At 41.7% G+C, this 52924-nt stretch overlaps 1 protein-coding gene across 1 annotated transcript; it reads right to left on the reverse strand.

The window, feature by feature from the left end:
• Nucleotides 1-543: 543 nt before the first annotated feature.
• samd11 (sterile alpha motif domain containing 11) lies at nucleotides 544-52678 on the reverse strand. The gene is given in 14 exon segments (XM_056733758.1): nucleotides 544-2257; nucleotides 2532-2642; nucleotides 3835-3959; nucleotides 6499-7223; nucleotides 7436-7514; nucleotides 8416-8531; nucleotides 13764-13908; nucleotides 18165-18320; nucleotides 21447-21539; nucleotides 29536-29645; nucleotides 41425-41597; nucleotides 50480-50571; nucleotides 51490-51989; nucleotides 51991-52678. Coding segments are annotated over 14 exon segments (2907 nt in total). The 5' UTR covers nucleotides 52230-52678; the 3' UTR covers nucleotides 544-2014.
• Nucleotides 52679-52924: the final 246 nt, after the last annotated feature.

A 52924-nucleotide genomic window follows, 5' to 3' on the forward strand; every position in this document is an offset into this window, starting at 1 on the left:
CAATTGTCTTCTCTCACCTACTGTAACATTTGTTGTCTGTGGCTTCAGAATCATTCCTATCATAACAGGAGTGTGTGCATATATATCCTGACACTTTTCCCTAACTGTCAGCTTAAGGTGCTATTCAGAACCTACAGTTAAATTCAGGCCACCGTGACTGTACAGCAGCTGGGCCGTATTAGCGGAAATTCATTTTTTTCTGCCAGAGCCGCGTCACGCCCATGTTTGTGACTGGGTAACAGGTTTACTGGTCTATCACTCCAAGCACAGTCTATCACACACAGCACCTGGCGCTGGCAGTCATGGGTGCGGTAAAAGAGACGGGCGGATGGCGAGCGTCCCTGAGAGTCGGGGCCACGGGGGCCTTGGCCTGCCACTGAACCTGACGCTCTGACAGCTGTTGTTGACCTGAACTCTCCAACTTATCCCCCACACGTGCTCCTCCCTAACCATGGGATTTACCGTCTCTACTGGGGCCGCCACTCCCTGCGCTACTGCAGAGGAGTTTGGAAATAAACACATTACTCAGAGAAACAATCGGTGTGTTTTTCAATAGGATTTATTTCACCCAGCAGAGAATAGAAAAATAGGATGGAGACAAAAACGTTGATGGGAAATCTAGAGCTGATTTGAATTAATTGCTTACATATTTAAAAAGAAAAAAAACAATTTCAAAGATTTGCATAAAGAGCATTGTGCCTTCTGTTTCCCTGCAACAAAGAGGAAAGTGTTGTTCTTTGGGATCAATTTAAGGGCGATTTAATATTTTGTCGCGCAAAAAAAATTCCTATAAATATTATTTTCCTCGTTTATATGCTGAAGTGGCATTAAAGATCAGGGGCGTATGATTATTACAACTGGTATACACAGCAAACAGAAAAGTTGAACAAAAGTACCACCGTGTCACATTTTGTTCATTAATAAAGATTTAAACTCGTGCAACTACATTTAACAAAACGTACCACTTATCTTCAGTATATTCTCATCTTGAGCATGTTTCTGTACAATTCACGACAACGTGTCATTTCCACAGCAGTTATTGTGACCTCACAATGGCATAAATCCATGAATGGATTAACATATGCTCCTCTTTTTGTATTCAGGTTTAGTGAAACTGAAATGGGCCCAGACGTTTGTCAGGTGAGAGGTTGGGCCATTGCTTTGGCTGATGGCTTTTGGTCACAGGAGGTTTTAAGTGCTTTCCATCTTTCTGAGGTCATTTCCGATCCTTCCACCACAGGGTCCTGTATGCGTGTACCTTGTTTTCACCACTGGATGAGATCAACATTCGATCTCGGTTGAAAATTCCACATCCATCCGTCTTTGGTTTTGGACTGTGGAATGCATAGTTGCACTGGTCAAGACAGCAAATGAGTTCCATCCTGTTCTTGTATTTACTCCTCTTTGGGGGATTCAGTCTCTCGAAACAAACTCCAGAGAATTTGAGACGACTGGAAGTTGGAGGCGGCGTTGCGAAAGCAGGAAAAGAAATTGTCTTTCAAAGTTTTCCCATGCTGAGACTGCAGGTACCACAAGAGTTCATCTCGGCGAGGGATGCTCAACTACGACGTCTGCCGCAAAAGAATGTCATACGTGTACCTCGCACGCTAGCTCTTTTCCTCCTTCCTTCTGGCGTGCTGTTTAAGAGCAGCTGTCTTCTTTCGCACAATCGAACGCTTCCTGTCTCGTCCCCAAGTCCCTATTTGCACATCTTTGGATTTTTTGGCTCCCTCGCAAACCCCTGCTCAGGGTGGAGCTGTTTCAGGCAGTATTTCAACGTCTCTCTTCCGACACATTTCTCCACACTTTTCTTACAAAGATTAAGTGCCTCTGCATCAAGGTCCTCAAGTTTGTTTTTTATTTTGGGAGGGGGTGTGAGGGGATGAGGGGTGTAAGAGGAAGGAAAGAATAGTTCAAAGAGGGCCCCCTTCATGCCCTCTCTCCATCTTTACCTCCTCCCTGGAGCGCTGCCTCTGCCATATGGAGAAGCAGTCAAGAGTTTTAATGGCCGATTCTACGAGGGAGGTTTAGTGGAGTCGTAAGCTCCCGCTGACGAGGGGTTTCCGTTCTCCTGCTTGGGGGAGGCGCGGCAGGCTGGAGGGGGAACGCTGAATGGGGAGGAAGTGCTGCCGGAGGAAGGAGGGCGGGTCTCGGCGGGCAGGGGGTCTCTGTCTGTGGGGCGCAGAGCAGATGGTGGCAGTGGGAGGGCCAGCGGGAAGCTGGTCATGTAGATTATTCTGCCAATCCGTCGCGCCACCTGAGGAAAACAGCCACATGCCAGTGTTATTTCTCATGGCGTGCACCCGACAGGAAATGCATGAGGATGAACAATAACAGCAAATTAAGATTATTTATTTGGAATGTGTGTTCAGATAAATGATTAAAGTTACATGTAGAAAGAATACAAGACATAATGAATATTATCTTTTGCCGTAAATCATTATTATAAGTACCCTTTTATGTTCGGCACTGGGTTTTGCAAATACCCGACCAATAACATTACTAAAAAGTGCTTGTCCACAGTACTTTACCTGAGAGCGGATTTTGAGAGCAGGCCCCAGTTTCAGGCCCATATTGTTCAGTAAGTGGTCTTCCGTCAGTAGTGGCAGGGTCTCACCGTCAATGGCCTGCTCTCTGAACACCTGAAACAGATGACCCGACCTCAGCCAATGTTCATAAACATAGCCACGTTTACATGCACATCACTTTCGGAATAAAATCTATATTATACATGTTCCACCGCTACTGTAATATTCTCTTATGCATGTCCAAACAAAAGACATGCATGTGCTGTTCATCCTGTCCTCAAAATACTGAATGGTGCAATGAATTGCTAAATGTATGTCATGACACAAACAGACGGAATAGCATTTCTTTTAATGTTTGTAAAAAAACCAAAGACTATTTGCTCTAAAAATGTGTTTCATTAAAAGCTTGAATGTTCTAACATCTAACATTTAATTTAGCTGATAAAAAAAAGTTATTTAAAGGTCCAGTGTATGAAATTTAGCGGCATCTAGCGGTGAGGTTGTGAATTGCAACCAACGGCTCACTCCACCCCTCCTCTTCCAAGCACAACGGGTGGCTGACACAGAAGACAGATGATGTCGTCACGTTTTCGCTTTCTTAGCTGAAGGAGATAACATATTTACAAAATACCCTCTGTAGAGAAATTTGTCCGTTTAGGGCTAATGTAGAAAAAGGAGACCTGTGGTGTATGTAGATAGAAAAAGCTCTTTCTAAGGTGATAAAAACATAACGCTTCATTATGTAAGGTAATTATACACCTCATTTGGCATTTCTGTCAATAGATCCTTCAAAAAAATTCACACTGGACCTTTAATGTTGACTATTTTTACGGGTTTACATGAGCCAAGATTCAATAAATAGCATCACATGACTTTGCTTATGGCCACCAGGTTAATGAGTTTACCCAAATTCAAATCTGAATATTCTTGTACGTCATCGTGCAACTCATTAAACATGCAACATGGTTCACGCGAAGAGCCTCATGCACTATTAGCAGTGAAAGGTGGTGCCCTGTGGTTGACGGTGAGGTTTTGTTGATGTGTCGAGCATGCAACGGCCGGACATCCAGTGTGGTGTGATGTGCGAGACGACATAGCTGTGAGTGAGAAAGATAAGAGCAGCGCAGAGCGGCCATCTAACTTTTAAAAATACGCTACTCAAGCTAGCTGTTGGCGCTCTAATGTTCTCGTCTACAAATTGACAGCACTTGTGATCGTCATTCAGTGCTGTGGATCTCCAGTAACCCCTGTTAAAGCCAGGGGAGGAGGAGGTGTCCCAACGCTCTGCTCCTGCTCTTGTCCTCACCTGTGTGTACTCCCCACAGCCTGCTAGGCTGCTGATGAAGCTGCACACCTCCTCCACACTCCATTTGCTGATGTCCTCGGCTGCACCCGTCTCTTCTCCGTCCACGAATAGACCTCCCATGGCGCCTGTAGGCCGAGAGGAAACAGAAATCATTAGAAACAGAAGGCCCCGTGTCCTCTCTCGCGCCTACGCTCAGCTCCATCATTGACCCCGTGTATTAAGGAGTTGAGTAAAGGTCAACGGCAGGGCCCCTTCCTGAGGGAGGTCCTCAGCTGGAGACCGAGATCACAGGTAATGCGTTTCAGATGGCTGAGGCTGCTCTGCACTTACGTGAAGAAATACGGAAATATGAAAATTCTCTAATCATTTACTCACCCTCATGCAATCTCAGATGTACATGACTCTCTTTCATCAACTGAACACAAACTAATAATTTTACATGTGAACAGTGCTGGGTGTAACTAGTTACTAAGTAAATAGTTACTGTATTTTAATTACTTTTCCCTTGAAAAAGTAAAGTAAGGGATTACTCATATGTTTTCTGTCATTTAATTACAGTTACTTTTGATGTAATTAAACTAAATACTTTGTGAAATATATGCGTGTGCAATAGTGTAATTGACATCAAAATTCAAAGTCTTACATTAAAATCTGTGCTTTAATGTATAATTCTCACATTTGTAATACTTTGGTCAGTTAATAATATTATTTATTTGAATGAATTAAATAAACCGTTTCATGTCTATCCTTGAATCACTTAACTAATCAGGTTGATGTAGGATATAGAAAGTAATTAGTAATGAGTAACTAAATACTTTTTGGACAGAGTAATTTGGAAGGTAATCTAATTGCACTATTGAATATGTAATGAGTAACTAGTAATTCATTACTTTTTCACAGTAACTTACCCAACACTGCATGTGAATGACGCCATATTATTTTATTATATGGGAGCAAACATAGAGAGGCTCCAAGAAGCGCAAACATCCATCATTAGTGAATGTTAAAGCAACAGTTCACCAGAAAATTAAAGTTCTGTCATCATTTTCTCACATTTGAGTTGTTCCAAATCTGTCAAAATTTCTTTGTTCTGATGAACAGATAAAGATATTTGGAAGAATGCTTGTAACCAACAGTTCTTGGCAACCATTGACTACAATAGTGGGAAAAAATATTTGATAAATTTCTTTTAGAATTTAGGAAAGCAAGCAGTTTTGAGGCACTTTATCTTCCTACTATGGGAGTCAATGGTGGCCAAGAACTGTTGGTTACAAGCATTCTTCCAAATATCTTTATCTATAAATTAAGACAGAATTTTATTTTTGAACTGTCCCATTAATAGATGTCTTCTGATGCAAACAATACATTTGTAAGAGAAAACCCCAAATTGAATGGGCTAACAGTATTTAGTGATCAATCTGTCAAATAACACCAAACAATATGTGACACTGCATATAAAAACCTAGCTAAAGTCATTTTTCTTACATAAAATCATCACATAAGTACAGTAAATAACATTCTGTGAAAATACTAACTTGATATATTTTATATTGACTGAGTAAGGCCATGCCAAAGATTGACATCACACAAAATGAATGGTTAAAATCAAACTTTGCTGTTCATTATGACATAGGTCTGGATTTAGCCACAGACAGGGTCATCACAATCTCATTGGTTCTCACACATCTCGTGATTAGTTGTCATTTGCCTGTTTCATCAAATGATGTGTGTTTGTGTTTAATTGAAAAATGAATTCTTAGCATTTGGGATGGCATGAGGGTGAGTAAATGATGAGAGAATTTTTATATTTGAGTAAACTATGACAACAAACATTTCATGCACTTGCCTTACGAAATATTAATGCTTTTAAAAAACATGTGCTTTGTAGTTTCTATTCAATTATGGGAGTCATAAATTCAAAGAAACTGTTGCCCAAAAAATGAAAGTTTTAAAACAATATGTTTATGTAAGCAATACGGTACGAGAGGCGTCCCTGCAAACCCTTCAGCCGTGACTTATTCATGATAAAGCACAGGCCTCTAGTACCTTATTGCTTTTATAAAATGTTTACCACACAAAACAGTGCGTAGTGATACAAAGAATGGTTAGGTGGTCATAGCTGTGTCATATCATGAATAAAGCACAGCTGTTGACCAATCAGAATCAAGCACTGTATATACTGTGTTTTAGTTTTTTCAAAACAAAGATTGTGGTTGTCAGGTTTGCGCTGTTCTCTGCTCTCAACTGTTTATGTACCTTAACTAATTATTACTACAATTGTATGTTGGTACAGTCGTCCGTTTGCGTACATAAGCCAAATGCTTTTGTATGCTCTGTGCATGTTTAGGTTTTGCTGAAGTGCCTGTGGAGGGTTACTTCAGTCTCTCTCTCGGAGTTGGTCACTTCCTCATTAGGGGCCTTATTTTTCATTAAATCTTGCTCTGGGCTTGCTCGCACACTGGAGTCTTTTTCACACTGTCTCTCTCGTTCTTCCTGTATCTCTGAGGATAAGGAATAGTACTTGAGCTCCAAATCCCTTTACAGATAGTTAAAGCTGAAGAGCAGTCTGCACAAACACCAGAACAGGAAGCATGTATGTGTGTTTTAAAGGAGAAGTGTGTTGAGAAAGTTAGAAGAAAAGATACTTAGAACAGCTATACACACCTGTGTGAAAGTAAGGGCTGGTGTACGGAAAGGCGAAGGGCAGCGTTTGGCCGGGCAGCGTGGGTAAAGGTGGAATAATTCCTGGTGGCAGGTACTTGGTCTCACTTTTGCTCAGTCCTGATGTGAACAAATGGTCGGTCGGTGAGTCTGGCCCGGCAGAGCTACATGGAGCGCTAAGTCTTCCAGATCCCTCTCCCAACTCTTTCACCCCTTCACCAGATTTGGTCACGTCTTTGCCCTGGCACACCTCCGAACTAAGACCATGAACGCCCGCTTTGGAAATCCTCTCTGGCTGGTTTTCCCCAGGATCTGCATGATGCTCAGAGTCTTTCATGTCATCATTTAGCCCGTCCATTTCTTCATCCCGCAAGCCTTCTCCAAGCATCTCTTTGGTCTCAGACGACCCCCCTTGTTGGTCTCCTCGGAATGGTCCTCCTTTCCTTAAGCTCTTCCTGTTGCTAAGGTCTTTAGAGGAAGTGCCCGCTGCTGCCCCCTGGTGGTTGAGAGAGAGTAATGGGGTGTTGTTGTGGCGTAAAACCAGCATGGCGTTGCGACGGTTGAGCTCTTCTCGGAGCGGGTGGCCCTCTGGGATTTCCTGCAGGCTTCGCAAGGCGGGATGTTCTGCGGAGAGACCGGGATGCAGGCACAGCGGGTCCGCCAGCAGTCGCTGCCTGTGGAGGTTCTCCAACTCCTTCTGCCTTAACAGCTCAGCAGACATTTCAAACCTGAAGGAACTATCCGCGATTAGCAAGGCACGCCACAGCTTGGACAAAAAAACTTTTCCAACTATTATGCAATAACACGGAAAAGACTGCTTTTGTCAGATAATGAACAGGGACTATCAATTTTTTTTTTAACTCTCAACAACATACTTTGTAACATTTAAAGGCCACAATTCTCCTAGATAAAAAGTTTGTTAAAGGTGCAGGAGCATTACCTAGCAAGGTTCTGTTTACGAAGAATTTCCTGTTGACGGGCGAACATCTCTGCCTGAGCGGGCTGCAGGAACCCATAGCCTATAGGACAACACCAAGAGAATGTTACATCTGTTTTAAAGGACAGGAAAACATAGGCTACTCTATATTTATCCAACACAATTACCACACAATACAGTACGTAGTTATACGCAGAATGGTTAGTAGGTCATAGCTGTGTCATATCATGAATAAAGCACAGCTATTGACCAATCAGAATCAAGCATTGTATATAATGAATGTTTTCGATTTTTCAAAACAAAGATTGTGGTTGTCAGGTTTGCGCTGTTCCCTGCTCTCAACTGTTTGTGTCCAAAAAATTAACAAAAAATATAAAGAAGCATACTCTATGTTTAAATACAACACACATATACAGTACTATTAATAGATTTATCAAAATATAATACTATACATTTACATTACACTTATTTTATATAATTATAAGAAGAACCATTCCATAGAAGAATCCTTTTTTTGTCTAAATGGTCGCAAAGAACTTTTAACATCCAAAGAATCTTTCTGTTTTACAAAAAAAAGGTTCTTCAGATTATTAAAAGGTAAGAAAGAGGTGGTTCTTTAAAGAACCTTTGACTGGATGGATCTTTATAATATTTTTAAGAGTGTAGGGTGTATGCAAGCGTCTGAAATTAGTTCATAGACAAAAATATTCTGCAAAGATCTATTTTTCTTCAGTACAAAACAAAATGTTTTTGAAATGGACGGTTGAATAGTGTAGAAAGAACAGCCAATCGGAGCTCAAAATAGATGGGAACTCTTTCAATATTGTTTAAAAAGCATCTTGTTATAATATACCAGTCGTATATTATACATAGAATTTATACACACACAGACGGCAGACGTATAGTCTGTAGTCATATAAATACGCTCTGGGTGTGAATGAATTCATTTGTGCTTATGTTGATCTGGCAAAGGTGACACTCACCTGGGGCTTGGCAGAGGGCAGAAGGCATGCCCAGAAACGGGGGACGCAGGTGATGCCCCAGAGCAATGTGAGGAGCATTCTGCGGGGACAGCAATGGAGGAGGGTGCGATATGTCTCTGTACACACACCAACAAACACAAAAAAATGACTCAACTTTACATACAGTACATGGTCTATATATACTTTATATATACTTCTTATATTCTTAAAAAAAGTCCACAAAATAATTGTTCACAGAAAGACTTAAACAGGAAATTTTTATCAGGAAAGCATATGTCGAGATCAGAAATAAAATACTTATTACAAGGCTTAACCTTATTGCTTTAATGTGTGCCTTCCTCACAACATCAATACTGTTGTGATAACTTAAGTGGTGAACATTCATGTACGCTGTTTCACAATATTTTGCACGTCGTGTGGCGCTGTGGTGATGATGACACAGGATTTCACGAGTGTGCTATGGCTGTACAGCGTTATGGTAATGCTACGTTCTCCTCCATCGGTTATTTTTATCGCTCCCTCCGGCGTACGCGAGCCACCGTAGCCCCTCATCAGTCCTGTCACGCTGCGGACAGCAGCGCTGTTTGTATCCCGGGCTCCCCCCCGCCCCGCCCCACCCCGCCACCATCATCTCCTCCGCTCCCGCTCTCCCTCGGTCTGCGGCCCTGCCATTGCGGTAATGAGGCCTGAATGCACAATAAGAGCATGTCATACTCCGACAGCTGGGGCGGCCCCCCAGCCTCGCCCGGGCTACAGGCTGAAGCACCCACTAATTAACACAGTCCTTCCTCTTCCACCCCGACACACACGCACACCCTCCTCTTCCTGTCTCTCTCCGCCGCATTCAGCCAATAAAGAGGTGGCGTGTCGCGTAGCCTCAATTATATTTTTCTCCTTTTGTACGAGCCAGTTCGTATACAATACAGCGACCGCCTTCATTGAGACCCGGCGGGGGAGAAGAAAATGAGAGGAAGGGGAAGGTAGAGAAAAAAAGGGAAGATATTTCCTCAGGTTGCTCTTGGAGCCGAAGGAAGGACTTGATATTGGTAAGGTGTTGAAATCCAGGCAACAATAATGCACTGGAGATCCAGCAGTGTCTTTTTAAAGGTTTATGCTCTTCATCTGCCAATACAAGCCCCTCCATTTACTGCAACTCTTCACTAAGGCCCCCAACTCACACGTGCATAAATATAAATGAAACCCAACACGCCTAAAGCAGGCGAAAGAACAGCGCGGTTGCTTTGTACTTGCGACTGAGCAACGCTTGCTCCAGGGGGAGAAAGTCTGAGCAGAGCAGCTGAACACAAACACATAAACATCCAAACAGAAGAGACAAACAAGCGTCTGAGGAGAGAGGGAGAGAAGGCGTATTTCGCTACGCTCTACTTAAAGGAGCAGTTCAACCCAAAATGATAATCCAGTCATCATTTACTCACCCTCATGTTGAACTCATACGACTCGATGGAATACAAAAGGTGAAGATTTTTAAATATCCTGGCCCAGTGTTTGTCATACATTTAAAATGACTGGATGTGTCATTTTCACAATTACAAAAGATCAAGTTCCACAATGACATTAAACTGTTCAGTATGACTTCTGTGTTATATTTCTAAAACCATATGATAGTTTTATATGAGGAAAAATGCATTTGTTAACTTAAAGGGACAGTTCACCCCTCAAATCTAAATTCTGTCATCATTTACTCACTCTCGAGTTGTTCCAAATCTGTAAACATTTCTTTGTTCCGATGAACACAGAGAAAGATATTTGGAAGAATGCTTGTAACCAAACAGTTCTTGGCCATCATTGACTACCATAGTAGGAAAAATAACAATGACTAAAACAATTTACAAATATTTTTTTCCTACTATGTTAGTCAATGATGAAGAACTTGGGGGTGAATAAATACAGAATTTTCCTCTTTTGGGTGAACTGTCCCTTTAAAGTCTTGACATTTAGCTCTCTATGCCAAGTTCGTAGGCAAATGATTCGAGTCATTTTATGAATCAGTTCACAAATCGGATCTAAATGATTTGTTCGCAAGTTTTCTCTACCTTAAAAATCATTTTTACGTTGAAGCTGTTGAATTTCTTTTTGTAACTCACTTTCATTATTTATACACAAGTGTCCTGGATGTTCTTTGAGAAATTAACCTTTGGTGTTTTCGATGGAAGAAAGCACTTGTATGGTTTTGGGATTACATGAGAGTGAGTAAATGATGACAAATTTTCCATGCTTGGGTGAACGATCCCTTTAACTTTCACATCATTTCTAAACAAAGCCATCCTTGTACCTCTTCAACCTTGAGGAAAACAGAGGAAAAACAAAGCAAAAGAGGATGAGACGGAACGTGCGTGTAAGGAAGGGTGAGGAAAGGTACGGAGAGACGCGAAGGGGGGAAATCATCGATCGATCGGGCCGCTGTTGAAATGTTAATGCTAATCGTATAACCGCTTTCCGCCGGTGCCTCGCACTTCTGTGGCAGCTCCAATTAATCTGGAAGAAAGCAGCGCGTGACCTTGGGGCCGAGAGTCGGGCCGGCAGCCCAGCCATGCTTATGTAATTACACTGTGAAGTGTGTAATCACCTGGCCTAATCCCTCAGGCCTCACAATTAGCCCGGGCGGCGCTGGCCAGGCCTGCCAAACTCTGTGCCGCCCTGCGCGGCCCACAGATGAATAACGGTCAATTAAAGCTGCATGACTGGGGCCGCGAGGCGTCCGCTCGATAGTAATTAGCTGTAATCATGGGGAGACGTGCCCGGCAGACGTGCTTCTCCTTTTATAGGAAGCAATTTTGAAATGAGGCAAGCATTAACCGTTTCACTCTGGGTCTTTGGCCCACAGGAAGAGAAAAATGATGTTGAGAGAGCGAGACAGAGGGAGACTGATAGGGAGAGAGAGCAAGGAAAATGAGAGCAATGAAGGTGGACTATTCAATATAATGTGTATAAAGGTTCAGTGAGTTATTTTTTCGTATCGTTGCATTGAGCCATATGATTATCAGTGTAAGATTTTTTTAATTTTAAAACTTAAATCTGAACCGTCGAAAAATGACACATTTCATCTTTAAAAAGTGTGTTGAAATTTCGCTGCACTCATTTCCAGCACCCCCCCTGCTGTTCAGTTTACTGGCTTAATTACCACGACATCTTCGTTCGCCTCCGTTCCACCAAGCCTCTCTCTCTTTCTCTCCCTATCTGTCGATCTCCCTCCAGCTCTCGCAACCTATCTGGCAGTAGGGCAAGTAGACGGCACTTGTGTTCGCTCATGCGTGACGACCTGTCAGAGTGGCAGCGGCGTCGCTCGCTGCCTGAAAGCAACGGTTGCTAGTATGTGTGTGTGTGTGTTTGCGCGTGTGCGAACTGGCCAGACGGGAGTGAGAGAGTGTGTGCGTGTGTAGCAGAGCAGGGCTGACAGGATGGCCCTTAATGAGAAGAGCGTGGGGGATTAGCCGCTCGCCACACCGCGCCCGCTTCGCCACGACTCGAGGCGGGAACACATTTGCACAGGAAGCACATTAAAATGCATAAGGCTCTTGCTCACCCACTGCTCCCCTACCTCCCCCCCTCCAGACCACTGTCTGTTGCTTGTGCTGCCCCACATGCCAAACACATTAGGATTTGCCTTGCAGATTTCCTAAATGCAATCTGCCATTTAAACCCAGACAAATGGCCAGCCGCGGCTGCAGGACTATTGATCCTGGTAATGATTTGTTTTTAACAATAGCCACTAATGGGCGTCAGATAATCAATTATGAAGAGTCGATAGAAAGGTGAGCTTGAGCAATGGCTTCCGGCTCACCGTTTTAGCCTGCCGCGTTTTCTGTCGATGCTTTATGAGGGGTTAGCAATGTCACGCGGGAGTCGGTGTTAAAAGCATGAAGTACTCGGACGCATTGCTGTCCATGAGTTGATAAAAGACGGCATTGACAAAAAAGATTATAAGAAATTGAAATAGATGGTACAATAGCTTTGAATGCAGCTCGTTCGGTTTTGTTTTAAAGTCAGAACTTTCCGAAACCTTCTCGCATTTTTATACTTTTCCGAGTTTAAATCTTACATTTACTGTATAAAAAACTGTGTAGGAGCACGGAAAAAAACAACATCCTCTCCTCCCTCCCTCCCTCAACCTAGGAAGTGTGCAGGCCTCGTTAACATCAGCGGTCCTGTGTGGCTAATTACCGTGAGCCGGCGGAGCTGCGGCGGCTGGCTGGTCAAAGCTGCACGCTGAGCTGCTGACATGATGCTGCGCTGGGCCAGGAGCCGAGCAAAGTTCCCCCACCCACGCTGAGCGACCCCTCCCATTTCACTTCCTCCCTACCGCCTCGCCTCGCCGGCCCATTATCGATCCTCCAGCTTCCCGCGCCACATAAATAATCGACAAGCAATTACCTGCCTACTCCCGCTGCCCGGGCTTTGTTTGGAGGTGGAAGGGAGCGCCGCGAGCACTGTGGCCTTGCTGAGATGAGGAGGGAGGGAGCGGGAGAGCGTTTGGGGGGGAGGAGGTGCTGCTGGGAGGGAAACAGCGTGTGTTGTCCTAGCGACCCGTTCTGTCCTGAGCCTTATAAATGCCTCCTGACAAGATCAAATCGAACGGGAACCCAAAGAGGTCATACCCAGAGGTCATACCCACTGGCACATCCCATTAAGTGGATTTTCGACTCTTCCCGTGGCCTAAGCAGCAATTTCCATTTTTCCTCTTCCATTACTTTGGTGCATAATTCAATTTTTCTCTTTTTTTCCGCAGACAGTCACCCACTCCGGCGTCCATGCAGTATTCATTAGAGTCGGATGTTGGCTTCATTATTTATGTTAAATATTCATGTTATTTTAAAGCATGCCGATTCTTTCTGTATCCGTGGTCTTAAAGTGTGCCTCGGAGGTTTCCACGCAGAGGGGGCATTTATCAACCAAACACGCACAGACATTAACAGACACATTAACAGACACACACATCTGTGTGTTTCTTTCCATCAGTAGACTAAAATAAGTTATATGTGCGATTCCAGTCAATGGTCTTACACTGACTACATGAAAAATAAATAAATGATGACTCTTAAGTTAACCTGTGTCCTTATATGACAAGTGATAGGACATGTTGTTCATCACTTGGTTTTTATTTCTGCACTGAAAATCCTACTCCACAACCTACATTAAATATTAAACTGAGATTATTACGCTTCTGATTGGCTGATATTGCCATGCAGCAGTTTTCTCTCCAGCGCTTGTTATAGGAAACCTGACAAATGCAGACCAGCTTTATTGTGACTATGAATTTCTGTTGTGTATATCTGATTGTACCATTATACATCTATATAGTTTCAACATCACAGGCACATGTGTCTTACCGCTCAGGGAAGTGTGCGTCTCTGTGCTGTGGTAGACCCTGTTTACGCCGCTGGCTGGAGGAACTGCCTGCAGAGGGGATGTGGGCCTCCATCCCTCCCGAGTTTCTGATGGCAGCCATGGCTTCCTGACGTGCACGGAGCAGCTCTGCGAATGGACAGAACAGACCAGTTAAATCTAAGAACGTGTCCGATCTGTGTTGTCACTGCCAAATCTGTCAACACAGCTCAGAAGCAGTACAGAAAGTCCAGATTCAGTCCAAGAATTTGATAGCTGGATATGTCAGCAAACCACCTGAAAATTTGTCCTGAAAACACGTTTCAAACCATACACTATTCACTGTTTACACAATAACCCTTCTATTTCCATTGATGATGGCTAAGCATTATGGGATATATATAAATGTAAATGAAACAGTGTTTTATATGATCAATACAATACAATAAACACTATAAAAGTAATACATTAAAACAAAGTCACTATAGAAGACATTATAGTCAGTATCTGAGATTCCGTGGTCTTTGCCGTGATTCTGTGATGTTCGACCAGCACAGACCATCTCCCGACATTACCAAACTAACAGGATCACAACAGGAAGCGTGCTTTCTAATGAAAGGGTGTTAAACAGAAAATCCATCCCGCGTGCCTCCCTCTCTTCCTCTCCCTCGCTCTCGCTCTCATCTCTCGGCTCTCTCTCCTCTGGCCCTTTTTTAATTAGACGCTTCCCCCGGGAGCTGGCGGCCATTTCCGAGGCTGGCGTGTGGACCTGAGTGATCGGGTCGGAGGCACCACGACAGATATTAATGTGCACAGGCCCGCTGTATTGATCTGTTTATTGCACTGCCCCGCGGGGGCCCGGACTGACAGCGGACAAACCTCTAACAGCCCGTGAGAGGGAATAAAAGAGAACGAGGAAAAAAAGGACGAAGAGTCTAGTGTGTAAAAAAAGCACCGTGGAAAAGCAGAAACGGCTGTCGTTTGGTCACACGCTCATTCCAGGCGACCGGAGAAATTAGCAGTCTGTCCGCACGCATGATACGGTATTATAAAACAGCACCAAAAAGCTCAAAGCAGCTCTGAAGCCTCTTTCCTTGGTTTGGCTCTTCTGCTGCTTGATGCACAGCAATGAATTATTCTCTTTTACCTGCAGCTGAGTGAGTTAGCAGAGGCTCACCTGGGGCTGCATGTACGAGCACAGCACTCATTCAAACCGTGACATCCTGACAACTGTGCAGGTGTCTTCCACCCACACTCTCACCCATTGTCCTCTGTGACATCCCGTCTAAGTCAGTGTCAGCGTGAAACCAAAACTGACCCTTTTATACAGATTTATATTGCTTAGAAAATTAAATATCCGGTTATTAAACATTTCTTTTTATACTTTCATTACCACTTGTCATGATTACTTTAAGGAAAGACAGCGTCAAGTACCGTCCCACATTTTTCCCATGAATATCTGAAATAGGTTATGAACTTCATGTCATGTTTCCCCTGCACCACAAATACTCCTGTTTCTAAGCTTTGGCAGGCCTCTGAGAGGTTCTGTTCTGCACAACAAGTCCACATGTGCCAGGTGCATCTGACAGATGCACAACTCATCCAGAATTCCTCAAGGCTGTAGAGGGGGGGGGTGTTAAAGGGATAGTTCACCCAAAAATAACAATTCTGTCATTTATTAACACTCTTATGTTGTTCAAAACCTCCTGGCTCTTTCTTCTGTGGCACGCATGAGAAGATATTTTGAGAAATGTCTCTGTGATTTTGTGTCCATACAATGGAAGTCAATGGGGGCCAAAATATCTTCTTTTGTGTTCTTAAGAAGACAGAAAGTCATAAAGGATTGGAATGACACAAGAGTAAGCATACGATGACCACATTTCTATTTTTGGATAACTTGCCCCCTCAAAGGTCAGGACAGTTCCTTTTTAGAGTGGAAAGCATTTTTTAATTCTTTCTCACTCCTTGAATCAAGAAAGACATGTATGTGATAAGGTTAAAAGATTATGGGGTGTATTCCTCGCAACCTCATAGCCACAGCTAAAGGTACACAACACCTTATTTACCCCCCTTCAAAACACATACTCGAATCTATCCGTGCCTCCTTCACGGCCTTTCATTTCAGGGCCTCCACTTCAAACACATGAAAGGAGGCTCTGCAGGGATCCTGGCGAGAAAGAACGAGAACAGAAAGAAAGAGAGAATATAAAAGCAGGGCTGTGCGTTGAGAGTTCTGGGTAAAGTGTGTGTGTGTCTGAGGGGGGAACGGTCAGAAGGGCCCGGCCCCTACTCTCAGCCTATGTCAAGGGGCCCTCGGAGCCTTTACTGTATAGAACCCGGCATCGCATCAACACTTCCAGACACACTTCACAGGCACGCATGAGGGGATGGGATGAGGCGAGTGTTGGGGTATAAAGAAGGGGGCGTACGGAAGGTGCAGAGATATGAAGAAAGGAGCCAGATAGAAGGTATCTCAAAGGAGAGGGAAGGTGTGATGGAGGCACGTGGAGGAAGAGAAGACAGAAGAAAACGCACAGAAACACAGCTGGGGTTCGCTTCTCTGCGCCAGAGAGGTTTCTATGAAAACCCACTGCAGCTGAAGTCAAAGCAGCTCCGTGTGAACCGAGGAGTTGAAGAGAGCAAAAAAGAGAGAAAACAAACAGGAACATAAATTAAAAGCGATATGAGGACAACGCTGAAAAAAATGAGTAAAATATGAGGGAGTGAGAAGGGAATGTTGAGGACAGCCAGAAGAACCAAATTTATCATAACACAAAAAATCGACTTGACGAAAGTAATAATTATTTATTTTTATTATTATTTATATTATTATTAAGTGTTAACATGGGCATTGCAGCAGTGTAATACATGAAGACACGAACAACAAATAATCAAACGTGAAAGGTTAAAATGTAAAGGACCAACCAATCGACCAACAAACTGACAACATCCAATAAAAACAGACCAGTCTTAAGACTTAATTGAAAAATGTCAAATGTGGGGAAGATCTAATTTCTCAAGGTAGGTGATTTCAGAAGCTAGAACGTGAAGATGGTGAAGAAAGAGTTTGATGTCTAACAGAAGTGATGAGGGTGGAGGAGGTCAAAATAAAGAACACTCTAAAGAATCAATGAAAAGAAAGAATCGTCACAGATTCATACATTATACCGTTGGGTGAAAAGGTGAGAGTAGGTATCACGCTCATCAAAGTCTTGGCAGACAGACATGTTGGCAGCGGTTGACTGGCGCAGCCTTATCACGGGCTTATGAGCTCAGCGTGCAGGGGCAAGCCAGCACGCTTGCATTCCACAGGGGAGGAACACTACCTTGGCCTGGTGAATGTTTTCAATGGCAACTATTATGAAACCATACACCTGACATTTTTCCAGAAGTGTAGGGGAGGAACCGGCGGTGACCCTGCAAATCACGTGGCTTCAGGATTTCCCACAGAGGGGAAACGCCCAGGGTTTCACATTTAGATTCTATTCCAAAGATAAGCACACCTTTTTCGGTGGTTGCGGTGGATGTGATAAGAAGAGATGGAGAGAGGAAAAGGAGAGGGAAATCTTTTGTGCAAGAGAACGATTTGATAGGATAAAGAAGGGAGTTGACACACCAGCGTGTTGTGCGCGGATCTGTCTGCGTTGTGCTTCGGCGCAACGGCAAAACAGAGAAACTATTAGCTGCAGGTGACGGAGAGCTCAACGCCGTCATAAAACCCTAGACGTGAGCGGTACATACAGTGGCACTAATTTCTTACAGATGTAGAAGAGGGGCAATTAAAGCCTTTATAGCGTTCACCCTTTGGATTTGCAAGCGGTAATTAAGAATCATTACTGATCAAATAAAATTTAAAGTTGTATGCTTTCAGATTCTGCAAGAATGTGCGACTGATTAAATTTATGGCGCTGAAAAAAGACCATAAAAGCCGGGGGACAATTACTGTTTTTGTAGAGGGAAAATGTCAAGCACGGCTTAAACATTAACAACAAATAAACCAACATTAGGCCTATGCTGCTAAAATTCGGTTTAAAGATCCTTTCATAACCTCATTTCCGTGAACCCTTGTATGTCGTTGTTGACCGTAAATTTGAAAACGAAAGAAAAAAAGGAGAAAAGACGCAGTTTCCATGGTGTTGGTAATTTAGAGGTTTGGCTTGCAGCCAATCAAAGGGCCAAATCGATCCAGTCAACCTCAGGGCCCAATGGCAGCGTTATTTACTACCGTGTGTGGCAGTACTCACAGATCAACCTCTCTGACATCCAACCGTTGGGTGGGCTGAGACCGCAAATAGAATTGTCAGTAATTTCTGCAGTAGAACGCTTGCTGTTTGTGTGGTATCAAGAAATAAAGCGGCCAATTAGAACCGAGCTCAAAAACACAAACACAGGTGACACACACTTACCGTGACTAGGGACACCCATGTTGTTCGCCAGCTGGTAGAGGCGCTGCTGCTGTTCCTCGTATGAGCCGTGCTCGTTCAGAGCTGACATCATGCGCCGGTAGTGTTCCTCGGGGGTCATGTGACTGCCCGGCTCCAGCGCTGGCGTGTGGGAGTTCTCTACGGGATGGGAAAAAACTCAATTAAATCAGGTGTCCCACAAAAACCGCCTCTGCATGATTTTATTTGATATTGTGAGAATGAGTGAAGGAGGGCGAGAATGGCTTCGTAAATTAATGAGCGGGAGCCGTATGTGTGGCTCTCTTGAGGAGCTGGTGGTACACGGGGCGGCAGTAACTCAAGCCGCGCATTGGGGAGAGACTCTTAGGGGAGAGATAGGGAGGAGAAGGGGGATATTTTACCCTCCTCATTGAAACCGGAGCTTGGCCCCGGGCTGGCGAACTGAAGCGGCGCGGCCCGGCGGAGGAGATGGGGGAGTGTGTTCTGCCAAGCGCCAGATAATCCGCCCAAGAGGCTTCAGGTGTGTGTGTGCTCATGCGTGTGATGTTTTTAAGTGTGTATGCATTTGCGTGCGAGAGTAATCTACATTTTAATTCCTGGTTAAAAGAGGAAACTTTTTGGCAACACAAAAAATGTTTATAAAAAGCTATCATTGTATATTATAATGCACAAAGTTGACATGATACATCAAGTTGGAGCACAGAAAATATCACAAGCTTAATATAAAAATAAGTCAACAAAAAAATCCCCACCCTGAAAAACAAATGTGTGCCCATAAAGTACACTCTGCCTAAACAAACACCAACATTTCATACATCCTTACGTTGGCTGCAAGATTGTCGGGTAACATTTCTAACAGTTTTAAAACCAGCGCGATGCAATGTTTGTTGGTGTTTGTTGTGCAGTGTGAACCTGCCTTAAGATATCTCCTTAAAAGGAGCATCTTGTGCCACAGGACATAAGACATAAAGATCAGGATCACGGGTGTAAAGCTGCTTGTATTACTGGCCGTGTAAGTGAACAGCCTGTGTTAAGTCCAGCTTTTCTGTCTGCTTTAGTCATTAAAGGTAAAACCTGATGCACAGAGATCAGTGCTGCCCTCCAGCTGTGTGTATTTATGGGCTTGTGTGTGTGTTTGTGCATGTTTGGGAGGTAAGATGGCAGACAACAGCAGCTGCTATGCTGTCAAACTACACACACACACACACAAAGGCACACACATTTCTGTCTTATTTGGGCGTGGTGCTGGATCACAGACACGCAGACCCAAGACATTAGATCAGCGGCGTTCTAAAGTCTAAACCGCAACGGGTGACCGACGCAGGCCAACTGTAATTCACCGGACCAAAACACACATAAGAGCCATTTATCATCCTCAGAGCCACGGAAGTGCTGATTGGCTACATGGTAATGAGTGAGCAGGTAAAGCCTAAAAATAAGCTACTGTCCAAACAGCGGAGATCTCAGACGACTAACTATTGGGTGTGGATGTGTTGGGACATTTACATGCAGTACAGATGTTACAGATGGGAGACAGAAATGCCTCGTTGGACTCTGACGGATGGCTTGATTATATTTGGCTTGCTGTCATAGATTTTGCCTGATGTTTTGCTGCAGCCTGTTGCAATGTTTCACCTCATTAGTTCAGCTTGTTGACAATGCACAGGGGCATCGCACATTTGCATATTTGCTAAATATTATATTAAGATTTAAAAAGGTTTAAAATTGTATTTTTGTTTAGGTAAATGAGTATAGATCTATTATTGTACTACCACTCGAAACTTTATAGTTAATTGACTTTAATTTTTCTCACGATCCTAAAAACCGGAAGCAAATAAGAGAGAACTTGAAAAAAAAACTTTTCTGTTCTTTTGACCTCTTTCTGTTTTCGTTTTCTGCAAATAAATGCAAATAGAAATTTGGATGAAATAGTGTAAGTAGTTCACAGAATGAAACAAAATTGTTAATTATACCTTAAGAATAATATAAAATAAATATAAAATCAGAAAAATTGATTTTGAAATGGTCTAAAAATTTTAATTTATTTCAGCTTTTAGTTTTTAGTCACAGCATCATTCCTATAGTTTCAATAGTATTATTATACAAACAATAAATGTGAAAAAATTAATACATTAAGGATTTTGTATCGGTTTTGTATTGACAAGACACTGGACTCACAAATTGGAACATAATAGCAAACAAGTAAAAAACACCTCAGACCTGATTAAGACTAGATTTAACTTAACATTTATGTTATACCTTTTATTTTATGACCATTTGTCAAATCTACAAAACCCCCAAACCTTGTGCTTATAGCACAGGATGAAATATATAATGGAACAGGAAACCACAAAACAGCCGAAGGAGGGAGCCGAACATCCCTCTTTCTTTCTAAAAAGAGCTGCAGGGTGACCTGGTGAAAGTTAACCCTAAACTGGAGTGCTAAGCCTCTATCACTAGCTGAGCCATATTGCCTGACTTTATATATGCAGATGCATGCTTAAGAGACCATCTCAAACGAGTATGAAATTCCATGATGGTCCATGTTGGTTTGGTGCTGGTCCAGCAGATGGACCACTGTACTTGTACGTTAGCAGGTTCAGACAATCTCTTTAATTTGTAACAAAAAAACAGAAAACAAAAACACCAGACACTTATCGAGACAATGAGTCAGATTTAACTCTAGGCTAAACCACAACAGAATTTGAACAGCCGAAACCCGACACAGCCACCTTCAACACATCTAAAGTAGATTACCGATGCTTCGGGCATCATGGGCAATGTTTTCAACAACAATCCTGGCTCAGTGTGTTTGGTAATGAGTGTAAGGTCAGATCCTCTTTTAAATTCAGTCAGAGCCTCAGATTTAGAAAGTCCAACCTTAGCAACAATTTCCCTTTATTGAACACCTTCTAAATGGCAAAAACCCCGCTAGCTGCGAGAGCAGAGTTGTGTCATATGAAAGTGAGAAGGCCAGAAAAGAGCGAAAGAAGATATGAGATCTAGTGCTGTAAAAGATAGTTATCAGTCTGTTAAAATCAGACCAAGTGGTGCCACATATCTACCCTTGTGTTCCTGCTGCGAACAGCGTCTGCCTGGGTTAATAGGTGGGGGGAGGAGATATCTTTCTTCCATTGAGCGCTTGTTTCTCCTCCCTCCTCTCTCACACAATCTCGCCCTTCTATTCCCACCTACTCCATCTTACGCACTAAGGTTAAGCAGCTCTGATTGTACCGCATAATAATCTTCGCACACGCATGCACGCTTCTAAAGAGAGGCCCTTACCTTTTGGAGACACACTGCGGGACTTCTTGCTCTCAGATGGGCACTCGCTGCTGCTGTTGGGGGAGTAGGCTCTCCTCTTGCCTAGAATGTCATCTGTGGAAAAGAAAGAAGGAAAGGTTGAGATAGGGTGAGACGGTCCCTAGACCCCATGGCGTGGAGCTAGTCGCTTGGCTCTGTACCTGAATACATGTTGAAGCCGTGAGAGCTACTAAAGATACAGAGAGATGTGAGGGCCCTGTGCCAGCGTGGATGACAGATCTGGTTCTTACTCAGCCATGTGCAGAAACGAGAGATTCTTTGCTGGCTCTCTCTCTCTCCTATCTCGAACAAACACACTCCCCCTTTTTCTTGCACTCTCTACCTGTGTATCTACTGTGGATTCTTGTTTTGACGATCTATCTATCTATCTATCTATCTATCTATCTATCTATCTATCTATCTATCTATCTATCTATCTATCTATCTATCTATCTATCTATCTATCTATCTATCTATCTATCTATCTGTCTATCTATCTGTCTATCTATCTATCTGTCTGTCTATCTGTCTATCTGTCTGTCTGTCTATCTGTCTGTCTGTCTATGCATACAACATCTCCTGCTCTTCCAACCGGCCTGATGCTCTGCAAAACCTTTTAGAAATGACTAAAGCAAAGTTATCAAGCCAGAAAAGAAAGCTGTCCCGACTGCGTCTTCGATCAAACTCCCCACTCGCCTCTCTAGCTGCGCTATGACGCCCTCTCTTTTTTTTACTCGCTCTCACTCTCTGTTTGCAGTCTATGTACAGTTCGCACCTTTTTCTAATCTCTGTTTTGTCCCTCTCCGATCTTTCTCTTTATCTCTCTCTCCCTGAAAGAGTGGAAGCTGTCTGCACTAGCCTAATGCAGCGCTCTAGTGAGTCGCTGGTGTTTAGTGTACGATTACAGCACCCTCCTCCCCCCAAACACATCTCAAATCAATATCCTGCTAATCACGCTGGGAGGGGTGCTACTGAACGCATGGTGGTGCATGCATGCAGGAAGGAAGAGACCGTTTGTCATTGCACTCGCTCTCTCACTCTTTCTGCCCTCACGCATCACATGAAGTAAAAAAGTCAAAACCGCAGAGTTATGCTCTTCCTTTTGCAATATGTTGTTTGCTGCTGTCAGATTCTCTATATCTAATTGGATCATGCGATAGATGGAGACATAGATTATCCATTTTTACTGTGTACGCGCAAAGGAAAGTGATTCTTGACATTCAGATCCAACGCATGAATTTGAAATTAACTTGAATTGAAGGAACAAACAGGAAGTAGAATTGTAAGCAAAAGTAAAACGAAAGGAAAAAAATCAAAGACATTCTTATGAGTTTTGTATGAATTATTTGTCAGTATGAAATATAAACACGTTACAGTAAATAAATGCCTGTTTTTTTTAAACCCATTGTTGGGTCAAATAAGGACATTTTCTTTGTTAATTTAACCCAATTGTACCCAAAAAGTAGGTGAGTATCTTATTTGTCAGTAAACTTTCATACATTTAAATATATTTCAAAATACATTGACATTTTTGTTGTTGTTTCATTCATTAATATGTTCTTTCAACTCAATGTGGTCAACGCAAAGTCAACTTAAAATCTTAAAAACTTAAAATTTAACCATTTCATTGAGTCTATGAACTTGGCCCACCGCTGGTGACAAATGCTTCCAATATTTAAGATTCCATTTATGCTAAGACACCTCTTTGGCAACCTCTAGGTGAATTTTATACACCTTCTAATGGAGGCCATTACTACAAATGACCTTCCCCTTGCTTGTTAGCAATGAATGAAGCCCTACACATCAAAGCAGCATGTAAAATGGGGAGATTCTCGCGTGACAACAAAACAGAGAGTAGTTGCACCTCCATATACGTCCAACACAAAAGTACAAACTCCTCTAACGCACCTCTCCTCTCATACTGCCTCTCCACACCAAGAGTTCTGTTCATACCTCACTCTGATAAGAGTGCTGGAGAGAGAAAGCAAAGCAAGCCCGCGCTTGAAAGAGCTTTTGGAGTGGCAGAGCTCGGTCTGGGATGCTTTGTGGGGAGCGAGCTTTACTAATGACGCTGTTTGATGTATTCTCTGAAGGGGGAAAGGCTGTCTATCCCACTCCAAAGAGAAACAGGGGCCTCTCTAATGGCCCCCATCTCCTCTCCTAACCTCCGCCCAAAGACAACAACAACACTCCCTCCGTCCGTCTCTCGCCGCTCTTCTCTGCTCCTCAGTCTTTGAGGTGAAGAATCTCCCTTGGCGTATTCAATTATTTTCCGTTCTCCGTGTTCAAGTAGACCTGATATGATTGCGGCATGAATGTAAAACTATAGCAATCAGTCTCGCCTGTCTATTCATGAACCGAATGAGCTGATCTGACAGACGTCGCCTCGAAAAACTTCAGATAAGCATGAAGGCGAGCACAGACCATAAAAAAACATGAAAAATAATAATAGTAAACCAGCGGCGCCCAACCAGGTGCACCCCACGGGATATTTAAGTAGGATCATAAGGGCACTTAAAAAAAATTACAATTTTGCTTTGTTAAACCTTGAAAGATTCCTGTCAAAAAATTTACTTTTAATCAGTTGCTGTTATTTTTGTTATAAAAGACTAAATATTTGCTTTAAGGGATGGATATTAGTTAACCCAAAAAGGAAAATTCTGCCCTCATGTTAGGTTAAAACCTATAAATGACTCTTTATTCTTTATACACAAAAGAAGATATTTTATCAATTTTGAGTCAATACAATGGAAGTCAATGTGGCCCCAATGTCGTCTGGTTACCAGCATTCTTCAAATGATCTTCTTTTGTGTTCTGCAGAAGTAAGAAAATCATACGGGTAGTCTGGCACACATGATCAGCTCTCTGTTCCTCTTTCTACATTTCTCTGTGACCCTAATCTCTTAGCAGTGTCTTTCCCACAGGGCTCAGCCACCCTAGCGCTGCTATCTCCATCCCAGCCTGTTCACCAAGCTCCGTCGCATCTTATCAGGCAACTTCCTGCGTGCCGACACTCCCAAAGCCCTGGGCTCCGTCCACTTCCTATGCATCTCAACCTCCATCTCCATCTCCTCAGAATCACCGGTCCTAAACCATCACTCAAAGCGAACCGTGGGTCATACTCACATGCACTTTCTCAAATCCCCCACAGTGATTAAACAAACCTTTAAAACCTTTAAATTCACATGATGCGATTTGACAGTGTAGCACAGAGCGATACGCAGTACGGTTTTCATAAGCTACAGGGAAAAGTTTTTGAGCAAGGCAGCTTGTCCGATATGTTGGTGCGGGTGAAGAGGAAACTGGCTCTGGACCACACTAGATCTGCTCTTAGCACTTTGGTCTGTAGCTGAAATAATGCACTTTATAAAAGCAAAAAGCATTCTGGGCCGTAAGGAGGTAGCAGTTATTCTGTATGGAGGAGCTGGAGGCGGGAGGCAACACTGACTCACAGTTTCTTGTCTCCTTATAAACCTTCACGTTAACTATTCACCCACACTTCTCCTGCTTCTATCCGTTTATTGTTCTCTGTTGTGTGTGTCTTTGCCACATTTTACCTACTCATATTTCGAGTTTTCGGTAGTTTGAGACCGGGTAAGTTTGATATGAACTTTTTGGCTATGTTTGAAATGAAATATAAGCATTCTGCTTAGCGAATACTGAGCAGGACTGTATATACTGTAAAGTGTTTTTTAAAGAGTATTTGAAAAAGTAAAAAATATGCAACGCTAAGGGTTTTAAACTTGTTAAACTCCTGTCACATGACCTTAACACATTACTTGTTTAATTCAAACTGCCATCAGGGTATTTTTTACTTGAAAATATAAATATTTTAAATCTTTAGCAGTGCAATTCATTGAGTTTAAATGTGATTGACATTATTTTCAGGTTATATCATATGTCATATTCAAAATACAAGGTGCACTGCATTGTGGGATACCACATGTCTCACAATATAGTGATATACACATTTATGCACACAGACTCTCTCTCTCTCTCTCTCTCTCTCTCTCTCTCTCAGTGTGCTCAAAGGAGAGGCTGGGTTTCAACAGCGCCTGTCTGCCTTAGGGTCAGAGATTTTAAGGCGGAAAGCTTTTAATACCAATTAAATGTTGCCTCTTAAAGCTGCGATGCTCACATTTAACACAGAACATGGAGGCTTGGAGCCGTCTCGTGCCACGGCTATGTTCCCCAAATCACGGAACAGCTCGTGTCGCCAAAACTACCACTAAATCCTCCATCCCTCACCAAACAGCGAGAGGCATGGAGCCGGGCCAGAGCATCTGCAGAACTTTAATAAAGGGATGGGGGGAGAAGATGGATAGAGAAATAGAAAAACGACTAAATGAGGAGAGAGGGAGGCTCTTGGTTTTTTCCTCCTGAACCTTTTGCTCCCTCCATCTACTGACAGGTTGGACAGGCCATACTCCTTAATTCCCTCTTCTTATTCCTTTAATCTGTCATCTTTATCAGGCAGGGGAAGTGGCGGGCGGCACGCCGGAGCCCCAACCTCCAATCAATCTCCACATTACAGCTGACAGAATGGTGCTAATAACTTATTGATCCCCGTGTTTGCGGGGCTCAGCCAGAACTGAAAGGCTGGCATTGATTGGCTATGTGGGGGGGGGGGGGGTGGGATGAGGGGCTAGCGCGGCGCTTCCGCCAGCCCAGAGGATTCAGCACCCCCCACTGCCGCTCTCCCACAGAGAGCCTTAGGGGAAAGAGAGAGACAGACAGAGGGAGAGAAAATGAACGAGCGATAGGGAAAAGAGAGAGATCAAAATCAAGCAAAGACAATGAGGAAACAACAGAACGAGGCAACCGAGAGAAAAATAAAGATCAGGGAATAAAAAGGTGTCAAATGGATTTGGTAAATGCAGACAGATGCAGAAAATACAGACAGGTTATATGCAGCAATGAAAATCAAGGTAGGTAGTACGTAAAGAACAGAGTGAATAGATTTGTGGAGACAGAAACATAACAGAAACTGATAATAATTTTGTTCTCATTCTCCTGTTAAACCATTAGATACAACTAACTCTATCGAACAATTACTTTTTTTATTGAAATTAACGCCTATTAAAATTAACAATTAATTACAATATTTGATCTGAAAAGACCCCAAATAAAGATCATTCAAAAATATTACAGAGTTCTATGAATTGTTGGTCTATGTATTCATACAGACTGTGGCCATGTGTCACATGTGTTTTTTTTAGTGTCTCGTTTCATAAGCGCACCATTTTTAGACACTGTCAAGTTAAAAGTAGTTCCACTTGAAACGTGTCTCAGACCTCCAAAAGATTAGGAAATAATAAGCAAATATCCTCATTACTTTGTATGTCTTATCCAACTATGTGTTAAATTGACAGCCCTAATTCTAACATAGAAATTCAGAAACTTTACACTGCTTTGCTGGACAGATACACGCAGACACATGTCGACTATCCTGTCTGCCATTAGTAAACCAAGAGCGTGGTAGAGAGGGAGGAAAAAAGCAAAAAACACCTTATACGCCTATTAAGAGTCTCTGGTCTGACCGCAAAGCCACGTTTGGGAGTCTACACAGAGAGCCAGACTAGCTGCCGGCGCCCTTTCCTCCCCCCCATCCTGCGCTGGGGCCAGCAGGCCGACCGACCGGCCGGACGGACTTAGGGTGGGAGGGGTGGATGGGGTGGGGGGTGCAGTGGAGCCGCCTCTCCTCCGTCACTGACTGGCTGTGGTTGACGCCTGGGTCAGCTCTCATGTCTGTCCCTCAGATTTAATTAACGGGCCTCTCCGGCGCAAAGCGAGCTCGGCACGGCGGCCAGCTTCCTCTTTCCTGCACCGTCTCACAACTCCATGCAGTCCTCCCTCCCTCGATGTCATACAACGCTGTGCTCATTCATTTGTTTTGCACTTTTCCAACTCTTTCTTCTCTCTTTCTCTCTCTCAACCACATACCCACAGAATAATACCGACATAGAAGGAAGTAAACTAGACTGCTGAAGAAAAAAGAAAAAGGAGTCTCGTAGCAAGGAAAAATGAATGCTTGGGTCTGCTTGTATTATGCTTTGAGTTAACATAAGGTTGACATTTTACATATTGGTACTTTAAACTTCTATATCACATTATGTATAAATAAATAATATACATGGTAAAAAATATATAAAATAAGTGCTGTGGTAAAAAATATCAGCAATTCCTGACAGCCTTATATGGAAATAAAAAAGCATATTTTTTCAATTTTATTTATCTAAAATCTAAGTTACTTAATAGCTTTATATTTATAAAACAGTCATATAAAAGAAATATCACTCACATTTCTGCTGCTGTGCTGACATCACAGCTATAATTCAACCTCTACATAAGATACACACCTTCAAAACCACAAAGGTCCACTGCCAGCCACAACAAAGTATTATTTTAAGTAGCTTGTGTGTCTTGAGTAAATGACAACTAATAACTCTTTTGTACGTTTCTGATCTTCAAACATCTCTACACTAGCACATCAAGAAAACAACACATTTCCAAACTAGGCTTGTAGTTCCCTGGTCGACCCCTAACCTGGCCCAGGAATGGACGGTTCTCTAATTTCACTGGCAGACAGAATTAGATGCGCTGTGTGATCGGCTTGGACTTGTTTACAGACACATCTCTATCTGCTTACAGCACCTCTTAAACCTCTTCGTACATGCTCAAACTGACATATTTTGGTCACCAGCCGCCCGCAGGTGGCTCCCGTTCATATCCCTTTGTGTCCTGCTCAATTAAGATTACGTTTAAACATCCTCATTGTAGATTACGAGAGATTACACTAGTTTTTAACCCAGTGCTTAGATCTCGAGTCCAGTTCAAACATCCGGCCCATTAAAGGGGTTTCATCCATCTTTATACCAATTAGATCAGAGGAGCAGGAAACGGTCTTAAAACTTATACTGAGCCAATGCCACTGTAAAACAACTGAGACATTTACAAAATAATCATCCTCTGTAGACGTCTCAAAGCAACAAAATAAACAAACGTTATTGCGCATACACGCTTTTTTGGCCCAAATTTTAAAGCATAGAGAGATGTTTCTATGAAGCATGTAGATTATTTCTTATAAATAAAAAGAAACAACAAGTTAATTACATAAGTTAGAAAGTTAAAAGTATGTCAAGCCTGTATTATTTTGGGTTACCAATGGAATAACCGTCATTTGGCTAAACTTAAATGCGACATAGTTACATGACTCATTCAACTTTTTTTCTAATAATTAACAATAATATTCAACAAATTGTTTATTTAATACAATTATTATAATTATACAATAAAATATGAATATTTATTTAATCTAATATAAATAGTTAACTTCGGGCCAGGCGTGTGCGTCCGATGAAACTTTAATATCAACTATTTAATATAAATTATAAACTATTCCTACAAACTCAAATTATTTACAACCACAAACAAAGACTCTTTGCTACATTCTAGTTAGCTAAAACAACCTATTTGTAAATAAAAACGATTCAACCTGTGAATGAGATTAGCACACAATATGTCAAATAACCGTCATTTTGGTCTGGGATTAATGATAAATAAAGCTATTTACTGCAAGTAGTTTCAACAGTGGTTTAAGTTGTGTGCTAAGACAGAAGAAGACAAGAGCATTAAGTAATGGAATAAAGACGGCCACAATGGGACGCGTAATAAGCTTACAGCCCTCAATCATGCAAATTACACCGAATTAAAATACTAGCACACAGTCAGTGTAATTGTTCTACATCAATCAAGGGATAAAGCCTGCAAAAACAGAGTACTACGGTAATAAAACACTATAATGCAGACACAGAGAGAGAGCATCGCAACACATTACAGTGAAATAAAGATAATGCAACACTGCACATTTCACACGTTTAAGTGTGCATCAAAATCATACAAGCGTTTTGTAAATTATGACGTTCACTGGTTTTGTCCCAATTAATGTAACATAATCTTTCGATCATTAGGGCTATAAACATACGGAAACAACATACCAGAACATTAATCTCCGATTATGTTTTGAATGTGTAAATGTGTCCCAGGTGTGCCATCTCTAGGCGTGTCTCACCTGAGTGTGCGGAGGCGAGGCTGAGGTCGGAGCAAGGCTGGCCCTCGGGCATGCCGTGCTGTCGGGTGTGGTGCAGGTTGGAGATGATCGTTGAGAGGTCACTGTCACGACTGCGAAAAGGTAAAAAAGAGAGAGGGTAAATATCTCGACGGTCAAACTTACCAAATGAACAAATTAAACGTAACATAGCACAATTGCACCACAAGCAACCCCAAAAAGCAATCGAACACGGCCGACCTGCTACACTCTGCCGGTTTTCATGTCAGGTTTCGTCCCTTGGAAGCCGAGACGCGTTCTGCCTTTGGCTCTTTTGCCCTGCTTCTGCGTTCATTGTCTTTTGGATTTTAAGCGTATAATGAGCACTGACAGACTCCTGCGTCAAGCAGTTTTGAGGTTCATCCAGTCTCATCTTCAACCTTAAGATGCTCTAATCAACACATTCAAGTCATAAGCAGTTTATGTGCTTAAAACCAGGTGATTATGGTTTTTATGATCGCTCTGCTGAAATCGCCTGGGTCTCTGAAGACAAACGAGGTGGACGGGGGATGAGTATAATCTCCACAGATCTGTCATTTTACAAAGGGGACCTGATAAGTAATGAACAAAAGGGGATGGTTTACCACATAACATGAGCGTGTGGATTTAGACATTTGTGGCGCTAAATAAATTCTGTGGAGTTCATGCGATATTTTAGGATGTGTTTTAGGGACTGATGTGTGTTATGAAAACATGCAACTTTGACTCCCAGGGAACTGTTCATGCCAGCTATTTTGAGCCTGTGATGAAATCGTTGCCTATTAAGCTCAACCATGTCCTTTTATCTGGGATCTGAGAGGTTCAAAAAGGCAGTTTATTGTCTCTTAAATCCAACTCTAAATTTAAGGATCACGTTGAAACAACTTGAAAACATGCTTCCAATGTCCCCCATGTCGAAATAATGGTTTGGGGTTAAAGAGCTTCCGGCTATAAAACATGAAAATATGCAGTCAATTGCATGAATTGCATTTATTGACACACTAACATTGCAATAGCATGTGGATGTGTTTTATCGTATATAAATAGTGCTGTCAATCGATTTAAAAAATGTATCTGATTAATCTCACATAACATTAATGTTTTTGAATATACTTTTACATTCTAATTGTTTCACTTTCATCTCCAAAAAAATGTAGAAACAACAGATTTCTTTGGGAACATCATTTTATGAATGAAAGCCAACATTCCCCTTATAACCAACATTCTGATGTTAGCAACTAATGTCTCAATTGATCAAAAAAATCTTTATTTTAATGTTAATTATAGCCGTAATCTTGTGTGTTTTTGTTCATTCAAGCACAAAAGAGAACAAAAAGCGGCCATTCTCCGCAATCACATTTTTCAAACTTTACTTAGTGTGTAATATTGCTAATATACCATAAATAATACATGCAAAAGGATAAAGCTCAAAGTTAAATGGCAAGCGAGATGCTGTCTTTAACAGAATTCACTTTTCAAGGACTACAGAGAACTCCTAGAATTGACTACAGCCCACTACTTCCTGGGTACATGATGTCAATATCCCGAAAGCTTTTAATAACCTCCCCCCAAAGGAATACGCCAAAAAAGGGGCGGGGCCTACCTAAGAGAAGAGGAAGAGCAGCTGGAGTAGTGTTTGGTTATCAGAGATTGTAAACATTTGACTGAGCTACACGCTAAACTACATTCACTTTCATCACAGTCCTACAGCTGATAATAAGAATTCAGCTACACACATTCTAAGATAACCAACAGTCAGATAACAGCTTCCATGACTCTGTGAGCTGTTCTGTGTAATACACTGATTGATATTGTGTGTGTGTGCACATACCTCTGTCTAAAACACGTATATGAAACGTCCTCTCAAGTCCTGCTTGCAGTTTCCTAGTCAATATGCTTCTTTTATTATCCAACTCGGGTCCAATATAAAAAGGCAAAACTAAAGGCTTCTGTTATTAGTGATAACCGATCTGACGCCGTTCGGTCCAGTGTGATTTCGCTCACCACAGTAGAAAAAACGTGATCTCTAACAAAGATTGACGTTTGCGTACGCACTAGCAGACCTCTGTTACACTTCAAACTATCCGCATGTTTTTAACTGATGAAGATGATGCCATTGTTACTGTCTATTGCTGAAGCCCAAAGCTTATGAATTCATGTGCACTGAGAGCGGCCGACCAATCACAACAGCTTAAGGAGCGGAACTGGCTGATATGGTATGGGTGGGACACTTTCACAAACACACTCTTTGTGGGGAACCAATCACGATAGACCTGGTCAGCTTTACCAATCGGAGTTTTTCGTAAGGAAAGAAACCGGAAGAAATCCAGTCGTTTCGTGAGAAGAGAGACAGCGGTGGACGATAGATTTTTTTTAATAGAAACACTAATATTAATACAAAAAGTCATATTTGAAACATTAATATTTTTCAAAAGTGCACAAAAAAAGTTTTAAAATGTGCAATAAAATTAAACTGGCAAAACGTCAATAAAATCTGTCAGGTCTCAAAAATCCACTTGACCCTTTAATCAACCCCCCAAAACATAAACACAGTAAAGTCAATCTAAACAGAACATGAGGGTTCAAGCAATCAGCAGACTGACAAACTGATCTCAGATCAGAACCGCTATCTTTTCTCTACACTTGTCTTCTCTCTGCATGTCCCTTCAAGGCCAATTGAAGGGTTTACAGATTAGGATTGAACAAGGCCATTCCCTCAATCCATCCCTCCCTCCCCTTTCTCACTCATCCAGCCCTCTATTAACCCACGTCAGCCCTGCTAGGGCCATGTCGTCTCTATAGAAACGGATAGCAGAAGTGTGTCATGAAGGTATTTTAATGCAATCTGATTATAGCTTTGATCGCATTATAACGCATAATGATTTCAAATACCCGATTAGCAAATATCAGATGCACATCTCGCAGCGCAGTCAGTCTGTGGGTTGCACTAATGTCAAAAGAAGTCTGAGGGAGGTTTTTGGGGGCTCTCCGCTGTGTCGGGCTGTGGCCCTGCTGTTTGTGGCAGTAGAAATTCTAGTTTTACAGTGCACAGATTACAGACTTGGCTTTGGTAATGTCACCCTGTCACACTTACAGTTCAGCTAGAGGCAGGAATTATTTCTCCATGACCGAACACGGCTGCAAATTTACTTGTCATTCCGAGAACCCAAAATGTCTATTGGTCGAATGTATGAGGAGCAAACTCATGGATTATATCTTGATAATGACAACATATTTAGCATCAAAAGTGTATAATGACATCATCAACAATACAGATCATCTAACCAAATAATATTTCTTTAACGTAGTTTATTTATTAAATATCATTCACATCTAAACGTTATTTAGAATCTGACTATTCTTGTATGGAAAATGCACTTTACTATACCATACTTCTTTATTTAAAAAATGAAAGTGTCATTCATTGGTCATCCAAGTTCCTCTATCCATCCCCTTAACAGCGCATCAGTCCAAACAACATCTCCATCTTCCAACGTACATTCTGGCAGCTAAGGGAGGCTATTATCCTCAGACGGAGGCTCTGCGGTGAGCTCGCCAGCAAGGACATTGTTAGCGGGTTAATTAGCACACTTTTCCCCGGCTGTCCCGGTGAGGGCCTTTAATGAGGCCTCCCACGACCGGCGGGCAAGGTCATAATCTGCGTCAGGGCTGGAGCTAAGACCCGGCCGCCTGAGTCAGCGATCCTGCACAGGGGAGCATAGGACGGACCTGACAGCTCCGCTTAGGACGCGAGCTGCAGCTTATCGCACTCTGAAGACGATCAGCATAATCTCTATCTAAACTGGTCAATACCTCTTACGCTTTCTCGTAAATCGCACAGACAATCTGCCCCAGATATGACCCGCTGAGAGAGAGGACATGCGCAGGGTTATAGTCGTCTGTGCATTAAAGTCTGGACTAATTCGTTTTTCTGTTTTTACATACATGCATTACAAATTATGGTCTGCTGCATTGAATTATCTTGTGCTTACCAGTAAAAGTAACTAAAAGTGAATAAGTACACAGTTTTGCAGCATGTTTGCAAGTAACTTACTGTAGATTTAATTACTTTCCTATAAGTACTGTTTTCAATTTGAGTTGAACTTTACTCAAAATTGACATGTTTGTCTTGTTTTTTTGTAAAAACATATTTGAAACATCTTAGATTACAAAACAATTACATAAGAAAAGTGACCAAAGATATAAAGTCATGTTTCATGAAAGAAAATCTAAGAAATAAACATGTTTATGTTTAAAAACACTCACTAACATAAATAAATGCTTGATAACTGATAACCGATCAGATTAAATATTCCTTTTTAATAAAAAGATTATCCGATCTATTTGTAAAGTATTTCAAATCCAGGCAGAAAGACAAGGGAAAACTTGACAATATTCGACATGTATCTTAACGTTCATGCATGAATTTATAAGAACCGTCATGTGTTAATTTATTTGTTTGTTTTGTGTGTTATTATTGCTCTAAGGGGAATGCACATTTTTTGTCTGAAGAAACACATTTTTTAAAAAGATTTTCAGTCGTCCACTTGAGTGAAAAGTATGCATTTTCTTTCTGTCTTAAGAGATATTGTATGTGTCCACTATAGTGACCTTCATGTGTGAAATATGAATCCATTCACTAAAACAGACAAGTTTGAACCGATTCACAAATATGAATCAAACTAACCAAGTCTGCTACTGTGGATCAGATTTAACCAGCAAAACATGAATCGGGTGCATTCAAAGCAGCTTTACAGTCTGTGCTTTACAAAGAAATGAAAAATCTGTGACACCACAACGAAGAGCAGAAAACCTTTCCAATGGCAAAGTTCTGCATCAGCTGTGTTGTTACTACTAGCAGACACATTTCCTCACCACAGCGCTTACATGCACTGCTGAAAGCACTTCCATCTGTTCTTGATGTGCGTCTCCTACAATGCACTGGGTCTATGAGGGGGGTTTGTGGTTGACTATGGAGAAAACCGAGTGCACCTGTGCAGGGCTTTGCTTGACGCTGAGCGGAGATTCATATGCTGTATATCTGATAAAACCCCTTTATATGTAGCTGTGCTACTTGTGCAATATATTTATATCCATAGTACACATATGATTTTACTGTCATTGGGATGTGTAAAGGGGTGAGTAAGTATTGTCATTTCAGGTGTGCTTTCCCTTTAAAACAATGCCTGCTTGTTTTTGTTATTTTGGATTAGCTGGAAATTTCTAACACGTTTGATCTCAGATGGGATACCATCTGAACTGTATTTTTTTGTAATAGAAACCATCTAATGAATAGCAGGAATTTAACAATTGACTTGAGATTAAGATAATGTGACGGACCCTGTGGGCCTCATGGTAGCAAGTGTGTAGGGGGGGTGATAGTGCCAGCACAAGTGCCCCTGCAGGGACCCGGGAGACACAAGCTGGCGCCAGTTACAGAGGTCACACGGAGAGAGTTGGCAGACTGGGCATCCTGACGCCAGGGCTTACACTATTACTGAACACAGTGCTGATAGTCTCACCCTGACACACACAGAAAGTGGTGCCAAGCAGAAGGTGAGAAAGCATGTGGAGAATTGCCTCCTTTTTACATAAAGTGACAGACGAATGAACTAATAACTAGCACCTTATAGAAAAAAATACAAAAAAATCTGAAAATGTAGCAGTTACTTTTACAGTAAACTGTTATTGTATTTCTATGAACACCCTTCCAGTTTCCACACAGTGAATAAGGAATCTTTTCGAAGTAAAAAGTATACTTATGCTCGAGAAGCTAGAAAAATCTTTGAAAAAAAATCAATATTTTTCTCTGTTTTTAAATAGCAAAAAAGTCTGTTGTTATTCTGCTCACATTCGAAGCGAGCGGCCGGGCCTCAACTAGCGAAGGGAGCAATAAATAAATATCGAAATAGATACATAAATAAATGAGAGTGCAGCGCATTCTCCTGAGCTTTCTCGTTGTTCCTGCCTCACAAAAACTGATGGGAGGTCGATAAGCATGCGGAAACCCAGAAAAGTAGAAGTGAAACTAAATATTATTTTGCCGCGCTGAACGTTGCGTTGTGCTGTTGGAAAATTAGAAAATGTGAAGAGCGGAAAAGGCTTTGAGAGAGATGTCTAGTGAAATGTCTGTTTAAAGACAGCTTCCCTCTCAACTTGTGACATTAATGACATTGATTAACTCATGTGGTTGATGTCAAGTGAATCAAAGGAGATGCTAACAGGAAAACAACACATGATTAAAGCATCTTCACTGTTTTAACGACTCACACCGGAGTGACAGGAATAAGAACAGCAGTCAGCTAGAACATGTGTTCAGTGTTTATGCTCTTAAAAGACACCTTCTCGAAACGTCGGCAGAATGTCTTTCCATAAACAGGATATACAGCTGCATTTGATGAAATTGTTTTGTTGTAACATTCTCCAATGAATTGACTGAAAAGTGCACAGAAAGCTAAAGGGCGTTTCACAAATGTGATGCAACTAAATAACCTACACTCTAAAAAGGAAATTCCCATGATTTCAATTCTCTGAAATAAATCGTTATACCTAAGTGCAAGTTAAATACATAAAACATCTTTGTGTGTGTGTCTCTGAACATTGAAAGAGATTGTCACATTTAAAAATAAAAGTTTTGCACTAAAAATGTTTGACACAACAGGCCTTGGTTGCAATTAAGACATTTTTCAGTTAAGCACGGATGCAACAACAAAACACATTTGATGCATTTGTCTATTTCTAACAGGGCTTTAAAGTACACTCTTCCTGTAAAGTAGTAAACTTTAGAACACACTTTAGCCTGGAACTGGACGACAACCACTAATTATTGCCTCAGGAGTAGGTTCTTTCCAGGAATCTTACAGCATCGTGTCGCCTTCCCAGCAGTGTGTCGTGCAATGCTCCGAAAATTGCATAGGGAAATGCCTTAACAAAACAGATGAATGAATGGAGCACATGGTCACATCATTTGAGGTCAACTCTTGAGTACACATCATTTTCTCAGGTCTGAGAGTGGCGCTACGACGGACCACACAAATGGATTGTATATGAATGATTCTACTAAGCCCAGTATAACTCACCACCCAAACATCAGACTGTGTGAAAGTAAAGTAGGTATTTTGATCCACAGTCTGAGTAGATTTCATCATAAAGCCTTTATGCAAGTGCAAAAATATCTTTACAGGAAAATTATTCGCAGTCGTCGACTAGCCGCTTCTTGTAAATGAATTATATTCTATATTCTAGCATTAAATCTGATGATCAATACATTAAACAAACTTTCAGACGGGTTACTTAACTTGTTAACTATACTACAGTGTAATTTGAAAAAGAGAACTTTTAACTGTACATACCAGCATTTTATGACCCCAGTACTCTACAGAACCTGGTTTGGGTTGGTTTCAGTCCTGAGGCTTGGACCATCTGATTTCCACTTCTGGCTAGCTGAGTGCTTATGTTTAACTCCAGACAGCCACCAGAGATGACGGAACGCCTTGCTGGACAAATGCTTCTAATGCTAAACACAGACGGGTCGGGCCTTTTTCTAAAGCAGCCACAAAACCCGAGGGAAGACAGACAGTATGTCTACGCAGGCAGGTGCAACAGCTGTCTGATTTATCTGCTTTCACTGTCCCTCATGCTGAAGGGGAGGGTCCACCATTCGGGAAACAACCTGCCTCCTCCCCAGCTTCAAGTAATCCAATTATGTTTCTACATTTAGTGTTTTCAATGGATTATGAATAATAAAAATCGACACAAAATTGTGCTACATGCATTCATGCATAAACTGATAAACGCTGGCTGGTTATAGTTGAAACTAGTTTTTGGGCAGAATAATAATGCAAAGTAATCATGGGATGGGATTTTTTGGAGGTCTTGCTCAACAGGGTGTCCTCTAAGTAAGTATACTATCTTATATAATCCATGATGGTTACTCAGTAATGACCCAGACAAGCAGTCAGCACTTCTCAAAGCCCTGCTGTTGACACACTTGACTGATGTATGCTCGTACTGTTGTATGTTGTATGCTTTTGTATAGGCTTGAGGAAATGATTGGCATTACCTTGAAATGAATACTATAACATCTCATAATCATACATTGGATTAATTAGTTAGGATTTCTGTAGATGGGAAGTGCGACTATATAAAATACCTTAATATACGAAAATATATAAAGAATTGTAATGTTCACATTAGTTTGAGAGTAAAATTATTTCCTGGTACATTTGGTTAAAAATACATGTGTCTTTATGGTAAATAAACGTAATAGCACTTTAAAATGTATCATTTAAAATCCTATTTGCAACTGTAAATACACCAAATATAAGAATAAATAAAACCACCAAACAGCATAACGTAAAATTAAAGAGATAGTTCACCCAAAAATGAAAATTCTGCCATTATTTAATTACCCTCTAGTCATTTTAAACCTGTATGACTTCCTTTTTCCTGCAGACCAGAAAAGAAGATATTTTGAAGAATGTTGGTAACCAAACAACTGTGGTACCCATTCACTTCTATTATACAGACACAAAACCAATGCAAGTAAATGGGTACTGCCGTTGTTTGGCTAAAGGGTAAATAAATGACCAATCTTTATATTTTTGTCTGAACTATCCCTTTGAGAAAACATATTTAAGTCTCTGGACTATTTTTGTGATTTTGTGACATTGACCATGTCAACTCCTTTGGACAAAAGGGCAGATTTCCTTGCTTCCAAAATCATGCTGTGACAACATTAAAATAAAAAGATGCAAAATTTCAATTCAATTTAAATCAAACTGTTATGCTGATAATATAATTCAGATTATATTCTAACATGCAAAACTAAAACATTTGTACAAGCAAACTCAGACTGTTGGCTTACTGTTTATATCAGATACGTCTGCACTCCAGAAACGCTACGCACGATTCCACCACAACACTAATATAAACTGCGATGATGAGGCGTAAATACGCTCAAACGTAAAAAGAAATCCCCATCCTTCACCATCCATTGACTAAATCCAATTTGTTAAGACCCCTCCACAACTCACTTATCCAGTCCAGCTCAATGGAAATTGAATTTCATAGATTGAACATCCCATTATCTCCTCTGGTCAGATCTTCATCTGAGTAAAGTAGGGGTGAGGTGAGCGGCCCCGGAACAGAGGAGAGACGAGGCTCCTCGCAGTCCGCCGCCTTTAACAGGGTAAAAGCCCTAGATATTAGTCATAAGTGTTCTTTAAATTCATTAGCGTCTTCGCGCGCAGGGCGTCTGAAGTGTTGGGGGGGAATCTCTATAATAGCGTTAGCCGGCAATTCTGGTGCCTGGGCCGTCCTCGGTGTCACAGGGTAAGTGGCTCCTTGGAGCCGGGCGGCTCAGGGTTGAGTAAAGGCGGCGATAGGGAAAAGGTTTGTGTAATTTTGCAGATGCTGTTCCGAGCGGATACACTCTACAATAGCTCAGAGCCCTTCTTTATTATACAAGTAGGCCTATACAACAAATTTGGGTCTAGAAACATCAGTTTCGAGTACAAATAAAGAAAAAGCACACACATTGGATTGGTCGATGTTTTTATAAAAATCGAAATCCGACATTACTATGACCCTTCTATGCTGAAAGAGGGCATGACCTCACACCCATGTATAGGGCAGCGTAGAGATTGACATCCCAAAAGTTCTGTGCAATAACCCAAATTTAACGCTTAACACCAATAGGCATCATCCAAGCCTCTTATGTTCTACAACCAACTGAACAAACAGGATTTCCTCCCCATTTACAGCCGTAAAATAGCAGATAACTAGTTTCTACTGTTAAAAAACCTAAAAATAAACGTTGCGTAAAGAAACGAAAATGCGGCTAAATAAGTCACCTTATATATGCATCAGTGGTGACTTTAGGAAAGTCTGACAGCCTCTATGCTAACAGACATTCAAAAGCCAAGTTGCTAATGAGAGAAAGAGAATATTGTCTTCTCTTTCTCCTCTCATTAGAAGCTCTGAGGTTTCTTTGAGATTTAACTATCCAAAACACTGTATCCAGACGCCGCCAACACAAACTCTCGGCGAAACAGATGCGGACTCCTAATTTCAAAATGTGACTGAAAAACTACAGATACTCAAAAGACATCCTTCTTCAGACGGTCTCAAAGCAACATCTAGCTTTGAAAGGCATGCTCTAGTGATTAAAGGTAACTTAATAATAGATCACAACCTCGAGGCTGATCTTTTCAACAAGTTCTTAAGTAAAAAAGCACAGATGGGTTAACAAAAATGCGGTTCCCCAGACTCACCTGCCAGGGCTGACATCTGCTGGCTAGTTATCACCCGTAATGCATTTAGGCGGAACAAAAACGCTGGCGGAAACCCTATAGCTTTAGCCACTGCTCCTAGCTCGCTGCGGCACTGACCACAGGCAAATAAGCTTCTCCAGGCTTGTGTGCCAGAGAGGAGGGAAGCCAAACACAGCACATGAAGATTTAATGAATGCCGAATTCCTTAATTTCCCTAGCACTGATTGGAGACGGAGATGTGGAACTTGTAGCACATTACCGTGTGTTTTATTTTTGCGGTAAGCGTACCTTCTGTGTTTTTCTTTATGCAACTAGCTCATCGATATTAAACTGCTCCAGCCAGACTTTTATAGCCAGGCCCACACAGAATCTGTATGCGCACCACTCCACAGAAATTGGAACAGCTGACGTTCATAAAACTGTACATTACTTTGGCTAATTTTAATATTTTTAGCTATGATTAAGAGCGTAGCACACTTTGCTGTTTATAAACTATATTTTAATCCTTTCACTAGAGTTGTGTAGATTCTTAGGATAAAGAATCTGCACAAAAATGTCAGAAAAGTTCAGAAATTCTGTCTGGGTCTGATTGTACCGTATAAAGCGCACAATGCCACCCTATTAAAGAAAACTATTGCAGTATAATGGAGTCAGATATAGTGCTATGGTCCTTTGATATTATGGCATTTTCACTCTATAAGGCCCACAAAATAAATATTATTACCATTATACAGGCCCATAAAAGTGCAAAATATGTTACAAACAAAACAAAAATACTCACAGAAATGAGTAACGTTAAGCAAACAAGAGCCACAATATCATGACCTTGACAGAGTTATACATGTGACTTATATGCAAACTTATTTTAAATGGCTAGTTCATCCAAAAATGAAAACAATTTCAACATTTACTCACCTACTTGTCATTTCAAAACTATTTGACGTTCTTTCTACTGCAGAACACAAAAGAAGATATTTTGAAGAATGTTGGTAAGCAAAATTACGGCGGTACCCATTCACTTCTATTGTATGTACACAAAACCAATGCAAGTCAATGGGTACATCTGTTGTTCGGATATAAACATTCTTCAAAACTGATTTTTTTGTGTTCTGCAGAAGCCATGCAGGTTTGAAATGACAAGAGTGACTAAATCTTGACAGAATTTTCATTTTCAAAGTTTTGCATTGAAATTCCGGTTGGCTGCTCTTAAAACATGACAGAATTCTCAGCATCAAGTAAATGGAAACACGGCTATAAATACATCATCAACAATATCACCTTTTATATAGTTGATGAAAAGTCCTTTGTTTATTTCTGTGTGTACCCTGTGAGCTCACATTCAGAGTGGGCACATCCCGTGTTTGTCTGTATGTGCCAGCAAAGCAAATAAGTGCATTTGGGTGTATTAGTATGCATGTGTGTGTGAAAACAGGGGACTGTAAGGAGTCCATAAATCTTCTTTTCATGTTGTACCGACAGCTGACCCCTTTCCTGCAGGCCAGGCTTGGCGCTACCAATCCCTGCCATGGACTGGCACTTGGCTTTCAACCATCCACCCACCCACCCACTCACACTCTCACACAAACACACAAGTTCTCACCTCTTTCTCATGATACTGTAGTGCAGATCCTCCTGTTTGATGTCTGCATGATCTCCGCTGGCCCTCTCACTGCCCTCGCTGTCGTCACTGCTAAAAACGGAGGACAGCTCCTTTTTGGGCACCCGTGTTGGCGGCAATGGAATGGTGCGTTTCTCTGCCAGTCGCCCACGGTTCTGTAGGAGCACAGATTGAGACAGAATGAGACTCTGGGAACAGCTTTCCTCAATATTACTGACTTAAAGTGTGGTGTACAGTGAAATAGCTGAAGCTCTCCATGCATCGTCGAGGTTTCCATCTTTCTAGTTAGTCCAGGCTTTCTTAAACTCATTCCTAGAAGGTGTTGATTCAGATTGTTCCAAAAGACCCCAGAGGTCAAACTCATTTAATGCAGTAGCTAATGAATCTCACGAAATACGAATCAAAGGTCACGCCTCTGAAGCAAATAATGGTAAAACAAAAATGGAATTACACGACAAAACAAATTCAAGACTTAACAGCAAAACTCAGGAAGAGTCATTCAGAGGTAAAGACCACTGATCCACAAGACCATGATGAACGATGGATGAGTGATTGAAACGTGATAGTGATTCCCTCTCTCTCTCTCTCTCTCTCTCTCTCTCTCTTCGCATCAGACATCTGAAGACAGCGAGGGATGAAGGGGTTGAGGGGCCCCCGGGGTTTAGTGTGTGAAGCTGGGCGACCTTTAATGTGACCTGAAGGGGTCAGTGCAGATTTCTATGTTACCATCTCCACCCATGAGTGAACAGAGATGGAGAGAGAGGATTCAGCGAGAGAAGATTACGAAAAAGAGAAAAACAGTATAATACTGTTTCTCTTTGAAAAAAATCGGAAAAGTCTGTTTGTGTGAATGGGTGCTGCGTGTGTGTGTGTGTGCACGCCTGCATCTCAGCTTTGTTAAACTTTGCCGAGCCCTGCAGCTATCCTTCCTCCACACCCAAAGCTTGCACGCGCACATACACATATGCAGAGCATCCCACAAGAGCCCAGGCGTGAGTGGCAGGCCGGGGCAGGAGGTGGAGAGACTAGCCAAGAGGCAAACAGGTGCAGCCCCTCTGGATTCTCTCAAGTGGCATACATTAAAAGAAGGAGGGAAAAAAGCAGAGAAAGATAAAAACATCCCTGAGGATGGGCAGGCTGCACACACAGTTTTCATGAGCAACCGTCTTTTTTCTTTTTGCAGAGAAAGCAGATTTTTCTCATTGCTATATCTTTCCCGTTTTTTTAACAGAAAATGTAATATTTTTAAAGCTGAAGTGTGTCATTTCTTCCCTAATGGAATATGAAACTGGAAATGATTATTTTCAAACAGTTGCCTGAATACTCTACATATCTGTCATTGGCTGGGCAAATATTTAGTCCGGCGGCCCGCCCCAAGGCACACGCACACCATTGGTCGAGCCTGTGTTGCACTATTTTTTGTTGGCCACACAGTATCACACGGCCAACAAATACTTGAAGGGACTGTTCACCCAAAAATGTCAAATCCGTCATCATTTACTCACTCTCAAGTTGTTCTAAACCTGTAAACTTCTTTGTTCTGATGAACACAGAGAAATACTTTTTGGAGAATGTAGGAAAGCGAACAGTTCTGGGGCATTTTTGACGTCAATTGTAATTTTTCCTACTATGGTAGTAAATTGTGGCCAAGAACTGTTTGGTTACAAGCATTCTTCCAAATATCTTTCTCCGTGTTCATCAGAACAAAGAAATGTATACAGATTTGAAACAACTCGAGTGAGTAAACGGAGACATGTTTTTTGGTGTACTGTTCCTTTAAAGTCATCTCAAAATATAAAGCTTCAGTTTGAGAAACACTACAGTATACTAAGCTATAAATTGAGTACTGCATTGAGTGATACTTCAAGGAAATTTCCGTGTTATTTTAATTTTGTTTAGTGTTATTTAAAACGTTTTGTTTAGACAAACAAATCTCTGATAAACCCAAAATGATACAAAACCACAAACATACAAACAAATCCTTCAAATTCTGACTCGAAGTATTCTTATCAGCCACTAGGAGCCGTACGTAAAATGCACTTGTTTGCAAGCTGCTATACTGATGCTTTATCAGATAAAGTTGGCGTTGAGAGACGACTGTTACCCACATGGCCTCATCCGAGACAGGCCTTCATACACACACTTCCCTGCCCCCATTCCTCCATCCAGCCAACCCCCACCACCACCCTTCTTAAGCTTCTCCCGGAAAGCCCCCGTACAGCCCCCTCGCTTTATTCAGCGTAACTGACGCAGAACCTGGGGGCGCATCACTCTATTTCCGGTAACACTTCCGCACAGAGGGAGGGTGTTTCAAAACAAAAACATAAAAAAACTGGCCTTCAGTTCTCGCCTACACTCATTTACACGAGCGCACGCACTGTCATTCAAGGATGGAAAAAAATATTGAATATGAATTTCCTCCGAGCTGTATTTCTATGAATAAGCCCACCCACGGTTAATGTCTGCCCATCAATGGGGCTAGGCTATATTTACATTTGTATAACGCACCAACAGACACACAAATACAAAACCACACATGAACTAAAACGAGTGAGCAATCGACTAGCTTGATGTTGCCGTCTTTGACCCATAAAACTCATGAGCAGAGAAGTTATGAGAGATCTCGCAGACAAGACCTCACAAGTGCAAGAACAGATTTTTTCCTCGATTGGTCAATGAAGCCAAGAAATTAAAGCAACACCTGTTCATTTGCAGTATATAGTCTATGTGAATATAATCCAAAATTAATTTATAAAGTATATTCAAAACATACAGCGGTCTCTCATGTCTTATTGCTATGGTAAGGTTGTCACCAAAAGTCAAAACAATGCTGTACCTGCCCTTAACAGAGCAAGGACATATTTTATCATAAAGACATTCCTTAACCACCTTGGTTGGTGGTAAAATAGCATTCCCACTGACAGCGGCCAAATCACTCAATCTGGTTCCTACTCAACTTCCAGTTAGTTTATTGTTGCATATTTAATTATAAAATAACAAAAAAGACGAAGAGAACATACTTTGAAATGCTGTATAATGCATTTTGCCTACTATGATTTCTGAGGGCGTTCTTGGGTTTACAACATTGGCTCAGACTTGACAATATGGATGTTATGAAAAAGCAGAGAGACGTTTTCTTGGCGCAGCATTTTCAGAAAGGTGCGCTGGCCTTCTGCTTAGACACACACGCAACAACACACAAACATGCGTACAGAAGCAACGGCTCATGACATTCCTGCAGCTGTGGCGCGCTCCCCCAGCACTGTCCCCGGGGGACGAATGCCTAATGAGTCACGCGTCTGTCTGCTCTAACCTCTGTGTGTGCGTGCCGCAGCCATGCTGTGCATAAGTGTGGAGGCGGGACGCTGGGCAGACTTGGCACAAGCTGGGGGTGGGGGCATGTGGGTTGGTGTAGCACGGGGGTTTAATGTACCTACTTAAATCTATTGGCACAACACGGAGAAGAGAGAGAGATAAAGACTTTATGTGCTTCTGGATTACCACAAATTTGCCAGATTCTTCTGGTACCATCATTTGATGTGAACTAAATCAACTTTTCGCTTCAACGCCACACCAAACAACCTTCACACAAACCCAATGTGTAAAAGCTTATAGAAGTACACTATTTTTGGCAAAAGTTGACTATCAAAGTATGCTGTGGAGGTTTATATATGGCAAACTAGGAAAGAGTTGAAGAGCAGTGCCCCCCCACGCAACCCATCCCACAACAACCCCCCGCCAACTTCCCCCCGACCCGCAGGGTGAGCAGGCTGTGTCAGCCCAGTGAAGCGTTCCCCGGCGCTGGGAGGTCAGTGGCAGTCCAACCATGCGTGCCAAAATCTCTCTGCCTGTGTTTGGATACCCCCCTCCCTTCCGAAAAGACAGCCACAGGAGAGCTTTATGGACAGGTACTGATTCCACCACACTCCCAAGGAGTAAAAAACAACAGGAGCTGGAACCAAGAAAAGAAGAAGCGCAGAAAGACAGAAATCTTCCGCATCCATTAAAACTTTCCCAAAACTTCCAAAATACATTGAACAAACAAAGTGTAACAAAGTAACTTAAATAACAAAGTATTATTATTATTAAAAGCTTTTGACAATTAGTCTATGATTAAATGTAAGGTTAGTCACAAAAAAATAACCAAAAAACTTAATGGCATCAGTAAACAGAAGAACTGGGTCAGTGTGTAAAAATTGACATTTGGGAGGAGTGTGTCCATAAATAGCCACTGTGGCTTTGTAATGATCTGCTGCATGGGCTGATAGATAAGCCCCGTACCTATCCCACCGACACCCACATAGACACGCCCATCTCTGATACCAGCAAACACACCCTTCCCCCCGCCTGTAAACCTTTCCTGAACCATGTGCGACTCTTTAAAGGGGTCATATGACGCAAACACGTGTTTTTCTGTGTCTTTGGTGTGTTATAAGTTGCCCATGCATGTAGTAGACATAAATTGCTCAAATTAATGTGTCGAACAAAAGATGCATTCTTTCTAAAAGCAAATGCTCACTCAGACCTGCCTGAAATGACTCGTGTAACAACACCCCCACAAATCTACATCAGTTTCTGTTATGAGTTGACTAAGCCCCCCCAAATGCAAGTAAGGTGGGCGTACCTGTCAGTACAATTGCGTTGGAACCTGATGTTCCAAATATGGGCGTTAAATTCCCGTCACACGCTTGCAGTATTCGACCAATCACTACGCACTGGCTAACTCGCCAATCATAGCACACGTCGCTTTTCAGAGCAAACATGCACATTATGTGGAAAATACAGCGTTTTTTACCTGAAATCGTGTTTACACATTGCATTACAATCGATATTATTAATTTTTTGCCGTGTCATACGACCCCTTTAAACTTCGATGATAATATTTCCTGATTAATTTTTCCACAAGATCCGGATGACAGGTGACCAATTTAAAAAGGTACGCACACTAACATTTCACCTGTAAGCAAAAGAAAAGATCCAGAGACATAAGTGTGCTTCAAAGCGTCTCTGCGGCAGCGGCGTCACAGTTTGAGACAAAATCGGCTAATGAAATCAACGGAAAGAGCCTGTTGTGAGTTTGGTGCGGCTTTCTAGTGGGCTCTAATTTGCTTTAATTCATGAATGCAACACACTGCGGAGACTGCCTGGCTGCTCGCTGCTGTCCTGAGGAGGGATCCTGCCGTTGCCATAGCAGCATAGCCTCGGCTCCATGTGAGGGATACAAACACACGGCTACACAAGCGCTGGTACGGCGCACAGACGCACGCACACATTCTGTCTAACCCCCCGCGGTGAGGGAGCCGTTGTGAGACTGTATGGCGTCAGCCCCCGTTCCTGCTCGTACCCAGCCCTCCAGCAACGCTCTGCCAAATGAGCGTTGGCCTACGCTGTCAAACCTCACCTAATACCACACGCTCAACAGAGAAAATATCCCGCTCTAATTGAGCTGCCGTTAGTGAATTTGAATCATGCATTTAACACCTGAATGACTTGCACAAATAAACCGTTTGTATGAATGTTCTCCCATGTCTTTGCATGTGGTAGTTCGGAGTGTTTAAGCAATTGTTTCCCAAGAGAAAATCTAAAGTCATTGTATACTCACTTTCATGTCGGTCCGAAAACGAAATAAATTTTTATGTAGTTGTTTACAAACAATGACAGTTTATGATGAGCACGCATGTCAAGTGCACTATATTCTATTATATTTCCATAACACTTTTATATCATCTTTAATATTGTTGGGGTATAAAAGAGCACAAACATTCTTTCTATGAGTGATTCAACAAAACAATTAAATCATACAGGTCTGGGATGAAACTAAGGTGAGTTAGAGCAAGTAATGCCAAAAAACTAAAATTAATTATACATTTGGTTTTATGCAGAAAAAGGTTTGGTAGCATTATAATAAATACGTCTACAACTGTTGAAGCAGCCCTCTTTGAAGGACCAACTCTGCAACGTTTATACTGCAAAACATCTCCCTCCATGTTTTAAACCAGCTTGATTCCCAACCAAACAGACCCCCACCGCAGCCCCCGACCCAGGACGCGGTGGGGGGAAGCCCAGATTCGACGAGATATTTACGAGACGGAGCGGAGTGTAATTTCCTGCCAGCCTCCACTAGTTCCGCTAAAAAAACAAGGGAAAGGAAGCACATTTCTCCTGGGAGACAACAGCCAGGCCAGCTGAATGACTCCGACTCTTAAAGGAACAACAACATCATCCATCCGTCCTCACAGAAACATACAAACAATGGCACCGTATCATCAAGCGCATAATCTACATAAAATCGATTAAACAACAAACCACAACAGCATAAAGATTAATAGCTCACATGTCTAACCTAAACTAAATCTTATAATGAACTCATAAACCGAGAGTTAAACTTATATGTATTGCCTTTGATATGAGCAATGGCAACATTTACAAACATTTGACAGGCACTTTTATCAAAAGCGACTTACATTCATTTATCTAAACCATAACTTTTGCGCTCCGAACGTGATTCTGTACCAACTGACCTTTTTCAGCTGAAAAGTGAAATAAAGCCAGAATGATGTTTAAATGATTCTAAGTCATAAAACATGTCAGAACTATTAATGCCTCACAGAGACAAACACACAGTGTCACCATATTCGGTTATATTGAGCAGGACAGGGACTGTTGTTTTGTACATGATTTTGTGTTTACATTTAATCTTGTTTGAGCTGTGGAACCCAATTCACACAGGTTACGTTCGCACAGCAATAAAATGATGGGGTTACAACCAAATTTAAACTGAATTGTATCTGTTATGTTAGAAATAAAAATGACATGCTTTAATATGAAATGTTCTGATCTGTTACTATATTTACAGGCATTCGTCAAAGCATTCAGACTTTTGAGAAGTGGTTTGACTTTGTTTGCCTGTTTAGACAGACAATATTTGCTCCTGCTTATTGTTGCACACACATGCGACATAAGAGCCAAACCTGTTAGTAAATCCTGTTTTCAATACCAGACACTGACTGAGTGAAAATAACCAAAGAAACTCTTTTAAAGATCCAAAATGGCTGAAACAAGTGAGATGATGCCTTTTTTATTGCTAAATTAAAATCACTTTTACTTCAACAAAGTAAGACTTAATGCTGTTAGAATGCGTGTTCTTGACAGACTATGTGTAAAGTAAAATAGAAAGTGTGCACATATAAAAATGTAACTAATAGAAGGGGTTTTAATTACATTCTTGATGTTTTGTATTTCTTGCATACGGAAACATTCGCAAGTGTGAAGATTTATATCTTGTGTGAAAGAATTTGTGAGATGCATTCTGTATCTGGTCATAGTTTGACAGAAGCCAGCCTTGGCCTATAGAGGTAATAAGCATCATGTTTTTTCTTCTCTTTTGATGTTAAAACACTTTTTCCTATGTCAGTTTAACATCTTCGTGTAAGCCTTGTGCTTGAGTAAGTATTCATAGCATTTATATCCGCTGCTTATGCTCATGATAAGTCAAACCAATAAAGGTCACATAAATAGTGCAAACCGAAGATCAGAAACAAAAATCACCTCACAATAGAGTCAAATCTGAAATGATGCAGATAAAGTCACACCCCTTAAAGGAAAAGTTAGTCAAAAGTTTACATGCAATTCTTTTTATTTGTTCATCAGTCAGATAAGGCCCTAAAAAAAAAAAACAATGCAACAGTTGACAAGACTCCTAAGTTTCATCATGAAAATCAGCTTCTATGAGATTCTGACGCCGTCAGTGTGAGGCAACGTAAGGGCCACAAACAACTAAGCCTTTAGGATTTTATCTCTTCTGGCTGTGGCTCAGGTCCTCCTCAACAGTTTACTACCTGCATCGCTCAAACACCTAAAGCTTATCTGAAGTGCCTTCCCTTTGCGTGCCGCTGCCTCAGTAATCACCGGTAGCTGCGTTCAGTAGCTCAGTAAGCTTCTTACGCCCTTCCCCTCCAGATTAACCGTTAAAGGCGGCAACAGGCACGCTCAGATACAAACACAGCACCCGCATGGACAAATAAAGCATGCCAACCAACCACTAGCGTGCTGCTCTGTGCATTCTCACACACATACACACAATGTTCATTGTTCTAACAGAGATGATTGAAACAATAAATTGAGAATTAAAGATATAAAGGTTCATAAACCAGCTATGAACATTACCGATTAACTTTAGTAGATGACCACTGTGATACTGCCACGTCATTTGGAGTCACATAAACAGAGACAAAAAAATCTCTAAACATGCCCTCCGGTGAGAAGAACCTGTCAACTACTCCCAGTTCTTTCTGACTTTCATGCATGTCCTACAGTAACTTGTTTGCATTTTAAATGATCGAAAAAGGAAAATATAGGGCACGTGGCTTTACACCTAACACAGACAAGTGACCTTATACTTCAGATTTGATTCAAACACATCGAAACAACATTTCCAAACATTTCACAATTCCTTGTACTTGGTCCTTATTTACTTTCTGAGAAACGACCATGACAGTACAAGTCAGTGTCATGAACGGCTTTAAAGGGATAGTTCACCCAAAAATAAAGATTCTGTCATCATTTACTTACCTTTAGATTGTTCCAAACATTATACAGTTCTTTGTTCTGCTAAACACAAAGGAAGATATTGAGTATGGAAGAATGTCAGTCTAATCCCCCATTGACTCCAATAGTATTTATTTTTTCTCTACTATGGCAGTAACTGGTAGATATGATTTGTTTTGGTTCCTGACATACCTCCAAATATCTACCGCTGTGTTCAGCGAAACAAAGAACTGTATACTGGTTTGGAACAACCCGACGGTGAGTAAATGATGACAGAATTGTCTTTCTTGGGTGAACTATTCCTTTAAAGCAATTCAGGAAAAAAGCATCAAACTGTATAATTCATCAGCAGTCATTTGTAAAAATCTGCAAACTTTTAATAACATTTCGGAATAATCAACTTTAGGTTCTAAATAAAGTAATGTATTTGTTTTTTACATTTCAAAATACACAAAGAAATCAAGTGATGAAGACCCCAGTGTACACTTACCACGGGAGATGAAATTCTACAGCCGGGGCAGTCACAAATTGGAGGGTGTACCTGTAAGATTCCTTTGGACATAAGCGTCTTCAGACTTTTCCCTAGAAAATTAAATAAAAAAACTCATTAACCTTTAACATAACTGGTAATGTACACAAACGTACAGAACAATAGTAACATTGGTGATTAGGTGAAAATGCACCACTCCTTTAAAACGGAGTCATTCAGTGAAGGATGTCCCTGCACCTTCATCTACCAGTAACCCCAAAATCCGTCAAACTCAACATTCCATAAATATAACCACAAAACAAGTCTTTAAGTCTTTAAAGAGTCTTTAAAGTTCATACCTCTAATGCAAGTGACCAAAAGCGATACTCGGAGGACCAAACATTACTGTGTGGTTTCACGGATGTAACAGAGAACAGAATTAGTCTGCTAACCAAAATAATCTCATCCGAAAGGAGACTTGAAACCCCCGATAATAAACTCACCTATGCCCAAAATGAACGGTAAATGTAACACATAATGTAACATCTTCAGGTTTGCCGTTTCCCACGTCATAAATGTTTTGAAATAAAATCGACAAGTTATAATCTTTGTAAACACAAGCTGCTTATTTCAGCCCTAACATACCTGATAACACGTCGCTGTTTTATAATCCGGATCTACTCCACTGCGTAACGAGAACGTAATGTGTTTCGTGTTTTAGTTTATCATAAATAAAAAGTATACACATTTATTCGATGTAACGTTAACACAGACTTGAATACCTGTACAATACACGATAATCTCCACATTAAGCACTGTGACTTATCACCCTTTCCTAGTTTTCTTAATGAAGCACCCTGTTTCACCAAAGGTAAAGAGTCAAGAAAAAAGTCCTCTCATTTTTAATAAATGTAGAAACCCTTTATTTCCAAAAGCGCGAATCGAGCGCTAACAGAGCCCGAATGATTTAACATTACGCGTCGTTAAAAACGAATATACATACATAAGCAGAAGGTATTGACTCGACTTACCCTTGTGCCTTATACTTCGTTTCCAGTCTTTGGCTGTCTCTCTTCCACTAACAAACTGGAACTCGTTTGGGGTGAGCCACTCACCCCGGTATTTGATGGAGGGCCCTTTGCTGCCCTGGCACAGTTTGTTAATATACAATAGTGCCTTGTTTTCCCCGCATTCCACTTCGATACACGGCTCTCCGTTGTCGAAAAACGGCTGAAAGTCCGGGATAGAGGAGAACCTCTCCAGCATGAAGTCGTCCGGGTGATGGTGAAGGTGCTGTTGATGCAGCGCGCTGTCGTGAAGCCCCAAGTACGCGCGGTGATGATGGGCGAAAATGTGGTCGTACGGCGGCGGATGAGGGGTCACCACGGGGATAGCGGTGGCATTTAAAGGGGCCAGGTATTCGGACTGGTTGAAGGCGGCTAATGCCATGTCTTCTCCATCCAATCTCTCCTTTTTGATGGCAGGCATGTTACCCAGAGCGCAGCGCCGGTAACGAGTGATTAGCAGTTCATGCGTCCAAACTTATGTCCCTCTTTGCGGAGTTGGCGAGTTTAAAAGACTTCCAGACGCGCCGGTGTGTTTTCGCCGCTCCCGCGTCGCTGGCTGACAGCAGCTTGCTTAAGTTCGGCGACAGATTGCCATTCACCACCACTTCAGTCTTCTCTATAGCCCTTCTCCTCACTGCACTGCTCGCATGACGGGTCTCCCCGCGCTCCTGCCCACCACATGTAATCGGACTAACACCTGACATCTCCACCAGATATGAACGAAGAACATGGTTTAATGATGGTTTTATCCTTCAGTCCATTCAAAGTACGTCCTTAAAAATAATCGCTATCAACAATATGGTAACTTCGATGTGTTTATTTCGCTCGTCAACTCTGAACCGGTAACTCTGAAAGTAAAGATCATTAACTAGGACGTTTTAATGCATAATGCACGATGCATATGCAGTGTAGCCCACGTTGAAGTTCAGTAGTACATGCACATAGGGGTGTGAGCCAGACTGGCTTGGAGCATTTTCAAACGTGTCGAGGATAGGAAATAATTATGTTTTCTCTTGTGCGCATATTTGAACTCTTCGATTGCAAATGATGCCTGGTGCTAATGGTACTTTTTTTCCCTCGCTCTTTTTTTAACCCTAATACGTCGTTAAAGTCACGCTTTAGTTCACAGACCCAGACCAAACAAGATTTGCACTCTCCGCCGCTTCTCAAACTTGGCCCATTTAAACAGCGGAGGCAGCGCGAGCGGGACCACACTTAAGGGGGTCCGCGAAGGACGAAGTCGCGTCACAATTACCACTCACTGTTTTAAGTTCACGAACAACATGCAGTTCATAGCTGCATGGTATGCTTTCCGTTCTAACACAGATCGTTGGTAAACGTTGTTTTGTAAAGGTAAATGGATTTGTTCACGATAAAAATACATGCTACATTGTTTTCA

This window comes from Triplophysa dalaica, chromosome 20 (assembly GCF_015846415.1).
Source record: "Triplophysa dalaica isolate WHDGS20190420 chromosome 20, ASM1584641v1, whole genome shotgun sequence".
Lineage (NCBI taxonomy): Eukaryota > Metazoa > Chordata > Actinopteri > Cypriniformes > Nemacheilidae > Triplophysa > Triplophysa dalaica.